The sequence below is a fragment of the Nicotiana tomentosiformis genome, chromosome 2 (genome assembly GCF_000390325.3).
Source record: "Nicotiana tomentosiformis chromosome 2, ASM39032v3, whole genome shotgun sequence".
NCBI classification, from domain to species: Eukaryota; Viridiplantae; Streptophyta; class Magnoliopsida; order Solanales; family Solanaceae; genus Nicotiana; species Nicotiana tomentosiformis.
Genome location: NC_090813.1, coordinates 16,260,977 through 16,333,065, shown reverse-complemented (window position 1 = coordinate 16,333,065; position 72,089 = coordinate 16,260,977). Strand labels below are relative to the sequence as shown.

Here is a 72,089-nt window from a genome sequence, read left to right as displayed (position 1 = left end):
GGTAAGTCTCTTGTCTAATCTTGTGAGGGGAAAATTACCCCATAAGGATTAAATTGAATAATTGTTGCTAATTGCGGGGGCTACGTATGCACGAGGTGACGAGAGTCCGTGCGTAGCTACTATTAATGCTAAAGTCCGGATAGTTTAGGACTCAAAGCATGAGTTACTTGTGTAAATTGTATTCTTTATTAATTAAAATATTTGATGTATATATTGTGAATTGTTATGAAAGATAGAAAAATATGAAATTTTCATATGTTTAATTTTTTTTGTTTAGATTAATTAATTGTTGAAATAAATTGTTATCCTCTCGAATAAATTTTATAATAAATACTCTTATTCCGGAGGTACATAAGAAAATATCCTTCTTTCTTGTGGATCGGGCCGAACGCCTCGGCACGATAGATGCATCTATGGATCGTGCCGCACGTCCCTCGGCAGTGTACATGAAACTCTGGATCGGGCCGTACGACCTCGGCAGAAATCGTGCTTAATAATAATAATAATTACACGATACTTGGACAGTTTATTACAGCTTGTAAAGCTATTTGATAAATTGAAATTTTTATTGAATTTGAAGGATTTAATTAATAGATTAAAAATGATTTGAATTGAAGAAATTTAATTAATATATTGAGAATTATTGGAATTTAAGGAATTTAATTACTTCTGCTGGTTCAATAAAATTATTGTTAACTTTGTGAATCATGTTGATATAAATCTTTCTATCTTCATGATTATTTAATATTATTGACCCATAGTGAGTGTCATAGTCGGCCATCTCGTCTCTACCTCTTCGAGATTAGGCTTGATACTTACTGGGTATACGTTATTTTCGTACTCATACTGCACTTGCTGCACATTTTATTGTGCAGGTACATATATGTATAGCGGCCTTGTGGGCGCAGAGGTGTGGTTAATAATTGTGGAGACATAGGTGAGCTGCATTCTATATTACGATCCGCAGCTAACAGAGTCTCCTTCAGAGTTATTATATTTTCCTATCTAATTTGTATTCTAGACAGATGCTGTATTTTATTTTAATTTCCTAATAAATACTCATGCACTTGTGACACCGGGTTTTGGGATGATTATGGGTTGCATTGTATTGGAAATTTTTAAAGATATTAGTACGTATTTGGTAAATGTCATCTTCTGCTATTTAATTGAGGGGAACAACTATGACTTCAAAAATATTAAAATGAGAATTTATTTAGCATTTATTATTGGCTTGTCTGACGGCGGTGTCCGTCGCCATCACGACCTATAGGTAAAATTGGGTCATGATATGTGACCTCTTTTAAATCGATGGTATCTCTACCATACATGATGGTTGTTGCCAAATTATCATAGGAAGATGACAACAAGTTTAGAGGCATGATAGCCTTATCTACTTCAGTGATTGTTTCTCCAAGGTTTGCCAGCTGCGTGATTAATCCATTGAATATATTTAAATGGGACAAGAAATTTGTACCTTCACTCATATGGATGGCATAAAGCTGCTTTCTCAAAAACAACTTGTTTGTTAAGGATTTGGACATGTATAGACTTTCTAGTCTTTTCCAAATATCATATGCACTATTTTCATCCCCGAAATTATTGAGTACTTCATCGGACAAGTGCAGTCTGATAGCACTAGCCGCCTTCTTATCCATGTCTGACCATTCCTCGGCTTTTATGGTTTTCGGCTTTGCCTCTTTTTCATCTAGTGCAATGTCTAACCCTTGTTGGATGAGCAGGTCCTCCATCGTTCTTTGCCATGTGGAGAAATCGTCATTATCGTTGAATCTTGTTACTTCATACTTTACTCCTAACATTTTTTTGTCACAGAGTAAAGTTGATTGTAAATAATATTTCTGTGAATGAGCAGAACCTGTGCTCTGATACCAACTGTTGGATATAAACCCCACAGAGATAATATTCACAGTAATAAAAGCGGAATAATAACGTACCACCGAGATACGATAATTAACAAGAATAAAAGAGTGACAACGACACCAAGATTTTTACGTGGAAACCCCTTTTGAATAAGGAAAAAAATCACGGCCCCGAGAGGAGCAACTGATATCACTATAGGAAGGAACTTTTCACTTTGTAGGTCCGAGTAAAATACTCCAAAGACCACTACAACACTCAAAAGAAATAACCCTCTTTTGATATTCCCACCTCACTACAATATCGCTCACTCTTTATTTTTCTCACAGACTATTTTCTTATACCTTGTCTGTAAAACCTCACTCTTTCTTTCTCTTTGTTGGTGTCTTACAATGAGAGCAAGACACCTATTTATAATATTTAGGATTGCTTCATTGATGTCATCAATGATGTCATGGGCTTGGCAAGAGTCAAATATTCATTGTGAAACCAAGAAAATATTTGCCATAAAATCTTACTTACTATTCAACTTGACATTTCAAAGCCAAAGGGAGATGTCTTCTTTCACATGGGATGGACCCATCACTAATATCCTAGATGTACAATATTTATACATGTCTAACCACTAACTAACTTACTAACTAACTAACTAACTGCTCTAGTTAGTTATTACAATAATAGTTAATCGTAGTTAAGCATCAGCTTTTTGATCAATCCTTCAACTGAATATGCATTTTAACAAGTCTTTCCTTGGTTAGCATTCTGTTTTGGTTAACTAACCAGACATAGAATCTGTGCTTAAGCTGTAACACTATGTTCCATATCAAGTTTGCCTCATGCGGTCGCACTTGTACTCCTATCAGTTCATTATAGCTTCTTGTCATTGAATAAGCTCCATTCTGAGTAACCACATAATTATCACTATTGTACCACTGTGTCATTATTAGGTCTTTGAGTGAATTAGCTTTCTCTAGTACCAACTACTATCAGGAGGTAGTTTGTGTCTTCAGATATTCAGTTCATGCTTCATGTATATCCCATGCACATATTTACCCATAACACAACTTTTTTTTCTAGTCAATTGTTATAGTAGTTCTCACACTGCAACTACATTCCAATTCCTGCACTCTTTAATATTCAACCCTACATTCTTTAGATCTACCCTAAAGATAATCTCTATCTTGTTTATCCAGCTCCTTGAGAAAATTCCGAGGTAGAATGAAAACAACCCCCAAAAATTATATATATTGAGAATATGACATCATTTATGATCTGAAATCTCCCTGCATAAGATAAATATCTTGAATAAGCATTAGTCGTAATTTTTATTGTTATTATTTTTGTAATTTGCAATATAATTATTCTAAATGTACAGTTTTAAAGAATGTTTTCCAAAGTCCACTTTGTTTTATTGTTTGGGGACGAATATAACCTGCGTACGACAATACTGCAGATGCAACTAATGTCCCTAACTTGTACTATAAAGAGAGTTGACAAAGTATATTACCTCTCTCTTTGTGCATTTGGTGATGAGAAAATGTCGAGATAGAGTATTATTTTTCTTTAGTTAGTGTCAACTAGGTACATGCAAAGTTATAGTGACAAACAAGTGAATGAGAACGGTTAATCTCTTTCACTTTTTTTTGCCTTTCAATTTCATCAAGGTCGGGGATGTAGGAAAGATGATTACTCCTCTCTTTTCTCTTTTTCTTCTTCTTTTCTCCTTGGGTGACAAGTGCATTGGCAAAGTAGCGATCATAATAACCAGTTCAAAGGTCTTCAAATATTTTAAAAAACAAATTAAACATTTTCACTTCGCTTATCATCGAGACGTGCATTATTTGTGTATCTTTTATGAATTGGTCAAACATTAAACTCCGTGTTAATAAGATTTAGCAACAAAAGAAAAAAAACAAAGTAGTAAAGTTGTTAGTTGGAGAAAACTTTAATCTTTGATTCAATGAGCCGAATGCCTCAGCCTTCCAACTTATTAGACTAGTTGGCCACCACACTCTCACTCCAATAGCTAGCATTGGATTTTATGCAAGTGGTGGCGATTTTGTATCACAAGTCGACTTGTATATAAAGTTTTGATCTGGGGTTGAAAAACTTGAGTTCATATTCTAAATTGATGTTTATTTATTTTGTTTTATTTTTTTAATTAAACACGTATATATTTAATTAAAAGGTTTTCAACCAAAAGGGTACCAAACGAACGTGTGCCAGCTCAGCCACTGCTCGTGGAATGTTGTTGAGCGTGCTATAAAATCGTAGCATTTTGGGCTTTTTTTTACTTATAACACGTATCAGAAATTATTTATATTTGGTAATCGAAAAAGTGTATAAAATTTGTATAATTTTTATATATAACATACAGAATGTATATATATACAAAAAATATACATTTTTTCGATTATTATTTTGGGAGCAACTATACAGTGTCATTTTCCCTAGCATATTCCTTAGTAGGGAGCTAAAGACAAGAAATTGTGTAGAAATTAGAGTCGGATAATACAAAAATTATTTTTCTACTTGGAACGGAGGGAATAGTTTTAAAAGAAAACCAGAAAAAGAAACATTTCAATCAACCTTTTTCTTGAATTGGGCTTTTGTTAAAGTAGAAGCCCATATTTCTTCCTATCAAATCCGCTCCAACATGACCCGGTGGATAACTTCATCAACCGTCCATCTGAGAGCGTCTGACCAAAATTCAAATTCTCCTCTTCATCCCGCTCCTAATTTCAGATCTCCCTAACACAAACGGCTATTCTCTCTCTCTCACACACACAGACACACAGAGTAACACAAAAAACACACACTGCCTTTAACAAATACATCTATTTTCCCTCCGTTTAGCGCTTAAAAATGTCGAATCGCCACGAGAAGGAGAAAAGCGTAAACGTTCAAGTTCTGCTTCGTTGCAGGTATTAATTGTTTTGGTTTTGAAAAATTTGCTAATTACTTTCAATATTAATCATTTAGTACTCAATTGTAAACTTGTTAGAGTTCTACATTACTTTTGTTAATTGCATTTGATTTTTCTTCACTACAGGCCGTTTAGCGAAGATGAAGTACGGAACAACGCTCCGCAAGTGGTGACTTGTAATGAGTACCAAAGAGAAGTAGCTGTTTCACAGAACATTGCTGGGAAGCACATAGATAGGGTTTTTATGTTCGATAAGGTAATTACTAACACCAAAAATGGTTAGCTTCCACTGTTGATTACGAAATAGTTTTTTTAAACCTAATTCGTAAATTGGGCTCATATTTATTGTATCTTTTTCGAGCATCTATAATAGTTAAAGTTTCTAAAAAGATGGATAACTAATGCTGATATATCAACTAAACTAAACCCGAGTTTCCTGTTTCCATATATTGTGTGTCACCTCTTATGTTAAATAAAGGAGATGTTTGTTACTAATATCTCATTTTTTTGGCAGTATCCTTAAATTAGAGCTGAGTTCTGGCTTTACTGCTTGTCTGAAATATGTAGTGATTCTTTAGTCTTGGTCACGATAGAAAGATGATGTCATCCCAGTTGTTTTATGTTTATTGTAGAGAATTCCCTAACCCCCTTCCTTGTGGTGAGGGTTTCTGTTATTATTAGAAAGTTGGATATTGTTCATAGTGCTAAAATATGGAGATGCCCTCCTAAAATACGCTTTACCAAAGCATTATCTTGCGGAATTTCTGTTCTGATCCAAACTGTTGTAAACATTAGGGTCGTGAGATGTTCGTTGTCAATTTTTGGCTATAATTTGGTTTCAGTTTTAAGTCATGGTGTTTCATGCTTCTATCATGTTCTGTTCTATTCAGGTTTTTGGCCCATCTGCTCAGCAAAGGGATCTTTATGATCAGGCAATTATCCCCATTGTCAATGAAGTTCTAGAGGGATTTAACTGTACTATTTTTGCTTATGGTCAAACCGGTACGGGAAAAACTTACACCATGGAAGGTGAATGCAAGAGGTCCAAGGTACTAGCCACGAGCCTTTTGCTTCGATTCTATATAAGCTTATGTAACGGTTTTTGTTTCTAACTTGTGATTGTCTGATGTAACAGAGTGGAAATAATGGTGAGCTTCCTCCAGGAGCAGGAGTTATACCTAGAGCAGTGAAGCAAATATTTGATATGCTGGAGAGTCAAAATGCAGAATATAGTGTGAAAGTCACTTTCTTAGAGTTGTACAATGAAGAGATCACTGACTTGTTAGCCCCTGAAGATTTATCAAAAGTTTCTGTAGAAGACAGGCAAAAGAAACAATTGCCACTTATGGAAGATGGCAAAGGCGGAGTTCTAGTGAGAGGGCTTGAAGAGGAAATTGTTACAAGTGCCAGCGAGATATTTACTTTACTTGAGAGGGGATCAGCAAAACGTCGGACTGCAGAAACCTTGCTGAATAAGCAATCAAGGTATGACTTATTCTTGTTTTAGAATTCTTTATTGTTGTTGTTGTTGTTGTTGTTGTTGTTATTATTATTATGTTTATGTTGCATTCAATCTGCTAGAAACAATTTTTTCGTTTCAGTCGTTCACATTCTCTTTTCTCCATAACAATACACATTAAGGAAGCAACCCCTGAAGGCGAAGAACTCATAAAATGTGGCAAGCTAAATTTAGTCGATTTGGCTGGTTCAGAAAACATTTCACGTTCTGGGGCTAGGGAGGTAATATGTTTTCTTATCTTCTACAGACTCTTTGAGAAGGTTGTTTCTTGATCTTGTTTATCAAACTCATACGTTTCGTTTGTTCCTTCCCTCTTTGTAGTTCAGGCACTGTTGGTTAAATTGTTTTTCCTCCTTTTGTTTTGCCATTCAGCTGTACTTGAAACTTCTTCATTCTGTGTACTAACTCTTTATCTCTATTATACCATTGTCAGGGTCGTGCAAGGGAAGCTGGAGAAATAAACAAAAGTCTGCTTACACTAGGAAGAGTAATCAGTGCTCTTGTTGAGCATCTTGGGCATGTTCCTTACAGGTAGTTACTATTCCAGTCGTTTTCTCATTTATTTTTAGTCTTTTAGATCTATCTATTGTTAAGCCACTTCTCTGTGAAATTTAGGGATAGCAAACTCACACGTTTGCTCCGTGATTCATTGGGAGGAAGAACAAAAACCTGTATTATTGCCACAGTGTCACCTGCTGTTCACTGTCTGGAGGAGACCTTGAGTACGCTGGATTATGCCCACAGGGCTAAGAATATTAAGAATAAGCCTGAGGTAATATGCTTGAATAAGCAAACAGTTTCTTCTTGGAATCATTTCATGATTTCCCCACTCTTAATTATCTCAAAAACAAGTCAATAATTCTTTGATCGTTTGTACTGTTGGAATTCACATGCAATTTCTTTGTCCATCTTTTGTTTGCATGAATGATTTATTTAATATGTTAAATCTCCATGAGTATCTTCCAAATGTAAATCATTTCATAGTGATTCATGTTCTCGCTGCAGTCCACTTGCTAGATGGTTTATGTGTCGTTTTTGTCAATCAATGTTGCTTTTGTCATCTCCAGTTGAATAATCCTCATTTTATGGTTTAGTATAACAGCTTTAGGAAAGTATTGAGCAAGCCCACCTAGTGGTTTTGGGCTGAAAATTCCTTTTTTTTGGAATGAAGCTGTTTCCCCAAAGTATTAATTTGCTTATTGAATATGCCATCTTCCTCTAAAGAATATAGACATATTTTCTGTTTCAATGAAAACAGTACCACTAGATGGCCATACATTGAGATGTTTCACGTTCACTGGCATATAACTACAAAGTGGATATGGTTTATCAGGTTTTGACTTTTGCATGAAGACTTCAGAGCTAATATGTAAAAGTTTGATAATCAAAGTAAATTGGTCAATTCGCACGAGTAATCAAAGTTTCAGCATTTATTCACTTAATCTTTATGAGATGACTGCTCTCTTTCAACCTCACCTTATCCAAATCTAATTTTCCGGATAACCTCATAATGTTAATTAATTTGAACTATGAGAACTCAAATTTTTTGATTGTCCTTTGTCTCTATATCTTTTTTTTTTTGTGGTTAAATCTGTAGGTGAATCAAAAAATGATGAAATCCACCCTCATCAAGGATCTGTATGGTGAAATTGAAAGGCTAAAAGCAGGTGAGTGCTTTTATATTCGAGCCACTTGTGATGTGAGATATATTCAAAGCATTTATCAAATTTTTTGTAGAAACTGGAGTAACAAATTGTTCATTTTTTTGTTCTTCTCATTTTCCAGAGGTGTATGCTGCTCGTGAAAAGAATGGCGTGTACATGCCAAAGGAGCGATATTATCAGGAGGAGAATGAGAGAAAGGTAGTGCATCTTTGATTTTTCCCACATTTTGTCTTGTTTGCTTCTATGAAAGATAAAGGTAGTGTATCTTAGTTTTTGCCCATATTTTATTTTCTTTGCTGTCTATAAGTGTTACTATATCATCAGCTGTTCAGTGTGCCCTCTTTTGCCTATCGTATCTTGCTGGGGATACTTCAAGTGCAGTGTGTCATATGTCTAAATTCACAGTGCTTTACCGTTTTGAAATTTTCCTTGAGTAGTGAAATTATAGCTTCATTCAGTTAATTTCTGTCTCACTGTTCCTTTGAGAGCAATACTTATCTTTTCCATGTTTAGGCTATGGCAGATCAAATTGAACAAATGGGAATGACATTAGAAAACCAACTGAAGGTCTGTTTGCTGAAACTCTTGTAGTTGAAAAGTGTCTATGTATTCCAGTTGTAGAATGAATGATTTGGATTTTGGTTTGTGACAATCAGCAAATTGAGGAGTTGCGAAGTAGATATGATCACCAGGCTCGTCAGTGCTCAGATTTGACATGTAAACTTGATGCCACACATGTGAGTTTCTAGCCTATTATTCTAATATCATGTTTTAAAACCTGTTCAAATGCTCTTACTATTGAAGGTTCTTGCAGAAACACTTGAACCAAACTACCTCAATGTTGGCGAATGCTGAGGAAGAACTAAGACAATGTCGGTACACTCTCAAGGAGCGGGATTTTATTATCTGTGAACAGAAAAAAGCTGGTATAATGATCTGACCTTTGGTTTTAAATGTAGCCTGGAATTAGGTCTTAACTTCTTATTGATATTTACAGAAAATGCCCTTGCTCAACAAGCATGTAATTTACGAGCTCAGTTGGAGAAATCACTTCAAGACAATGCTTCATTATTTCTGAAACTTGGTAAGGCATCTAATCACAATCTGCAGAACTGTAGAAATGATTTGTTGGAATCTGTTACTATTTCCTTCTAATATGGTTTTTCTGCAGCAAGAGAAGACAAGTTGAGTGCTGATAATAGGTCAGTGGTGAACAACTTCCAAACTGACCTCGCGAAGCAACTTGGTTTTCTTTCTAACTCAGTGGCAACATCAGTGTGTCGACAAAATGAACACCTCCAGTGTGTTGAGAAATTGTGTCACAACTTTCTTGAATCACATGATAAGGTGACAACCATATTCCAGTGGCAAACTTTCCTTTTTCTATTTCCTTAATTATAAGATCCCTATTTGTTTGCTTTGTTCTACTACTGATACCGGGCTTCACATTGTTTCTCTCCTAATTTTAGATTAGTTGAAGATCCAGATTTCATAAACTGTTAATGCAAAAAGTTTTCTTGTAGGCTGTGGTAGGTTTGAAGAGGAAAATTAGAGCTTCAAGGGCCTTGTATGTAACTCATTTAGAGGACATGCAAAATGTGGTGAGACTGCATAAAGCTAGTTCTACTGCTGCCCTGGAGGAGATTTCTGCTTTGGCTTCTTCTAATTCAATTTCCATTAAAGAAGTACGAAATGATGGTTTTGTTCCTCCTCTGTATGTGTTTCAGTTTTGGTTGTATTGTTCTGAATTCTGATCAATGCAGTTGTGGGATTGAACACTTACCTTTTCCCTTGCGTGAGCAGTTTTTAGATGCAGAAGGTGTGGAAGCAAATTCCCTATTTGATGAACTCCAGAACACTCTGTCAACTCACCAAGGAGAAATGGCACATTTTGCTGGCGAACTTCGTCAGGTTTCAATTTTTACTTTACCTGTAGAGTTTAATTGATTGCCTACACTATATTGCACAGAGAACTTAATATTTCTTGATCTCTGGGAGTAGTTCTGCCTTTTATTTATTCTTTTTAGGTTTCTTTCATGTTTTAATTTTTGGATTTCTCATTGTGTAGAGATTTCATGATAGTACAGAGCATTTGACGAATATCTCTGAGACCATTCAAGGATTTTTTGATAAGCTTATGGAAGAATCAAAAAGACTTGAAAGACATGCATCAACAGTTGATGAGATCCAGACGAAGTGTATTGCCGAATTTGAGACGGCTTATGAGGTATACTTTTGAAATTCTACCCGAATAAATAAAAGTTTATACTTTGGCTGATGTTTTAGTTTGTTTCAGGAACAATCAAGAGCAGAAGCGGAGAAGCTTATTGCTGATATGACTACCTTGGTCTCCAATCACCTGCATCGCCAAAAAGAGCTGGTTCGTCTCTTTAATCATGTGATCATTGTGTGGTATCTCTTCATTTGGGTTCCTCATAGTGTAGTTGACAGGTGGGTACAAGGCTTGTTGGTCTTAGAGAGACTGTTACTGGAAATAAGGCATTCTTGGATGGACATGTATCCTCTATGGAGGGTATTACAACAGTTGCAAAAAGAAAATGGCAGGATTATTCTATGCAAGCAGGCTGCGGCACCAAAGAGAATGCTGATTTCTCAGCTGCTAAACATTGTCGGATGGAATTACTTATGCAGAAATGGTAAGGATCCGATCTTGCTATTGTTTCAAGTTTCAGCCATTTGTATTGTTCAAATAAATATCTGATCTCTATGGAATTTTCCTTTTCTCATATTTCAGTCCGTTGTTTTTGTTTGGATCTATTTCTTTGTCTCCTTTTTCTTTTTTTCTTCTTTCTATTATTTAGCTTCTCTTTGTTTCTGTATTTGTGTTACAATGCTTTTTTTTTTCATATCCAGTGTAAGCACTGCTGAAACAGTTCGCAAGCGGTGGCAAAGTACAAATGATTCAGTTAATGACATGGGCAGTCAACATGTCTTGACAATGCATTCAGTTGTCAGGTTAGTTTTGAATACGCTTAATGCCTGATTTCATGATGCTGAAGAGCAAATAAGTAATGTACTGGTGGTAGCTATAAAGTTAGCGGAAGTTGAATGTATTGCCTTCTGTTTTTGTTAATGGATAAGAGCTACTGTCCGTCTGTTCTGAAGAGACTTGGTTAAAGCTACTTTAACATTTTATTTAGTTTTGATATTCTTAAGAAGATGATGAAAATCATAGTAGTAGTATTATTTCGAAGTCCCTAAGGATCAGGCATCCGGTTTGATTTTGAAAGTCAGGACATTCTATTTAGCATGACACGTTGTTTTTTGTTTGTTGGTTTTGTTTTCTTCCCATTTTTACAAATAAATATCTATAAGCGTCTTTGCTCGTCTCTCCTGGATTTTCACACATCTTATAAATTTTCTACAAACATCGGAGTGATAAGTTGTTAAATTTTTTCAAGTATTCCAGAAGTCGAAGTTCCATCTCTGTGTCCAATAACACATCTAGCAAAAGTTTCTCATGGGGAGATGGGATGTATTTTCTTCCTCAGTTCCTTTATGTGCTTGGTTGTCCATCTTGCTCAGTACCATTTCCCTGCGGTAAAAGATGTTCAATGAGTTTGTCAGTGATCCTGTGTTTAAGTTGGTTTTAAATGTTGGCAGATGCTCAGAATTCAAATAAACTTGTATCTGGAAATGTACTTTGTCTGTTGATAGTTGTCTTTTTGTAGACTTGTGAATTTGATTTCTTTAAATTTTTGAGAGGTGATTAAATTTGTAACATAAAATGTGTTAAACATTTCTATAACTCCATAAAGGAAAATGTATCATATTCAGTGAGACAGGACTATACTGAACATCGAATATGCATTTACGAAACTTTCAGGTTATTACCAATATGAGCTTTTGCTGTTTCATTGCAGAGAAACTTGAGGACTACATCGAATTTCCTTAGTACAATCTTTTAATATTTTTTGCTGGTGACAGGAGTATATGTGACAGTAATGACCAACACGTAACTGAATTTGACTCTACAAAGGATGCTGCTGCTGAAGATGTAACAAGGAATAGTGAAGATGCCATTCAGTCTTTTGACGGTAAGTTCGTATGTTATTCTTGCGCTCTCTCTCTCTCTCTCTCTCAAAATTTTATTTTTCCCCATTCTGATTAAAGCTATCTCCTAGGAAATCTTTCTTTTGTCTTAACTAGTGTGTTCTGAATATAATAGAGTTTGTACGATTTATGGGAAAGCCAACAGTTAGTACAATTACTAAAGGAGCATTTTACAGTTAATACCTACAGCTGCTGTTTACATAATTTTCTTCCGGTTTAAATCTAACAGGCTTGTCGGAGAAAGAAAGAGCTTCTATATCTGTCATTTTGGATACTGCCAATACTCATTCAGAGACCCTTGGAGTACTTGAGCACGATCACGCTACTCAGTGTACTTCCATAGAACAGAAGGCCCTTGAAACTTTCCAGCAGAAATATATGGTATGTTGGTTAAGTATCATAATCAATTATTACATTAGGAGCTACCATGTAACTGTTGGCTTCTCCAATTCAAAACAATCTCCTCTTTGCCTGTCAGTTTGTTTTCCTCTTGCTGAAAAGAACAGAAAAGCTAATGCTGCCATTTGCATCTTATATTGCCTTTTTATTTACTAAATAAAACTCAATGAAATTTGTATATGGTTTTTTCATGTAATGGAGATGTCTTTTACTTAATGACTCTCAGGATTACGAGCCAACTGGATCAACACCAAGTAGGTCTGAGCCAGATATTCCAAGCAAGGGGACTATTGAATCTTTGCGTGCCATGCCTATGGAAGCTCTTGTGGAGGAATTTCGGGAGAATAATTCTTCCGAGTCATTTCAAGTAAAGGAAGTAAAGCCATCACTAATCCCACGATCTCCTCTATCGCAGATTAACCAGTAGCAGATTGGTTTCTTTCTTGTGTGTCATCCTTTGATCTGTATCTGTAATTTCCCTGTGTACTTGTACTACCCTAAGCAGAAATACGAGTAATACTGTAAATGTAGCATGTTGGTAGTTAATTCAGCTAAAAGATAAATCCCGCCTTGGGATTTAGAATGGCTGCAAGTGAGGAAAGCTTGATCATGGTTTTTGAAAATTTGGTTTAGTGAGAGGCATTCTTCTATTTATTGTAAAATGGCTCTTTGCTGTTCAAGGAGTTGCAATTCCATTTAGAAATAGTTCTGTAATGACATTTGGAGCTCAGTACCAGATATGTTTATTTTCAGATTATTGTTTCAAAGCAACCTCGGGGATTATGTTGAATATATGGGAAAACTTAGAATTCTATTTCATAGTTGTTTTTTCATCTTTTCCTTACAAGATTGGCGGGGTCAGCATAAAGGGGATATAGTGGGAAGACTTCCGTACATATCCCAGACAATCTCTAAGTTGCAGAATGCAGATTAAGGCGTTAAGGCATAACATAATTGTGGTTTTTACAGTTACTTGCCAACAAATTTCAAATCACTTTTTTTCAACCCAATTATTTTGTTTCTACGACAACATAAGTGAGGTTTGAGTAGAGTAGTGTGTATGCAGATCTTACTCCTACCTTGTAAATTGAGAGATTGTTTCTAATAGATCCTTGGCTAAAGGATAGAAGAGAAACAATAACAACGGCCAGAAAAATAATATAATCGAAGCAAAAGATACAACATGTATTATTAACGAAACAAAAGAAACATCAGGTAATAATAACAATCTAAAGATACGGAACATGAGTATAACACTAGTACCGCAACTATGGAGAAGATGTATAGGTTTGGAAAGAAATACGCTCAATTACTTACTAACCTACAACCATAATCCCACCTCCGTACACTCCTATCAAGGGTCATATTTCGGTAAGCTGAAGATCTGTCATGTCATGCTTGAATACCTCTCCCCAATACTTTTTCAGCCTACATCTACTTCTCCTTGACCCGCCATAGCCAACCTCTCACACCTCCTCACTGGGACATGTATATATCTCTTCTCTTCACATGCCCAAACTATCCCAACCTCGCTTCTTGCATCTTTTCCACCACACAGGCCACTCCCACCTTGTCCCAAATATTTTCATTCATAATCCTATCCCTGCTAGTAGGGGTGTCAAATTGGCGGGTTGGGTCAATTTTGAGCGGGCAAAACGGGTTGAGTCAATAATTGACCCGTCCAAAAGTTACTTGGGCTAAGATGATGTGGGTCAAGATGGGCTAAAATTTGGGTCATAGCCCAACCCGCCCAACTCTTATCAAGCTTTATTTAATATGTTATTTTCTTATGAATTGTATAATTACTAAATAAGATTTTTTCTTTTTGTTATGGAGATATATAACATATGATAAAAAACTATTTCTAAGATATTTTGGCAAAGTTACTTATGGATCAATTTGGGCTAAAAATCAACCCAACTTTAAATGGATTGAGGTGTGTTGTATCAAGATGAACCGAGTTCAATAAATAACCGGGTCAATAACCAGCCCAACCTTGAACGGGTTGGCGGGGTCATTCGGGCTTGCGCTAGTATGCCCACACATCCTCAAGTGTTTATTGTTCTATCACTATATGGGACGAGGGGAGAGTGACACGTTATTTCCGTAGTAAATTGCCAAAATAGTTTCAAATTATGATGTGTTTTCGCCAAATTTCTTTAGCAACCAAACACATGTTATTTACTCCTATTCAAGTTCTCAAATCCACGAGGTGCTTGCAAAAGTAAAACAACATTTGTGTACATTGGACAACTCTTGTCCTCGCGATAAGGGTTTTGCCAAAATTGATGAGTGGAGGTGGAGTACGGTGGTTTCATTGTATAAGAACAAAGGTGATATCCTAACAATTATAGGGATATCAAATTAATGAGTCATACCATGAAAGTGTGGGAGCGGGTGGTTAAAGCGAGGATGAGGATGACAGTGTCTGTATCCGACAACCAATTCAAGTTCATGCCGGGTCGTTCGACTACAGAAGGTATACACCTTGTTAGGAGGTTGGTGGAACTGTACAGAGAGAAGAAGAAGGACCTGCACATAGTGTTTATTGACCTAGAGAAAACGTATGACAAAGTACCTAGAGAAGTTCTCTGGAGATGCCCGGAGGCAAAAGGTGTATCGGTTCCCTACTTTATGTCGATTAAGGACATGTATGATGGGGCTAAGACTTGAGTTAGAACAGTAGGAGGCGACTCTGAGCATTTTCCGATTGTAATGGGGTTACACCAAGGTTCTGCGCTCAATCCGTTCTTATTCGCCCTGGTGATGGACGCGTTGACACACCATATTCAAGGGGAGGTGCCATGGTGCATGTTATTTACCGATGACATAGTTCTGATTGATGAGTCACAAGCCGGTATTAACGAGAGACTGGAGGTTTGGAGACAGGCTCTTGAGTCTAAGGGTTTCAAGCTGAGCAAGACGAAAACGGAATACCTGGAGTGTAAGTTTAGCGCTGAGCCGGTGGAAGTGGGCGTGGATATGAGGCTTGAATCACAGGTCATCCCGAGTAGAGGCAACTTTAAGTACCTTGGTTCGGTTATCCAGGGGGGAGGAAAAATCGACGAGGATGTCACACACTGTATTGGGGTAGGATGGATGAAGTAGAGGTTAGCATCTGGAGTCATGTGTGACAAGAGAGTACCACCGATACTCAAATGTAAGTTCTATAAAGCGGTGGTTAGACTGGCCATGATGTATGGGGCTGAGTGTTGGCCCGTTAAAAACTCATATATCGAGAAGATGAAAGTAGGACAAATCAGGATGTTGAGGTAGATGTGTGGGCACACTAGGATAGATAAGATTAAGAATGATGATGTTCGGGAGAAGGTGCACGTGGCTCCCATTGATGACAAGATGCGGGAAGCGAGGCTTAGACGGTTCGGATATGTTCAGAGGAGAAGTTTAGATGCTCCGGTACGGAGGTGTGAGTGGCTGGTTGTAGAGGGCAAGAGAAGAGGTAGAAGGTGGCCTAAGAAATATTGGGGAGAGGTGATCAGACAGGATATGGCGAGACTCTAGATTTTCGAGGACATGGCACTTGATAGGAAGATGTGGAGGTCGAGTATTAGGGTTGTAGGTTAGGAGATAGTTGAGTCTTGCCTTACTTCGTACCATTGTGGGACTAGCCAGGTAGGGTTTTTGTCTAAGATAGCTAGTGGCAATGTTGTGTCTTACTATTTCGCTTTTCAGTGCAGGACCTATTTACTAGCTATCGCTTTTGCTTTGCATCTTTCTTCTGGATTTCATGGTGTTCTCATTTTTCCTATGATTGCTGTGGTGATACTAATATTGTCTCCTTTTGTCCTTTTGTGTTTTTGTTTTCTTGAGCCGAGGGTCTTTTAGAAACAGCCTCTCTACTACTTCGGGGTAAGGGTAAGGTCTGCGTACACATTACCCTCCCCAAACCCCATTAGTGAAATTTTACTGGATTGTTGTTGTTGTTAATCAAAACGTCTATAAAATAGTTAATCATTTAAAATTTATGTTGATTGTATTCGTCTGAGTCGTGGGAAGTTTAATATTTATTTGTGATGTGCTGTGCACTTCATGTGCTTATTCAGCATCTATTCATCTTTTCCTTTTTAAGTAATTTCCAATTTCCATTGCCAATAAACATTATTGTGAAGCTTATAAGCTGAGCAAATAAATCACGACCAATTGAGTAGAGAACAAAAGATTCGTACAGATGTTTCCTAACTATAAACTATAAACTAGATAATAATTTCATTGTTTATCTATAGTTGATAATTTCGATATATTTTCTAATTCGTCAAAGTAAAGTACAAACTTTCAAGCTCATATACGACATATATGATGTACATGGAGTATTAGTTAGAACTTCAAGAGGATAGAGATTTGCCTTTTCTATTTTCAGAAATTAAGTTGCCTTGAAATTGAACATAGAAGCCATGCTTCTTTACTTTAATGTTGTAACATTTAAAATCTTGTATTTGACTTCTTTTCTTCAAATAAGTATGTTGTCACCTTGATCACATGGTTCCATATCCATTGACTTTTCAGATGGGATCTAATTAGAGACTTCGAAATAATTAAAGAGCACATGTTCTTTATTTTAGTTTTTGTAGTATTTACAATTGGCAATGTATTTTAATTCTTTTATTCAAGTAAGTGACTGTCATCTTCACATTATTTCATGTATTCGCGTTCTCTATAGATATGATCCAATTAAGAATATTCGAATATGAAAAATCATGCAGCTGAAAATTGATATTATATGATATTTTATAAATCAACAGATTTTTTAAAAAAAACTACCAAAGATTCAGTTGCGCCAGAATCCGAAGCCACTATTCGATTGGATCCGAAACAATATTACTCTTTCTATACTAATTTATTTTGCAGTTTTCGCTAATCGATCGTCATTTAATAAATTTTTAGAGCTATACTGCGGTACTACGTTGGCTTAATTAATACTACTATTTAGGTATTTTAAAGCTACTTCTGTCGGTAGTAATTAATTATCCTCATATCAAAAGGGGAAAAGAACACATTTTAATATATTACTCAATGTTCACTCAGTTTAAATCTATATAAGTAAAAGAAGAAAATATATATTAGAATAAAGGGAATACAATGTAACGAATTTAAATAGGAGTAGTAATATTACTTTGAGGTTCAGGCTATTCTCGAAGTAGAGGCAATGTGGCATAATGTATATATCTACATTTCCATAGTCAATAGATCTAGAAGGGCGACCACTTAGTTATAAATCTGAGTAGATCTTACTTGATTTGGTTATAAAATTAAGAAAGTCAAAACAGTGCAGATCTTAGTTATACTGGTCATGTAAATGAGAGACAGCCAAAATACGCAGAAATCAGTTGTATTATTATAAAGATGAGAAACAACGTAGATCCAAGTTGTATTGGTCATAAAAATGAGGAATATAAATTGGTGTAGTCTAATATACAATTATAATTAATTTTCCCATAGTCTTTTCGAAACGCCGTTATATTTGTCAGTTGTTATATGTGAATCTATTTCTGTATACGGGTGAACTCGGATTAGCGCACACCCCGATTTCTCGGTATATCAAACGAAGTAAAAGTATGAATATATGAGATCGAAATCGAAACTGGGAACTCTTTGGATTGAGGTTGGAACGGGGTACTCGCCACCGAGCCTGATAAGCCAATACTCCCCGAACCAAGAACGAGCTCCAAGACCTCGGAAAGCACGACAAATAGTTGCACATGACTAAATATCACAGCGCGAATCTCGCCGATGTCGGTAGCGGATCAGTAATTGACGAAAAAGGAGGATTTTTTTTTACCTTTTTTTAGAATTGTACTAAGAGTGAAACTCTCCTACGATATAAAGGGGAGCTTTTTACTCAATAGAACACATTGTAACACGCATATCAAGGCAATACAAACTTATTTATCTGATTTTTAGCTATTGAAAAGTTCTTATTTTAATCGTAGTTCTTCATATACATTTGGCTTCGAATCGAGGATCCGGCCGATGACAAAACTATTGTTCAGCTTAAATATGAGCCCCGCCTTAACGTCACAACTGGTTTGGTTATTCATTTTATCTTTAATTCGTTTATCTAACATTTTTGATTACTTGTGTTGAATCAATTCACATATCCTTAAAATCGCGTACAAATTTAATTGTTATCCGTTTTAAGGGCAAACAGTTTGACGCTCACCGTGGGGCTAAGGATAATAGTGGTGGTTTGATACATATCTCCATAACGCACTCTATTTTACACTTGTTCTTTAAGGTCTTAATTTCAGATCAGCTTAAAAATGTCAGATTCTCAGTCTGCTCACCTGAACGTTGAGGATGAGTCTGGCCATCATGGCGAAAACAATAATTTGGTGCCTAGCAATAAGGTTCCCCCTGCTGATCCCAACGGAATTCCAGTTGCAGACCCAGTCGATGCTAACTCGCATGTGGCCATCGACGCCAACTTGCTAACCGATCCAAAGAATAGCGTTCGCGGAGGAGCCCGACCAACCGCTCGAGGAGCGCCCGAAGGCGAAGGCGACGAGGTTAGCCTATAGTTAATCTTCGAAATGTTGCAGGCTCAACATGAGGCGATAGCACAGCTGCAAAATCAAATCTGCGCCCCCATCAGAGTTAAGCCCGAACCGTCCCAGGAAAACACCCGAAGAAATGAGAAGTTCGCCAAAAGACCGAGTGAAGCTGAGTCCGGTGTCAGTCCCGAAGTGATGAAAATGCTTGAATCATTAACGAAACGAGTGGAATTGGGCAATTTTTTTTAGGCAAATGACAAGAAGGTGGAGACATAATTCCAGGATTGATCAAATCCAGGAAGCACCCCCGATATTGAAAGGACCAGATTCCAAAAAATTTGTCCAAAAGCCTTTCCCTCCGAGCGCGACACCAAAGCCAATCCCGAAGAGGTTTCGAATGCCCGATATTCCAAAATATAACGGAATCACGGATCCGAAAGAGCATGTGACCTCCTACACATACGCCAATCAAAGGCAACGACTTGGAAGGCGATGAACTCGAGTCGGTGTTACTAAATAAGTTCAGGGAAACCTTGTCAAAAGAAGCAATGATATGGTACCACAACTTACCCCCAAATCCCATTGACTCGTTCGCTATGCTCGCAGATGCTTTTGTGAAGGCTCATGCTAGGGCCATCAAGGTCGAGACTAGAAAATCGGATCTTTTCAAGGTTAAGCAAAGAGACAACGAGATGCTAAAGGAGTTTGTATCAAGGTTTCAAATGGAACAGATGGACTTGCCTCCGGTTGCGGTTGATTAGGCCGTTAGGTCATTCACTCAAGGACTTAACCCCCAAAGCTCCTTGGCTTCGCAGCAACTAAAATAAAATTTGGTAAAGTACCTGGCGGTAACTTGGGCCGACATTCACAATAGGTACCGGTCAAAAATCATAGTCGAGGACGACCAACTCGGGGCCCCTTCTGGGTTCGTTTATCCCATCAGAACCGACGACTGGTCTAAGAGAGTCGTCGATCATAAATCAAAGCCGGTCCGAGACCGGTACCAACCATACAACACAGATTGAAAGGGAAATGGGTCTGGGTGCAACTCAACAAGAAATGAAAAGAGAAGTGATCGAGGGCCCAATAACCGAGATCTGATGAGCAAAAATGGTTTCGACAGGCCGCTCGGGGGAATGGAAGCACCAATATTATCAAAGTATAACTTCAACGTTGATGGAGCCATCATCATATCAGCCATTGGGCACATCTAGGAAACCAAGTGACCTCGACCATTGTAGTCCGACCCTTCCCAGAGAAATCCTAACATGATATGTAAGTATCATGGCACTCATGGCTACAGGACCGAAGACTGCCGATAATGGAGAGAAGAAGTTGCCTGGTTTTTTAATAACAGGCATCTCTGAGAGTTTCTAAGTGATCGAGCCAAAAACCACTTCAGGAACATGGACTCCAACAAACAGACCAAACAAGAAGAACCTCAGCACGTCATCAACATGATCATTGAAGGGGTCGATGTCCCCCATGGGCCAATAATAAAGCGCACTAAAGTATCCATTTCGAGGGAAAAACTCACCCGAGATTACGTCCCGGAAGGAACCATTTCGTTCAACGACGAGGATGCCGAGGGCATCGTACAACCTCATAATGATGCACTGGTAATATCCGTACTTATCAATAAATCTCGAGTTAAATATGTGTTGATTGGTGAGGGTAGCTCAACTAACATCATCAGATCGAGGGTCGTAGAGCAGTTGGGGTTACAAGACCAAATAGTGCCGGCGGTCCGGGTGTTGAACAGATTTAATATGGCATGCGGAACTACTAAATGAGAAATAACCCTTCTAGTGAACACCGCCGGGACAATCCAAGATACAAAATTCTACGTGATCGAAGGGGACATGAGGTACAACGCCCTATTAGGGAGGCCACGGGTTCATAACATGAGGGCGGTACCCTCAACATTACACAAGGCACTGAAGTTCCCTACGCCGAGAGGAATTAAGACGGTCTACGGAGAGAAACTGATCGCAAAGGAAATATTCGCATTTGACGAGGTGATCCCGGTGCCCGTGGTATCGACATCAAAGAACATGGAGCCGACCAGGAAGGAAGAAATTAAATAGCAATCTTTGATACCGGTCCTGACCGAATCGGAATAACGAGGAGTATATGAGGATGATGATTATGGAGTTCCTAGATCGTTCATAGCTCCTGATGATTCCGATGCCACCAAATTGACGGTAGAGGATATGGAGCAAGTCATATTGCTCGAACACTTACCCAATCGGAAGGTATACCTGGGAACGGGGTTAACTCCTGAGCTCAGGAAAAAACTCATTGAATTTCTTATAGCTAACATAGATTGTTTCACTTGGTCCCATCTTGACATGACAGGGATCCCTCCGGAGGTAACCACTCATAAGTTGAGCTTGGACCCGAAGTTTCATCCTGTTAAGCAGAAAATGAGACCGCAGTCCGAGGTCAAGCATACATTCATCAAGGACAAGGTATCTAAAATCCTTAAAATAGGGTCTATTAGGGAAGTTAAATACCTGAACAGGTTAGCTAATGTAGTGGTAGTACCTAAAAAAGAAAATAAGTTAAGAATTTGTGTGGATTATAAAGATCTAAACAAGGCATGCCCTAAGGATTCTTTTCCTTTGCCTAACATCGATCGGATGATCGACGCGACGGCTGAGCACGAGATACTCAGTTTTTTAGATGCCTATTCCGGGTACAACCAAATTCAGATGGACCCGAGCGATCAAGAAAAGACTTCCTTTATCACTAAATTCAGCACCTATTGTTATAACGTGATGCCATTTGGATTAAAGAATGCCGGTGCCACCTATCAACGCCTAGTAAATCGGATATTCGATGAATAAATAGGAAAATAAATGGAAGTTTATATTGACGACATATTAGTCAAGTCCATGCGAGCAGAGGACCATTTGAAACATTTGCAGGAAACCTTTGACATATTGAAGAAATACAATATGAAGCTGAACCCAAAAAAGTGTGCATTCGGGGTCGGATCCGGAAAATTCCTCGGGTTTATGGTATCCAATCGAGGGATCGAGATCAATCCCGACAAAATCAAAACCATAGAAGACATCACCATTGTGGACAATGTCAAGGCCGTTCAGAGGCTGATCGGGCATATAGCCTCCCTGGGCCGGTTCATATCAAGGTCCTCAGAAAAAAGCCATCGGTTCTTCTCACTGTTGAAGAAGAAGAATAATTTTTTCTGGACCCCGAAATTCCAACAAGCTTTGGAAGAACTCAAATGGTACCTTTCGAGTCCGCCCCTGCTCCACACTCCGAAGGCGGATGAACAGTTGTACCCTTACTTGGCGGTTTCCGAGGTGGCGGTAAATGGAGTCTTGGTTCGAGAAGAAGAAGGTACGTACTTTCCTATTTACTATGTCAGTAGAACTCTAGGCGAGGCCGAAACAAGGTATCCACACCTAGAAAAATTGGCGTTCGTTTTGCTAAGCGCCTCCAAAAAGTTAAAACTATACTTTTAATGCCACCCCATATGCGTCATAACCTCTTACCCATTGAGGAACATCATACACAAATCCGAGCTCTCGGTCCAGTTGGCCAAATGGGCCATCAAAAATAGCGTGTACGATATCGAGTATCGAATCTGAACCGCCATAAAATCTCAAATTTTGGCAGACTTCATGGCTGACTTTACGCCGACCTTAGTGCCCGAAGTCGAAAGGGAATTATTGCTGACCTCGGGGACTACCTCAGGAATTTGGACCCTTTTTACGAATGGTGCCTTGAACGCAAAGGGGCCCGGGCTCGGCATTGTGCTGAAACCACCTACGGGGAATGTAGTCAGGCAGTCTATTAGAACTGTGAAATTGACTAACAATGAGGCCGAGTATGAGGCCATGATTGCATGTCTCAAATTGGCTAAAAGCCTTGGGGCCAAGGTCATCGAAGCTAAGTTTGATTCCTTCCTCGTGGTAAATCAAGTCAATGGGACGTTCGAAGTGAAAGAGGAACGAATACGAAGGTATTTAGACAAGTTACAGGTAACACTGTCAATTCAAGGAATGGATCCTACAACACATGCCCCGAGATCAGAACAACGAGGCCGATGCTCTGGCTAACTTGGGGTCATCGGTTGATGATGATGAATTCTATTCGGGAACAGCCGTACAACTCATGAAGTCGGTGATAGAAGAAGGCCACGTCGAAGTAAACTCAACAAGTATAACCTAGGATTTGAGGAACAAGTACATATACTACTTGAAGACTGGGAAATTGCCTTCAAATCCCAAAGAATTGAGAGCCCTGCATACCAAGGCTACCATATTTAGCTTAGTCGAAGGAGCATTGTTCAGGAGAATATTCGATGGCCCACTAGCCAAATGCTTGGGACTGGGAGATATCGAATACGCCTTGAGAGAAGTTCACGAAGGCATTTGAAGGAACCATTCGAGGGCAGAATCTTTGGTTCAGAAATTAATCAGGGCCGACTATTATTGGACCGAAATTGAGAAAGATGCGAAGGACTTCGTATGAAAATGCGACGACTGACAGAGACACGTACTGATGATCCATCAACCGGGAGAGCTATTCCATTCGATCCTGTCCCCGTGTCCATTTATGAAGTGAGAAATGGACATCGTCGGTCCCCTACCGTGGGCACCTGGTAAAGGTCAATTCATACTATTCATGACCAATTATTTTTCCAAATGAGCCGAGGCTCAAGCATTCAAAAAGGTCCCGGAGCAAGAAGTCATTGACTTCATCTGGGACCACATAATATGTCGATTTAGGGTACCGATCGAGGTCGTGTGCGATAATGGAAAACAATTCATCGACATCAAGGTAAATAAATTTTTTAAAGATCACATATTAAGAAGATACTATCAACACCTTACCATCCTAGTGGGAACAGACATGCAGAATTAACAAACAAGATCATATTTCAAAACCTAAAAAAGTGGTTGACCGATGCCAAAGGAAAATGGAAGGAAATCTTGCCCGAAGTCCTGTGGGCATATCGTACGACCTCGAAGTCTAGTACCGGAACCACTCCATTTTTGTTGGTCTACGGGGCCGAAGCCTTAATACTAGTCGAAGTGGAAGAACCGAGCCTCAGGTTCCAATATGCGACTGAAGAGTCAAATGGTGAGGCCATGATCACGAGCCTGGAACTATTGGATGAAAGGCGAGAGGCTGCCCTAATCCGGTTGGCCACCCAAAAATAGCGGATAGAAAGATACGATTTTGAGTAAAGTAACATTACACACCTGGAACCCGAACGAGGGGAAGTTGGAACCGAATTGGGAAGGACCATATCGAGTTGTGGGAATTACCGGCAAAGGCTCATACAAACTCGAAACAGGAAACGGTGTGCAACTACCGAACAACCAGAATATGACACACTTAAAGAGGTATTACTGCTAAGGTACGATCTCAATTACTCTTTAATCATGATATGAATCAGACTAACACTTGCAGGCAACGACCAAGGATCAATGCGGCTATTAGGTCTGAAAGCACGCGTTGCAATCTTTTTTCCTTGAACTGGTTTTGTCCAAAAATGAGGTTTTTTGGTGAGGTTTTTAACGAGACAACAGTAAAATGTACTAACTTAGATTAGAAGACCGGTCTCAAATCGGAGTCAATGATCGTTCACTTCATGTCAACAATATCCGAGCCCTTTCAAGATTGACCTCGAATACTGGGGGCCATTACCCTCGGATTAAGTTTTTAGCAAGGAAAAAAGAAAAACTTTGTATGCTAGAAGCTAAGGTTTGGTGGTTAAGATTCACTATAAGGTCCAAACGGTCGTATGAACCGTGCTTACATAGTCCACTCTAGCCATGATATAAGTTTTTATGCGCTTTCGATCATGTACTTCACACACTGAGAAATGAAAGAACGTTTCACCTTGCTATTACACATTTTCTTGCCTCTTAAATTCTGGATCCTAAGAGCCCACGGGCTATCCTTACTCGGGGACTATCAAGCTCAAGGGCTACCCCTACTTGGGAACTGTTATACGAAGAAATATTGGACAACCCAGGCTACCACATTCTGGAGGCACCAAACCTATTAGGCGGTTCCCAAATACAAAAGGCTACGACCACCCTAAATATGTCTCGGAAACGTCTGAAGCTCGTAATCAGAAAGTAAGGCCTTTATAAGAACTCGAAACCTGCTAAAAAGTTACCCTCGGCAAAAGTATCGTCTAGAATCACTTAAGCATCTTGAAAAAACTTCCGATCATACCGAGTTTTCAAAGCCTCGAGCAAACAAAGATATATCGAGGATGAGCTCCATTCGAACCTTTGAAATATGGATTCCCCATAACTACATTTGATTCTATGCCAAGGCATTAAAAATATTACATGGATAGAAATTATGAAATGATACTGGAAAAGTAAAGACACAATATTGCCAGAAAGGGAAAAATTTATATATATTCAGAAATATATTTACAAAGGCCCAATAAAAGCGGCCTCAAAATAAACAAAAAAATATACATGAGACAAAAACTAAAAAAGTACTAAGGCATCTATGCCTGGTATTCTCCGGGATCGACTCGTCGCGAGAACCCTCGGAGCCCTCGAAGCCTTCGGCACCTTTAGTATCATAGAGCTCCTTTACCTCGGCCTTGAGCCTTTTTGCTTCCTCGATTTCAGCCGACAAGTCGAAACCCCGAGCGTGGATCTCTTCAAGGGTATTTCTCCGGGTCAACCGCTTCACATACTCAGCCTTTATCTTTAGGCGGGTCTCAGCTGCCTCCACATCGTCCTTGTATTGGGCCACCATTTCTTCAGCATGGATGAAGGTTGTGTCTAATTTGGACTTCATTGCCTCATATTCTCTGTCGAGGGCATCCCGCTTCGTGACGGTCGAGCTCAGCTGTTCTCAAAGATCATTATTCAGTTGAGACCATTTTTCAGCTTTGCCTTTTGCCACCCGGAGTTGGTTCTCAACCGATGCCAGCTTTACCTTAGCGGTTTCCCTCTCTGAAACCAGCAGGTTCATTCTGCCTTTCCACCGTTCGGCCATGGCCTGGACCTCGTTCATCTTGGCCCGAAGTTGGTCGATTAGGTCAATCTTCTGTTGGACCTGCGAGGTTGTGTTGTTAGTCACCATGACTAGATCCTCGTTTTTAGCTTCAAAGACCTTTACCTTTTCAACCAGGTCGACATGTTCCCACTTCAGGGCCGAAGTTTCATTCTAAGCCTTGTCCAACTCGGCCTGGAGATCTTTGACGGCTCCGTCCTGTTGCTCACTGAGAAACCTGTACATGTCTTTCTTCTGGACCTGCTCCTTGAGCTCGAACTCGAGCTGGATGATTTCCAAGCGGTACTGGAGGAAGCTCTCATAGTGAATCACCGAGGCCTGCAAAACAATGAAAACAGTAAGATTTATCAAAACCTAAGTGGAATTCACGAGGGAGTGTAAAAGTGTTGATGCCTTACCCGGTTCAGCGCCTGCTGTGCCTCGTTGAAAAGTCTTGGCGCACCCACCTCGTTCATCTTTGTCTGGTCCTCCCCGGTCACCCGGCATCGGAGGTAGCTGGCTACACCTACTGGAGCGGATAGAACTCGAGCATCCTCTGGGACCGTAAGAATGACTATTCTTTTGCGGCCGGGGTCTACGCTCGGTGCGGGAAATTGCTTCACCAGTTTTGGGCTCGAGCTCGTCCCACCAGCTCTCGAGGGCACGTTCTTCTTCAGGATCTCTAGGTCGCCCAGCCCAAAAATATCTTCTAATATGGACATGTCCATGCCATCGAAGAAGGAGTGGAGAGGGTCATCTGCACCCTGAACTCCTTCGCTTGACTTTTCCTTGCCCGCTTGGGTCTCTTCAAGCATGGACTCGGTAAATGAGGGCATCTCAATGGTATCAATCACACCGGTCCCCTCCTTCAAAACAAGAACGGTTTCTTGGGAGGTCACAACATCTGCCTCTTCTTCGGCTTCTCGAATCGGAAGAGGATCAGCCTCATAGCCCCTTCCCTCGGTTATTGCCTTCTCCCCAACAGGGGTCGATCCATGGGCGACAAAGATGTCGCCTTCTTCGGACTCATCCCTAAGCCGGTGAAGAAAGTCAGAGTCCGATACCCTAGACTTAGTGTTCTTCATGGGCTTACGAGCCCGGGAAGCCGCCCTTTTTTTTGTCTTCGCCTCGGGACCCGGGGGGCCCCATGGCTTTTTTTTCTCTCTTCTTCTCTCCTGCGGCAGCCCCGGGCTATCCCGTAACGGAGGGATCAATGGATAAGGACACATCCTCGTCCCCTTCCAGCGACCTAAGTTCGGTGATCTTAGGCAAACCTATGAAGGAAAGAAAAAAAGTCGGCATTATGAAAGTTTGAAGCATAGTAATAACTATTCATGAGAGAGCCTTACCATGAGAACGAGCCTCCTATCTGCCCTCCAAAAGTTTGCGCCACACGCGCTCGAAGTATGACATCTACTTGCAGATTCCTTCGATCCACTCTTTGAGCCGGGGGACCGTATTGGGAACCCGAGCAATAGATGCACGACCATAAATACTGGTGATGAAAAATAAAAGAAGGAAAATTGACACTTAAGGAAAGACTACACTTACGAGATGCATTCCACTTCTCGAAAAATGGTAGGAACTCGGGAGGGATTAGATCTTCAGTTCTTACCCGAACAAAATGCTTCTGCCAACCTCGGTCTCGATCCTCGTCGATGCTCGAAAAGGGAGCCTTGCTGGCTTGGCGAACAAGCTTGATCAGTCCCCCTCAGAAAATTCGGGGACTGTACAGATAGAGTAGGTGGTCGAGGGTGAACCGAGGAAATTCGGTGTTGTTCACAAAATGAGGTAGGAGGATTACGATCCTCCAAAGAGACGGGTGAATTTTCCCGAGGCACACCTTGTACCTCTTACAAATGACCAGGACTACTGGGTCTACCTGTCCCAACATGAAGGGGTAAATGTAAGCACTTAAATACCCCTTCACATGAGTAGTAATATCGTCCTTGGGCCCGGGGACAACCAAGTCCTTGCCTTTCCATTTACAGTCTTCTCGGATTATGGGAAAGGTATCTTCAATAATGAAGCATATGTATCTCCATCCTCCTTCACCCCGATCTTATTTGGCGGAGGCTTTCTCGACCTTGAAGTCATCCCCGATTGAACAACCCCGGGTATAAAACTTTTCATGGGTGGATTTGGGTCACCTCGGGAGCATCCGCCTCGGCATTCGTGGCTTGATAGGAAAATGAAGGGGCATCTCGCTGAGGAACTAATTTGGATATTTTAGCCATTGCAATCTAGGAAACTATGAAGATTTGAGAAAAAATATGAAGATTTGAAAGAAAGGTTTAAAAGTTTGAAGAAAGGAGCATGAAGGTTTGAAGGCAGGATGAAGATATGGGTTAAGAATCTAAGAACAAATATGAAGATTTGAAGATCAAAGATGAAGATATGAAGATTTGAAAAAGTTGAAAGCCGCTAGAAAATTCGAAGGTAAAAGCTAGGATCGAAAAGTAGAAGAAGTACAAAAGGTCGAAGCTTTTATAGGGGAAAGTGTAATCAATACGCGACGTTCACATTCAGAGGCAACCAGTCGATGATCGACATGTGTCCGAAGTCAGAACGATGCGACTGATGGTACGTTTCAGCTTATTTGTCATCTCGGTTGTAACATACGAAGGAAGGAACCGGGGTTCATCTATCGTTTTCCATCATTTCGACGAACCTACTCTCTGAGAAACGAGGGGACTATCTGTATACGAGTAAACTCGGGGTTAGCGCACACCCCGATTTTTCGGTATGTCAAACGAAGTAAGAGTATGAATGTGTGAGATCGAAACCGAAGCTGGGAACTTTTTGGAACTGGGTACTCGCCACCGAGCCTGATAAGACAACACTCCCCCAACCAGAACGGCCTCCAAGACCTCGGAAATCACGACAAACGATTGCAAACGACTAACAGAGGGCCGTGATATCCGCACCCAACTGGATATCACGACGCGGGTCTCACCCGATGTCAGTAGCAGATCAGTAATTGACGAGAAATGAGGATTTTTTTTACCTTTTTTAGAATTGTACTAAGAGCGAAACTCTCCTACGATATAAAGAGGAGCTTTTAACTCAATAGTTCATATTGTAACACGCATATCAAGGCAATACAAACTTATTTATCTGATTTTTAGCTATTGAAAAGTTCTTATTTTAATCGTAGTTCTTCATATACATTTGGCTTCGAATCGAGGATCCGGCCGATGACAAAACTATTGTTCAGCTTAAATATGAGCCCCGCCTTAACGTCACAACTGGTTTGGTTATTCATTTTATCTTTAATTCGTTTATCTAACATTTTTGATTACTTGTGTTGAATCAATTCACATATCCTTAAAATCGCGTACAAATTTAATTGTTATCTGTTTTAAGGAAAAACAATCATATATATATATATATATATATATATATATATATATATATATATATATATACATATATACAAGGACATACCTCAGTAGTATTATAGTAGTATATGCGTTGGGCCTAGCTATATAAAGACTTTATAACGCGTCATCATTTTATTTAAGTAGGAGTTTGGACATAAAATTTGTTGATTTTGAAACATAAAGTAGTATTTCGAGTTAAGTTGGAAATGATATTTGAATTTTGAAATTATATTTGGATATGCATTTCACTTGAAAAAATATTGCAGGGAAAAAACTTTTTCCGAGAAACTTTTTTTTAACTCATCCTTGCGTGCATAAGAATTAAGTCTATCAACTTATTTGAGCTGGATTCATGAGTTATTACCATTTTATTTTTAGTTATTATGCTATTGATTTGTGGCAGATTTAATTAACTTTACACTGTTGATTTGTGGCTAAAGCGACATGATTTCAATATGGGATTGTAAATTACACTGTGATAAACTACAATTCGTTTCCATAGATCCAGAATTTCAAGTCAATTTCTGCAAAATTGCTAATGCACACATCTCTATTTTTAAGTTAACACGTGCATATTTTAGTATAATTATACTACTACACCGGTAAGTACTCCTTCATCCTTAACCAGAGGTCTCGGGTTCAAGCCCCTTGGTATGGAGTCCCCTTTGTTAGGAGCGCTTAACCCCGATGTGGGATTTTTCGGCGCAAATTCAAATTTAGTCGGACCCCAATATGAATACCGGACACCGAGCGAGAAACCCAAAAAAAAAAGGCTATACTACTATGCCTTTATATTTTCTGACCCTGATAATCGAGGATAATGGTCTAACCAGTTTTTGTCTATTATACTTGAATAAGATAAAGTTTGAAGCAATCAATAACTTTTGACATATTCTGAACATTAATTTTCTTGACAGATGAAAACTCAATTGTTGTTTTTATGTAATATTTCGTCTGTTTTAATTTATGTGAATAGACTGGTCGCGAAGTTTAGAAAAAAAAAAAGAAATTTTTTTAATTTGTGGTATAAAATGAAACATATATATCTTGTGTGATTATAAATTATTGGATAAATATAAATTATTTTCAAATATAGAAAATAGTCATTCTTTTTTGTCGCACTAAAAAATAAGTTGTTTACCCTTAAAACGGATAATAATTAAATTTGTACGCGGTTTTAAGGATATGTGGATTGATTCAACACAAGTAATCAAGAATGTTAGGTAAACGAATTAAAGATAAAATGAATAACCAAAGCAGTTGTGATGTTAAGGCCGGGTTCAGATTTAAGCTGAACAATAGTTTTGTTCTCGACCGGACCCTCGATTCAAAGCCAATTGTATACGAAGAACTACAATTAAAATAAAAATTTTTCAATAGCTAGAAAGCAGAGAAATAAGTTTGTATTGCCTTGATATGCGTGTTACAATATGTCCTATTGAGTAAAAAGCTCCCCATTTATATAGTAGGAGAGTTTCACTCTTAGTACAATTCTAAAAAAAGTAAAAAATCCTCTTTTCTTGTCAATTACTGATCCGCTACCGATATCGGGCGAGATCCGCACCGTGATATCCGGTTGGGTGCGGATATCACGCCCTCTGTTAGTCGTGTGCAACCATTTGTCGTGCTTTCCGAGGTCTTGGAGCTCGTTCTGAGTTCGGGGACAGTGGCGCCACATGCACCCAAGGGGTGTCAACCGATACCCCTTCGTCGGAAAATTACACTGTTTAACTCGGTAATTTTAAAAAAAATATGTATATACATTATATAATGACATCACTTGACTTCTTGGTGAGTTTATTTTTTTATATTTTGACTCCCCTTAATGAGAATCCTGGCTCCGCCACTGTTCGAGGAGTGGTGTCTTATCAGGCCCGGTTGCGAGTACTCCGTTCCAGCCTCGATCCAAAGAGTTCCCAGCTTCGGTTTCGATCTCATACATTCATACAATTACTTCTTTTGACATACCAAAAATCGGGATCTGCGCTGACCCGATTTCACCCGTATACAATGATCAAACCACTCCACGTGCAATCTTGGACCATAAGAAGTAAATCTCAGCGAAGACGCTGAATCCCGAATCATTTTCAATCCGTTTGATCTGAGTTCGATTGCAGTTATTTCTTTTTTTTTTTTCTCAACGTGGGGGTCATGGCTCTCCTTTCTGCATACAAATGTGATACCACAAAAGGACAAAAGTTTAATATTGTCGTGAAACATGTGGCTGAGGAGGACAACTCTATCACAACATCGAATGGTTGAGGAAAGAACTACATGACCAATGACTAAATAGTTGGCAAATTGAAAACTATAACACATTATTAACTCCCCACAACAACAAAAATTAAATAAAAATAACTGAGGCAGCCATTAAAAACAAAAAGAAATTAGTGGTAATTAAGAAGCTTAGATCCTGACTGGTCCTTCATGATATTATGCATATATAGAAACTCAAAAAAGAAAAGAAAAAAACTGACAAAATCAAGCACAATCTTGGAATGGTTCATATAAAAAAATGTAAGAAGTTGTATTGCTGAAACGTGAATTGTTTTGATTTGTTCTTTGGAATTTTCTACTCCAAGAATTATTCAACTATTAATTGTTCGCAGGCTCTCTATCACACTTAATAACACATGGGGTGGCATATTTAATTTTCCCTTAATTTTTTCCTTTTGTTTTCTTGATAAAAAAATTATGGTTTACTTGCTAGATAAGTCTCTTTTTCTGTATACTGTGTTACGTGATTCAGTTATATATTTTTTCAGAATTTGAATCAATTATTTTCAAGTGTAAATCAGACATCCATTTAATCATTTCTAGATTGTAAAATATACAAAATGGAATTACAAAAAAGGTAATAGTAAGCTTTAATTAATTGTTAAAATATTTAATTTCAATCAAATTGTATACGGCCAAAACCGATTTCTACTTTCATATGATTAGTCAAGATTGGAACATAATGGACCGATAGTCATCTTCATAATATTAGGTATGAGATCCGAAGTCAGGTTACCGAGCTCAAATTTCTGGGACCGATCAAATACCGAACTCGAAGTCATTACCGAGCTCGAATCCAAATCGAACTATGATGCGAAGCAGCGTCATCGAGCTTGAGATCCAGAGACCGACCAATACCGAGCCCAAGTCAATACCGGACCCCGAGTCAATATCGGGCTCTAAATCTAGAAACCAACCAATACCAAGTCCGATCAAGATCGAGCCAAGGGACAAGAGTCGTTACAGTCGCACTAAGGAGAGAGAATCTCGGCGGGAATTAGGGAAAAACTATTCTATCATGGGATCCCCACTATGTATTTTTAATTATATCTAAAGTAGAATTCCTCCACTATAAGAGGGATAACTACTATTTCTGTAAAAGATCGAACATTAAGGCATACATACACTCTCATATTCAAATATTACTATTCACAAAGAAATACAGTAGAGATTATCCTCTTGTGAGCTTTATACATTGATTCATCTTGGTAGTTCATAAAATCGCTTTCTAATTCAATATTGGTTCGTATTTCATTCTTTATACAATCAATACTCAATATATTGCTACTTACTTTTCTGATTTGTGCCAAGTTATACCACGTATCCTTAGAACTACGTATAAATTCAACTCTATCCGTTTTTTGGGTAAACAGTTTGGCGTCCACCATGGGGCTAAGGATAACAATGGTTGTTTGGTACAAATCTCTACAAAACACACCATTTTACACTTGCTCTTGGAAGTATCTTTGATTTCAGGTTGAAAACGATGAATTCTCAATTAATGGCCCTATCTATCGACAACGAAGCTGGCCTTCAAGATGAGAACAACAACTTAACCCCCGGGGGTGGAAGGCCACTCGTCGATCCTGTTGGAGCTCGGGTCGAAGAGCCAATAGACGTCAATTCACATGCGGCCATCGAGGCGAACCAACGTTCCGACCCTGAAAATAACATTCATGGTGGAACTCGGTCTGCAGCTCGAAATACCCAAAATGCTGAGGAAAACAGAATCAACTTGTGTATGATCTTCGAGATGTTGCAAGCTCAACAAGTATCAATAGCCCAGTTGCATAGCCAAACCCAGGCACCGACTAGACTCGAGCCCAGTCCACCCCAAGAACTCACCCACAATACGGGGCCAGCTATAGTAAGATCAAATGAGCAAGAATCGGGGACTAATCCCGAAATTGTTAAGATGCTCGAAGAACTGACAAAACGAATAGAGTTAGGAGAAAGAAGGATCGAGACAAACGACAAAAAAATGGAAATATATAACTCCAGGATTGATTAGATCCCGGGGGCACCACCGATATTGAAGGGCTTAGATTCCAAAAAATTCATATAAAAGCCTTTCCCCCCGAGTGCGGCTCCTAAACCGATCCCAAAGAAGTTTTGCATGCCCGAGATTCCTAAATATAATGGAACGACCGACCCCAACAAACATGTCACCTCTTACATATGTGCCATCAAAGGGAACGATCTAGAGGACGATGAGATCGAATTTGTATTATTGAAAAAATTCGGTGAAACCCTGTCAAAGGGAACAATGATAGGGTATCATAATTTACCGTCTAACTCTATTGATTCTTTTGCTATGCTTACAGATTCTTTCGTAAAAGCACATGCTGGGGCCATAAAGGTAGAGACTAGGGAATTCGTATCTCGTTTCCAAATAGAGCGAATGGATCTACCACCAGTCACAAATGATTGGGCTGTTCAAGCTTTCACTCAAGGTCTAAACGAATGAAGTTCCATGGCTTCATGGCGGCTGAAGCATAACCTGATCGAGTACCCAGCTATTACTTGGGCCGATGTGCACAATCGGTATCAATACAAAATAAGAGTTAAAGACGACCAGTTGGGTTCTGGGTCCAATATTAAAAGGGATATCGACCGAGAACCAAGGTCAAACAAGGATCGATATCGGCCGTTAACGGAGATCGTAGGGGTAGCTGACCTTCATGTAACCCCGTACGAGGCAAAATGAGAAATGATCGAGGCCAAGGGTCTCAGGGGCTGATGAACAGGAATGGGTTTGACAGGCATACTAGACATAAGGAAGCACCTCGGTTATCGGAGTATAACTTCAGTATCGATGCATCCGCTATCGTGTCGGCTATCGGACACATCAAAGATACTAAATGGCCTCGACCTATGTAGACCGATCCTGCCCAGAGGAATCCCAATCAAATGTGCGAATATCATGGCACTCATGGCCACAGAACGGAAGATTGCAGGCAACTAAGAGAGGAGGTAGCCCGGTTATTCAATAAAGGGCACCTTCGAGAATTTTTAAGTGACAGGGCCAAAAACCATTTCAAAAACAGGAATTTCAATAGACAAAACGAACAACAAGAGCCACAACACATCATCCATATGATCATTAGTGGGATCGATACCCCCCAGGGGCTGGTGCTTAAACGCACTAAGATGTCAGTTGTAAGAGAAAAGCGACCCTGAACTCAGGATTACACCCTTGAAAGTTCCCAACATCGGAGGGAATCAAAACAGTTTACGGGGAACAACCAGCCGCAAAAGAAATATTTTTCGTCGATGAAGTGATCCCAATATCATCATTATCATTAACAAAAAGATCAGATTCAAAGGAGGAACGGAATACCAAATAGCAATCACAAACGTCAACTTCGACCCAATTAGAGAATCAGAAGACTGACGAAGATGATGAACATAGGGTCCCTCGATCCTTCATGACCCCCGATGATTCCGAAGCAACCCAATCAATGGTCGAAGAACTGGAGCAAGTCATACTAATCGAGTATCTGCCCGAACGAAAGGTATACCTGGGCACCGGGCTAGATCCCGAGCTCAGGAAAAAGCTTATTCAATTTCTTATAGCTAACATAGACTGTTTTGCTTGGTCCCATCTTGATATGACAGGGATCCTACCGAGAATCACCACTTATAAGCTAAGCTTGGACCCAAAATTCCACCCGGTAAAATAAAAAAGAAGGCCCCAGTCCAAGGTAAAACACGCCTTCATCAAAGACAAGGTAACCAAACTTCTTAAAATAGGGTCAATTCGGGAAGTAAAGTACCCCGAATGGCTAGCAAATGTGGTGGCAGTCCCTAAAAAGGGGAACAAACTTAGAATGTGTATAGATTATAAAGACCTGAATAAAGCATGCCCTAAGGACTCTTTTCCTTTGCCTAATATCGATCGTATGATCGATGCCACAGCTGGCCACGAGACTCTCAATTTTCTCGATGCCTATTCCGGGTATAACCAAATATAGATGAACCCGGAGGATCAGGAAAAGACCTTATTTATCACTAAGTATGGGACCTACTGTTATAATGTAATGCCATGTGGCCTAAAAAATGCTGGTGCAACTTACCAATGCCTAGTAAACAGAATGTTCGAAAAGGAAATAGGAAAATCAATGGAAGTTTATATTGATGACATGTTGGTTAAATCTCTGCGAGCAGAGGACCATTTAAAGCATTTGCAGGAAACTTTCGACATACTAAAGGAGTATAATATGAAGCTCAATCCCGAAAAATGTGCTTTCGGGGTTGGCTCGGGAAAGTTTCTCGATTTCATGATGTCCAATCGAGGAATCAAGATTAACCCCGATAAAATCAAAGCAATCGAAGACATCACAATGGTAGATAATGTAAAGGTCGTGCAAAGGCTAACGGAACGGATAACCGCCCTGGGACGATTCATTTCGAGATCCTCGGATAGGAGCCACCGATTTTTCTCTTTGCTTAAAAAGAAAAGCAATTTTTCATGGACTCCGGAATGTCAGCAGGCTTTGGAAGAGCTAAAACGGTATCTATCGAGCCCTCCGTTGCTTCATACCTCGAAGGCAGACAAACAACTTTACCTGTATCTAGCTATCTCGGAAGTAGCGGTAAGTGGAGTCCTAATTCGAGAAGAACGAGGTACGCAATTCCCTATTTATTATGTCAGTCGAACTCTAGGCGAGGCCGTAACTAGATATCCGCACTTAGAAAAATTAGCGCTTGCTTTAATAAGTGCCTCTAATAAATTAAAACCATATTTCTAGTGCCATCCGATACATGTTGTAACAACTTATCTTCTACGAAATATTTTACACAAACTTGAGCTCTCAGGTCGATTGGGCAAATAGGCCATAGAGATCGGCGTGTACGACATCGACTATCGACCTTGAACCGCCATCAAATCTCAAATCTTAGCGGACTTCGTGGTTGACTTTACGCCGGCCTTCATACCCGAGATCCAAAAGGAATTACTAATAAAATCTGGTACCTCTTCGAGAATCTGGACCCTCTTTATGAATGGTGCCTCTAACGAAAAGAGGTGCGGACTAGGCATCGTACGAAAATTGCCCACAGGTAATATAGTTAGACAGTCTATTAAAACTACAAAATTGACTAACAATGAGGCCGAGTATGAGGCCGTGATTGCAGGTCTCGAACTAGCTAGAAGTTTGGGAGTCGAGGTCGTGGAAACTAAATGTGATTCCCTCCTTGCAACGGGACTTTTGAAGTCCGGGAAGATTGAATATAGAGGTACTTGGATAAATTGCAAGTGACTCTACATCGATTTAAGGAGTGGACTTTGTAACATGTACTTCGAGAGCAGAACAGTGAGGCCGACGCTCTTGCAAACTCAGGGTCGTCAGTCGAGGATGACGAACTCAACTCGGGGATAGTCGTGCAACTCATGAGATCGGTAATCGAGGAAGGCCATGCCAAGATAAACTCCACAAGTCTAACCTAGGATTGGAGAAACAAATATATAGAGTACTTCAAGAACGGGAAACTTCCATCAGATCCAAAGGAATTGAGAACTCTACGCACAAAAGCTGCATAGTTCACCTTATCCAATGATGGAACGCTATTTAGAAGGACGTTCGATGGTCCACTGGCAATATGTTTGGGACCAGGAGATACCGACTACATCCTACGTGAGATTCACGAGAGCACTTGTGGGAATCATTCCGGTGCTTATTCATTAGTCCACAAAATAATCAGAGCAGGATATTATTAGATCGATATGGATAAAGATGTAAGGGAGTTAGTTCGAAAATGCGACAAATGTCAAAGACATGCGCCCATGATTCATCAACCCGGGGAACTTCTCCACTCGGTCCTAGCTCCTTGGCCTTTCATGAAATGGGGAATGGACATCGTCGGCCACCTCCCATCGGCCCCAGGTAAGGCTCAGTTTATTTTGTTTATGACTGATTATTTTTCTAAATGGGTTGAAGCACAGGCTTTCGAGAAAGTCAGAGAAAAGGAGGTGATAAACTTAATTTGGGACCACATCATATGTCAGTTCAGGATGCCATCCGAGATTGTATGTGACAATGGAAAGAAATTCGTCGAAAGCAAAGTAATAAAATTTCTCGAAGATCACAAAATCAAAAGGATCTTATCAACACCTTATCATTCCAGCGGGAACGGACAAGCCGAATCGACCAACAAAACCATCATCCAAAATGTTAAGAAAAGATTAACCAACGCTAAAGGAAAATGGAGAGAAATACTACCCAAAGTCCTATGGGCATACCGCACAACATCGAAATTGAGTACCAGAGCGACACCATTCTCGTTGGTTTATGGCGCCGAAGCTCTTATCCCGGTTGAGGTCGGAGAACCTAGCATCAGGTTTCGATATGCAACAAATGAGTCGAATAACGAGACGATGAGCACGAGCCTAGAATTATTGGATGAAAAACGAGAAGCGGCCCTCGTCCGATTAGCCGCTCAAAAATAGCGAACCGAAAGGTATTATAATCGAAGAACCAATCTTCAATATTTTAAAATCGGGGACTTAGTGCTAAGGAAAGTTACCCTCAACACCCGAAATCTAAATGAAGGAAAACTGCGTCCTAACTGGGAAAGATTGTATCAGGTTCTCGAAATCATCGGTAAAGGATCCTACAAGCTCGGTGTGATAAACGGCAAATAACTACCAAGCAATTGGAATGTGTCGCACCTAAAATGATACTACTGCTAAGGTACGACCCTACCATGTTCATTTATATTTCGAAACTAACCCTTGCAGGAGTTCGACTAGGAACAGGGATGGATTATTCAACCCGAAGACTTTAGGCCCGAAAGCACGCGTTGCACTCTTTTTCCCTTAGATCGGTTTTATCCCAAATGGTTTTTTCGGCAAGGTTTTTATTGAGGCAGCCATTGATTGTGCTAACTTAGAATAATTCAACAGTATCCAAGGCCTCTTTACAATCAACCTCGAATACTGGGGGGAATTACCGTCGAATATATCAAGTTCGATGCAAAGAAGTTACTTCATGACAACAGGGTTTTGATAGGAAAAATTGTAATAGCCAAATGGTCAAAACGAACCATGCTCGTGTAGTTAACTCGATCCCTGGTACAAAACATGAACACATGTATAATGACATAAAGAGAAAATTCTCCTTTACCAATATCTCACATCTCAGAATCCATCCTCTATTTCATGATCTATTATGCAAACAGGCTCAAGGGCCGACCATTACCCCAAAAATCGGGGTCTGCCAACCAAAAAATCAACGAGATCAACGGGCTACATTACTTCGAGTCCGTGCAAACGCTCACTCGATCATAAAGTCTAAGGGCTAATCTTATTTCGAGTTCGAGCAATCACTCACTCGACCATAAAGCCTACAGGCTACAGCATTTCGAGTTCGAGCAATCACTCACTCGACTACTAAGCCTAAGGGCTAATCTTATTTCGAGTTCGAGCAATCACTCACTCGATTACTAAGCCTAAGGGCTAATTTTATTTTGAGTTCGAGCAATTACTCACTCGACCATAAAGCCTACGGGCTATATCACTTCGAGTTCGAGCAATCACTCACTCGACTACTAAGCCTAAGGGCTAATCTTATTTCGAGTTTGAGCAATCACTCACTCGACCATAAAGTCTACGGGCTACATCACTTCGAGTTCGAGCAATCACTTACTCGACCATAAATCCTACAAGCTACAGCACTTCAAGTTCGAGTAATCACTCACTTAACTACTAAGCCTAAGGGCTAACCTTATTTCGAGTCCGAGCAATCACACTCGACTATTAAGCCTACGGGCTACATAACCCCGAGTTCGAGCAAACATACTCGACTATTAAGCCTATGGGCTATTTTTAATTCAAGTTCGAGCAAACGCTCACTCGGTTATAGAGACTACAAGGTTCGACTTTGATCAAATTGCCTAAGGCCTCGAACTTATGAAAATTTTCATAAGGCATGAATAAAACAAAATCTTCACAAGGCAGAGAATAAAACAGAGACAAGTCGGGAAAGGAAAAGATCCTTATATATATATATATATATATATATATATATATAAGAGTATTTACAGCGTCCGATCAGGACCCTACACAAAAAATCAAAATGGAAAAAACCTAAGTTTCCTGGTTATCTCCGGGGGCAGTCTCTTCTCCATCGGGCTCCTCCCCGCTCTCAGACCCACTCCCGCTCACATCATCTTCATCATCATCATCGAAAGACAAGGCTCCGGCATCAGCTTCAAGCTCTTTAGCCTTTTTTATCTCTTCGGTAAGATCAAAACCTCGAGCATGGATCTCCTCGAGAGTTTCCCTCCGAGATTAGAATTTGGTAAGTTCAGCAACACAATATGACCAAGTTTGAGCGATTTCGACTGCCTTTTTCGCTTGTATTTGAGCGGCTTCAGCATCGGCCCGATAGACAGTCACAAATGCATCCGCCTCGGCCTTTGCTTTTTCGGCTTCAGATTTGGCCTTGGCAAGTTCGGAAGCCAACCGAGCCTCGATCTCCTCTATTTTTCTTTCTTGAACCAAGCTCTTCTCCTTCATTCCTTGAAGTTGATTTTCGGCCGATGATAACTGGGCTCGAGCAGTCTCTTTTTTCTGCAGCGAGACGGTCCATGCCTTCTTTCCATCCCAAGGTCTCTGCCCTTATCGTATTGACTTCCTCACGAACCAGTCCGATTACCTCAAGCTTCTGTTACAGCTGTGAGATCTAAATATTAGCCACCGTTCCCGAATCGAGCCCATAATGTTTTAAGATTATCATTACCTGCTCGGTCAGGTCGGTCTGATCTTGGTATGCCTTGGCCAATTCGGCTCGGAGATCTTTGATCTCTTCCTCTTTCTGCCCATTAAGAAGTTTGAGGGCATTTCTCTCTTCCGAAAGCCCTAGGAAGTCGGCCTCACGTCGACTCAGTTCCGTTCGAGATTTGGAAAACTCCTCTTGATGAAGAGCTAAAGCCTATACGAAAAAGAGAAAAAGTTAGGCAGAAAATGGAAAAATATGGCATTAACAAAGGGAGTCGAGATTTACCCGATTCAGGGTTCGTTGAATCTCAAAGAAAAGACCCAACGCGTCACTCGGGCCGGCATCATCCTCAATACTGGTAAACAAATCACGAAAGGGGTCCTCTCCCTCATGGACCTCGTCTACCTCGAGAGTCCCCAAAGCTCGGGCTTCCCGAATCGCCCCTTCAGAAAAAGCAGGGAGAGTAGGCGAGTCTCAGATTACTATTGCCCCAAGCGAGTCACTTGGGGCATTCTCCTCAGTTTGAAAAGCTTCAGGGCCGGCCCCTTCAGATATACCCACCATTTGTTGACTTCGGTGGGAGGCATCCACGATCTCCAACGACTCAGGGACTTTGCCCGAGTCCTTCTCCGACATCCCCTCAGTTCGAGATGGAGCCTCATCAAACGCCATCGACCCCGCTGACTTTGGAGCATCGATGGTTTTCTTCACTCGTCGTTTTGGGCATCGATGGCAACCAGTATGGACCCGTTGTTTTCTTCTTCCTCTTCGTCTTCATCCCTTAGGCACCGAACTGATTCTTCAATCAAAGAGATGGTGTTCTTCCTCGGCTTACGAGCCGTCTTTGTCTTAAGTGTTGGATCCTCGGAGGTAGAAGCCCTTTTTCTTTTGTTGTCCTTCGTCAGTTTTGGAACCGGGGCCAAAGTCTTTTCCTCGCCAGACGGGGGCCTCATAACCGCATCTTTGCCCGGGCCTACACGCAAAAAAAAAAGTAGTTAAGTATAAGAAAAACCTTTTGTTCGAATCGCCAAAGACATGGGAAAGAGGCTTACCATGATTTTTTGCCTCCCATTGGCCCTTTGATAAGTCGCACCACGAGCGCTCGGCATATGTGGAGGTCGAAGCCAGGTCCCGTACCTAGCTCTTAAGGTTAGGAATAGCACAGGGCATCCAAGAAACCGCTACATCACGGAAAATGATACCGGTGAGAAAGAAACAAAGAAGAAAAATAATAGGAGCTAACAATAGAAATTATACTTACGCTTCATGTTACACTCCTCGGGAAATGACATCTTCTCGGCCGGGATTAAGTCAGAAGTCTTCACTCAAACGAACCTGCCCATCCAACCTCGATCCTTGTCCTCGTCTATGCTCGAGAACATCACTTTGGTAGCCCGGCGTTGGAGTTTTATTAACCCACCTCGATAGAGGCGGGGGCTGTACAATCTAATGAGGTGGTCGAGGGTGAAAGGCATCCCCTCCACCTTGTTCACGAAGAAGCAGATCAGAATAACGATCCGCCAAAAAGAAGGATGGGTTTGTCCTAGGATTATTTGGTATTGGCGGCAAAAATCGATGACAACTGGGTCGAGTGGGCCCAGCGTAAAAGGGTAAGTATAAACACTTAAAAACCTTTTCACATGAGTAGTAATATCTTCTTCGGGAGCCGGGATTATCACTTCTTTGTCCTCCCAGTTGTAATCTTTTCTTAACCGTTTAAGATGGCCCTCGGTTATCGAGCACATATACCTCGATACATGCTCGTATCGACCAGGGACCGGCGAGGCTTTGCCGATCTTAAAATCGGAGGTAAGTACACACCCCCCAGGAACACACTCCTCAGGTCGTGTCTCCACCGGTGTTTTGTCACCGGCGGGCCGCGAAGAAGAAGCTTTTCTTTTTGAGGAACGGTTTTTGACGTTTTCGCCATTGGGATTTGTAGATTGAAGATAGAGGAAGATGACAAGATTTGGTGTTCTAAAGAGGGATTTTGCAGTGAAAATCACAAATTTACAGATGAAGAACTCAGAAGATGCGAAAGGAAACTTAGAAGATTTAGAGACATAAAAGTAAAAAATGGTAAAAAGAGGGGCTATTTATAGGGTCGGCAATGACGGTTCAGTGTCGACAATGGCCGACCATCGTGTGACACGCATTTAATGCCTTGGTAAACTAAACCGACGGGACATCTATCACGTACGTCATGGTCAGGCTCGATGCAAACGTCAGTTTGGATCGAGTCATACCGCTTGAAAATTATGTCGTTTCTCACCACATTCTTCCCAAGAAACGAGGTGACTATCTGTATACGGTCAAAACTGATTTCGACCTTCATATGATTAGTCAAGATTGGAACATAATGGACCGAAGGTCATCTTCATAATATCAGGTATGAGATCCGAAGCCAGGTTACCGAGCTCAAATTTCTGAGACAGATCAAATAACGAACTCGAAGTCATTACCGAGCTCGAATCCAAATCGAACTATGATGCGAAGCGGCGTCATCGAGCTTGAGAGCCAGAGACTGACTAATACCGAGCCCAAGTCAATACCGGACCCCGAGTCAATATCGAGCCCAAGTCAATATCGGGCTATAAATCTGGAAACCAACCAATACCAAGTCCGATCAAGATCGAGCCAAGGGACAAAAGCCGTTACAGTCACACTAAGGAGAGAGAATCTCGGCGGGAATTAGGAAAAAACTATTCTATCATGGGAGCCCACTATGTATTTTTAATTATATCTAAAGTAAGATTCCTCCACTATAAGAGGGATATCTACTATTTCTGTAAAAGATCGAACATTAAGGCATACATACACTCTCATATTCAGATATTATTATTCACAGAGAAATACAGTAGAGATTATCCTCTTGTGGGCTTTATACATTGATTCATCTTGCTAGTTCGTAAAATCGCTTTCTAATTCAATATTGCTTTGTATTTCATTTCTTATACAATCAATACTCAATATATTGCTACTTACTTTTCTGATTTGTGCCAAGTTATATCACGTACCCTTAGAACTACGTATAAATTCAACTTTATCCGTTTTTCGGGTAAACACAAATAAATATCCAATTATAGACTGTTCAAATAAATACAAATATCCTATGTATATTCATGTTACTTCATTTACTTTATATTGAAGGTGTATATCATTTAAACTCGGTTTAATATAATATACTACTACACGCACACACATACAAAGGAATAGCAAATGGCAAAGACGGGAGGCAAAACAAAAAACGGCAAAAAAGGGAAAAAGGAGTGAAAAGGAAGGAAAAAATGACAGAGATGCAGTGAATTTTCTAAAATACCAGTTCCTTGAAATCTTCTTTTTAATATAAGAAACGTTTATCTAAAGTTAATTACACATTTTGTTTAATAAACAAATCCAAAAACAACCCTCCATGATCATTCTGAAATTAAAACAATGTCAAGAGTATTCAATTTTAAAATATTCATTCCTCTATGATCTTAGTTATTTCTCTATATAAATACTCTTCTCCTTCCCACAAATAAAGAACATCTCTGGCAAAGCCAAAAAACGAAATGGAGTATCTAAAAAAGTCTTCTCTTTGGGCATTGCCAGCATTTTTGCTTTGTTTCTTCACTGTTTTTTCCAACAATGGCGTTAATGCTTCCCACAAAGTTTTTCCAGAGTTGCAATCTACTAGCCCTATTGATGTAGAAAATGTCCACAGAACTGGTTACCATTTTCAATCACCTAAAAATTGGATCAATGGTACGTTTTCCATACCTCCAACCACTCTCTCTTCTCTAGTTTAAAGTATTCCTAGAGTTTAAGTTATATACAAAGTAAAAATTTCTTACGCTATATCAATATAATTTAAACCTCTTGGCTATCATATTTACCGGCTTTCTAAATTCCAAAAAATGTTTATCATATAGATCTACCTACTAGGTTTTTATCGTATAAGTGAGCTGATGTCTTGTAATTTTGTTAGTCTGCTATTGTAATTGGTCGTTGCCCGGAAATATTCAGTTATTTTAGTTTGTTACTCTGGCGGCTTTTGAGTTAATGAAACTACGTGATATCCATGAGCAAGTACGTAGTTTCCTTTAAACTCCTTGACATTTTTATCTCCCAAAATATTCTTCCTTTTTCTCTGATTTCCATAAAAGGAAAAAAGAGAGACAATGGTACCTTCTTGTTTTTTGGAAGTACTTTTACTGTTAGGTTTGTCAATGATTTATTTCTTGTCTGTATAGGTTTTTTATATATAGGACAAAAAAAGATTAAATATGGAAAAAAAAAAAACTTCTGCTTGAATATATTATCGAATCGTTCTAAATCAGGGACGGATCTGACTTGTTTGAACGGCTACCACATATTGTTATTTGTGGCAAGCAACTTAGCTAGCATTCACGTAAATGGGATATTGTACGTCATTACTATATGCATTGTAATAAATATATATAATATATTTCTTCACATGTAGGTTAAAACAGTATATATAGAGACAGCTAGCTAGGGCAGAGCCAAGTTGCATTGTGTGTGTGTTATGCAATAGATAATACGGTATATTGTATTATATAATGTATAATATTGTTTACCCGAAAAATCGGATAACGTTAAATTTATGTATGGTTCTAAGGATACGTGATACCCTTTGATACAGATCGTATGGGGAGATAGCAATACGAATACGAATATTCTTGACTATGAAAATGTGAATAATGAACAGAAAGAATGAATAAAGTAAAGTAAAACAAGCACAAGAAAATATCTTTTTTTTCAAGTGTATTCAGTATGTTCATAGCTTACAAGGATCCCCCTTTTATATAGTAAAGAGTCATTACTTTATTTATAACAAAAAATAATAAAATAAAGCATATAGTGGATGACCCATGATGATTTGTCTCTTCTTCGATTCCCGCCAAGATTCTCTCTCTTGGTGCGGTTGCAATGACTCTTGTCTGTGAGCTCGATACTGGCTCGAACTCGTTACTGGGTCGAGCCCTTCGGTCTTGGCTCGTGTTCGACCTTCGAGATGAGCGTCGAGCATTTCCGACCTCGAAGCAATGCCTTGCAGATCGATTTGGTCACGGGCTCGATAAGGTTATCGAGTCGACTCCTCGAGCAGCCTTCGGACTCAAGGCTCGTTAGTACTGTCTTCGGAGTTCACTCCCAAAATCCCGCTCCGATTTCTTACCACTTGAACTCGATTGAACGTAGGAAGACCAAAATCTATTTCGACCATATACAAATATGATAAATTATTCAGTCAACCCTAACTTCACATTTCGTTCTCGAGCCGACTCGGCATCAAAAAATAAAAGGGTGAATTCTAAATGTATACAATTCAAAATATGTGGTTAGAATATTGTTATCATACATCAATATCTTTTGTAGACTTGCTGAGGGGGAGACCAACTATTGCAAGCCCCACCTATAAATTCAAATTGCAAATATTCCCCAACTACTAAAATTTAAGGCCACACCCACTTCTAGCCCAAAGGAAATTTAAGAAAAGGGTTTAAAGAGAAAAATATATATTACTAATAAATGTAAAATAGAAAAGCAACGAGTTCACTATGTTTCGACTTTTGTGAAAGAAGTCAAAGATATGTACTCTTTTTCGTCCACTTTAATTGATTTTTTGGCTTTTTTATGGTCTATATATTTGTTTTTTTTTCAGATATCAAGAAAGAATTAACTTGTTCTTCCAATGTTGCCCTTGGAGTAAAGAGTCAAGAAATTTTTATTATATTTCCAATGAACAAATTAATGTTAATATGGTCAATTTCATTACTAATTAATGCTAAATAATGAATCTCTTAATGTGTGAAAACAACCAAAAAATCAATTAAAGTGGACCGGAGAGGTAGTAAGTAGCAAGTTGCAATCATTCCCAATGCCCTCTAAGACTTGGTTAGAGTATTTTCCATTAAATCTTTAAACATGCATATATTATCTTAATTGCATTAAATTGTGTTCTAATCAATATTTCCTTTTCATGGTCTTTACCCGATGCTTCAAACCAACAACAGATCCCAACGGTGAGTCTGAGAATCTCCTTTTTAACATTTTTTCTTAAATTACCATATAATTTATTGATTTATTTATTTATTATTCCCCTCTGTCATATTTGTTGCAAAACAGGCCCAATGTACTATAATGGTGTCTATCATCTATTCTATCAATACAACCTATATGGATCAGTTTGGGGAAATATTGTTTGGGCCCATTCAGTCTCAACAGACTTAATTAACTGGATCCCACTTGAGCCTGCAATTTACCCATCAAAAGTATTTGACAAATATGGTACATGGTCTGGATCAGCCACAATCTTGCCAGGCAACAAGCCCATTATTCTCTACACTGGAATTGTTGATTCCAACAAGACCCAAGTACAAAATTATGCAATCCCGGCCGACTTGTCCGATCCATTTCTCCGTAAATGGATCAAGCCCGATAACAATCCGTTAATCGTTGCTGACGTTACCATCAACAAGACTCAATTTCGTGACCCAACAACAGCTTGGTTGGGCCAAGATGGTTATTGGAGAATCACAATAGGCAGTGTGTGGGAAAATAAGGGAATAGCATTATTATACAAAAGTAAGGATTTCATGAGATGGACTAAGGTCAAAAATCTACTTCATTCGGCTAATAACACTGGAAATTGGGAATGTCCTGATTTTTTCCCAGTGTTATTGCACGGTACAAAAGGTTTGGATGCATCATACAATAGCACAAATATTAAGCATGTTCTTAAGGTTAGCCTTGATGTTACGAGGTTCGAGTACTACACAGTTGGTACTTATGATACCAAAAAAGATATGTACATTCCGGACAACACTTCTGTCGATGGATGGAAGGGATTGAGACTTGACTATGGAAATTATTATGCGTCCAAGTCATTTTATGACCCTAGCAAGAATCGAAGAGTTATATGGGGTTGGGCTAACGAATCAGATACTGTTGATGACGATGTCAGGAAAGGATGGGCTGGAATCCAAACTATACCTCGTAAACTATGGCTTGATCCAAGTGGAAAACAATTGGTTCAATGGCCTGTTGAAGAATTAGACACTCTAAGAGAAAAAAAAGTCCAACTAAAACATCGCAAGTTGAACAAGGGAGAAATGATTGAAGTTAAAGGGATCACACCTGCACAGGTTCTGATTTTAATCTTTTATTGTATTTTATCCAATTGTTTCATTACACAACAAAATGAGGCTGAGTTAAGGTGTGCTAATTGCAGGCTGATGTTGAAGTGACTTTTTCCTTCTCAAGTTTGGATAAAGCAGAGCCATTTGATCCAAGTTGGACTGACCTTTACGCTCAAGATGTATGTGCTATTAAAGATTCAACGGTGCAAGGTGGAGTTGGGCCATTTGGTCTCCTAACTTTGGCTTCCGAAAAATTGGAAGAATACACACCTGTATTTTTTAGAGTTTACAAGGCCCTAAACAAATATAAAGTTCTCATGTGTTCTGATGCTTCAAGGTAATTTGATATCAACAATTTTATGGATCTCTACTATGGGCTAATTATTCAACTTTGATTTATTTAGGGGTTTTTTTATTTTTAAACTGCGCCAGAAACTATTTGCATTCGATAGCCGGAAGAGTGTATACAAATTTATATAATTTTTTTATATAACATACATAATATATATATATATATATATATATATATATATATATATATATATATATACAAAATATACATTTGTTTGCTGTTTTTTTGAAAGCCTATTTGTTATTTTTCTTTTGTATGACCAGATCAACGCTCGAGAATGGTAAGACAATGTACAAACCATCATTTGCGGGGTATGTAGATGTTGATTTAGCAAAAAACAAGAAATTGTCTCTGAGGAGTTTGGTAAGCTTTCTTCATTTATTTCCCTAAAACATATATTCAATTCTCTCATATTGTTGTTTATTTAAGCACTCATTCGTTTTGTGACTAGTCCATATTGTTGTGTTTTTGCAATATTTTCTTTTTCTGCAGATTGATCACTCGGTAGTGGAAAGTTTTGGTGCCGGAGGAAAAACATGTATTACATCAAGAGTTTATCCAACATTAGCAATATATGATAACGCACATTTATTTGCCTTCAACAATGGCACAGAGACTATCAAAATTGAACTGAATGCATGGAGCATGAGTAGACCTAAGATGAACTGGTCATTTGGTCACTCCTCTTATTGAAGCAAATACTTGTATTTTGTTCCACATTAATGGTGGCGTATTTGGATATTTTTTTTGGTTTTTGTATTGGTAATGCTTCATTCGCCTATCATTTTAAGGATGGCAGCTTCTTCTCTATGAATTTTGATCTTCATGGGGTTCTGATTTGAAGCATCGGAGACTCACTGTTTAGTCAAGTTCTGGAAAAGATGTTGAAGTTAGGGGCGTGTCTATGTGGAGGAGCATCATGTACCTTTCCCTAAATTATGTATAACAATATTATATTTTTTTTAAAAAATATTTAAATAAAAATGTATGCACCAAGTTCATAGAGTATGTAATGACGATTATTGCATGCACCTTTTGTCACGACACAAATTTTCTCTCTGTATGACGTCGTGACGGTACCTAGTCTCTACGACTAGGTAAGCCTAACATTTGCGGAATAATAAAATGAAAACATAATTTTAACAACTAACCGTTCAAAAATACACAGCAATCCCAAAATTCGGAACATCGTGAGTCACAAACTACAGAAGGAAAATCTAGTATCTCTATACATCAGAGTCTAACAAAGGAAAAATACAGAAGATAATGGACATGAGAAAGAGTAGAAGGGGACTTCGAGGTCTGCGGATGCGGCAGATATACCTTGAAGTCTCCAAAACTGTCCTGACTCACTAATTGTACGGCTGATAAAGAGCACCTGAATCTGCACACGAAAAATATGTGCAGAAGAGTAGCATGAGTACACCACAATCGGTACCCAGTAAGTGCCAAGCCTAACCTCATTCGAGTATTGACGAGGCCAGGTAGAATGAAATACTGCAGTAAAATAAAGGCTGAAATTTAACAAGAATGAAATCATAGAAGACAACAGCTCAGTACACAGAGATAACAACAGGGGATTTTCCGAGATACCGTCTCGTAGTCCCAAACGTAAATGTGCACTACAGGGGGATCTCCCGGAATACCGTTCCGTAGTCCTAAAGTAAATATGCAGTACAGGGGGATCTCCCGGAATACTATTCCGTAGTCCTAAAGTAAATATGCAGTACAAGGGGGATCTCCCGGAATACTGCTCCGTAGTCCCAAAGTAAATATGCAATACATGGAGATATAGTAAATATGGAATCAGGGCTATTACTCTCAAAACGATCGGCCGGGTCGTTACACCCCCCTCTTAAAACAATCGTTCGTCCTCGAACGAGCATAGAGACATACCTTAAGTAGTGGAAAGCAATGTTCGGTCTATCCTGATCGGTCTCCCAAGTCGCCTCCTCGACCGGCTGTCCGCTCCACTGAACCTTCACGGAAGCAATATTCTTTGACCTTAGCTTTCTGACCTGTTTGTCTAAAATAGCCACTGGCTCTTCAACATAAGATAGATCCTTGTCCAATTGGACTGAGCTGAAATTCAATACGTGAGCCGGATCACCGTGACACTTTCGGAGCATCGAACACATGAAATACCGGATGGACTCCTGCTAGGCTGGGAGGTAAGGCAAGCTCATAATCAACCTCCCTAACACGCCGCAACACCTCAAAAGGACCAATGAACCTTGGGCTAAGCTTGTCCTTCTTTCCGAATCTCATAACGCCCTTAATAGGCGAAACCCGAAGCAAGACCCGCTCTTCGACCATGAATGCAACATTGCAAGCCTTTCGGTCCGTAACTCTTCTGTCTGGACTGGGCTGTGCGAAGTCTATCATGAATCACCTTAACCTTTTTCAAGGCATCCTGAACCAAGTCCGTACCCAATAATCTGGCCTCGCCCGGCTCGAACCAACCCACTGGGGACCGACACCGCCTACCATACAGAGCCTCATATGGTGCCATCTGAATGCTAGACTGATAACTGTTGTTGTAAGCAAACTCCGCAAGTGGCAAGAACTGGTCACAAGCGCCCCCAAAATATATCACACACGCATGGAGCATATCCTCTAATATCTGAATAGTGCGCTCGGACTGCCCATCCATCTGAGGGTGAAATGTTGTGCTCAGCTCCACTCTACTACCCAACTCATGTTGTACAGCTCTCCAGAACCGTGATATAAACTGCGTACCCCGGTCAGAGATAATAGATACCGGTACACCATGAAGCCTGATGATCTCACGAATGTAAATTCGAGCCAACTGCTCGGAAGAATAGGTAGTCATCACAGGAATGAAATGAGCTGACTTGGTCAGCCTGTCCACAATCACCCAAACTGCATCAAACTTCTGCTGAGTCCGTGGGAGACCAACAACGAAGTCCATAGTGATCCGCTCCCATTTCTACTCCGGAATCTCTATCTTCTGAAGCAACCCACCCGGTCGCTGATGCTCATACTTCACCTACTAGCAATTTAGACATCGCCACATACTCTACTATGTCCTTCTTCATTATCCTCCACCAATAATGCTTCCTCAGGTCCTGATACATCTTCGCGGCACCCAGATGAATGGAGTACCGCGAGTTGTGAGCCTCCTGAAGAATCAACTCACGCAAACCATCTACATTGGGCACACAGAGCCTGCCCTGCATCCTCAATGCACCATCATCTCCAATAGTGACCTCCTTGGCATCATCGTGCTGGACCGTGTGCTTAAGGACAAGTAAATGAGGGTCATCATATTGATGCTCCCTGATATGATCATAAAGGGAAGACCGAGAGACCACATAAGCCAATACTCGACTCGGCTCATAAATATTCAATCTCACAAACTGGTCGGCTAAGGCCTGAACATCCAATGCCATGGGCCTCTTTGCTGCTGGTAGATATGCTAAGATCCCCAAAATCTCTGCCCGACGACTCAAAGCATCGACCACCACATTGGTCTTCCCAGAGTGGTACAAAATAATGATATCATAATCCTTAAGCAGCTCCAACCACCTCCTCTGACGCAAATTAAGATCCTTCTGCTTGAATAGATGCTGCAGACTCCGGTGATCGGTGTAAATCTCACAAGGAACACCATACAAATAATGGCACCAAATCTTTAGGGCATATACAATAGCTGCTAACTCAAAGTCGTGGACATGATAGTTCTTTTCATGCACCTTCAGTTGTCTGGACGCATAGGCAATCACCCTACGGTCCTGCATCAACACCGTACCGAGACCAATCCGCGATGCATCACAATATACAGTATAAGACCCCGAACCTGTAGGTAATACCAATACTGGGGCTGTAGTCAAAGCTGTCTTGAGCTTCTGAAAGCTCTCCTCACATTCCTCTGTCCATCTGAACGGAGCACCCTTCTGGGTCAGCCTGGTCATAGGTGCTGCAATTGATGAGAATCCCTCTACAAAACGACGATAATACCCCGCCAAACTAAGAAAACTCCGGATCTCTGTAGCTGAGGATGGTCTGGGCCAACTTTGCACTGCTTCAATCTTCTTCGAATCTACCCTGGATCCCCTCACTCGATACTATATGACCCAAGAATGCCACTGAGTCTAGCCAAAACTCATACTTTGAAAATTTTGCATATAACTTCTTTTCTCTTAAGGTCTGAAGTGCAGTCCTCAGGTGCTGCTCATGATCTTCCCGAGTCCGGGCGTACACCAGAATGTCATCAATAAACACAATGATGAATGAATCAAGATAAGGCCAGAACACACTGTACATCAAGTGCATAAAAGCTGCTGGGGCATTGGTCATCCCAAAAGACATCACAAGGAACTCATAGTGACCATACCGAGTCCGGAAGGCAGTCTTCGGGATATCTGGCTCCCGAATCTTCAACTGATGATAGTCGAAACGTAAATCAATCTTGAAAAACAATCTGGCACCCGCATAGAACCATTCCTTTTCTTCAATACGAGGCAATGGATACCTGTTGTTCACTATGACTTTGTTCAACTAGCGGTAATCAATACACATCCGCATAGAACCATCCCTCTTCTTCACAAATAAGACAGGAGCACCCCAAGGTGACACACTAGGTCGAATGAAGCCCTTATCAAGCAATTCCTGTAACTGCTCCTTCAACTCCTTCAATTCAGGAGGAGGCATACGATATGGAGGAATAGAGATGGGCTGAGTGCCCGGCAACAAATCAATGCCAAAATCAATATCTCTGTCGGGCGGCATGCCCGAAAGATCAGCTGGCAACACATCTGGAAAGTCCCTCACTACTGGAACTGACTCAACTGCAGGGGTATCAATACTGACATCTCTCACATAAGCTAGATACGCGTCACACCCCTTCTCAACCATTCGTTGAGCTTTAAGAAATGAAATAACTCTGCTGGGAATATACTCTAAGGTACCTCTCCACTCTAATCGCGGTAAACCTGGAATAGCTAGTGTCACGGTCTTAGCGTGACAATCAAGAATAGCATAATGGGGCAACAAACAGTCCATGCCTAAGATAACATCAAAATCTACCATGCTGAGTAATAATAAGTCGTCTCTGGTCTCAAAACCACTAAGAGCTATCAAAAACGACTGATACACGCAGTCCACAACAAGAGAATCTCCCACATGAGTAGACACATTAACAGGGGAACTCAAAAAATCCAGCGATATGCCCAAATACGGGGCAAAATAAGAGGACACATAGGAATATGTAGAGCCTGGGTCAAATAATACCGACGCATCTCTATGACAGACTGGAACAATACCTGTAATGATAGAATCAGAAGCAACTACCTCCGTACGAGCGGGAAGGGCATAATATCTGGCCTAGCCTCCCTCTCTAGGGCAACCTCTACCTCCCCGACCTCCACCTCGGGCTGGCTGAGTAGGTGGGGTGGCAGCTGGTGCTGTAATCATAGCCTGAGGACCCGGTGGAGCATGTTGTGGCTGAGAAGTTTATGGAGGTGCACCCCTACTAAATCTGGGGCAATCCCTCACCATATGGCAAGTGTTACCACACTCAAAACAAGCTTTGGGAGGGTGTGGCTGATGTGGCTAGCTCGGTCCAGGTCTGCTGGACTGGCCGCTAGGAACACCCCATGCAGGAGGCACACTAGATACTGGCGATGCATAATAAGGCTCATGGGGCCTAGAAGGGATCGGAATACCACTGGCGGCTGGAAGAGCTGAATGGACGGGGTGACTCACATAACCCTACCATGGCGAGCTGTTGGGGCATGAGCACCAGAATAAGAACCAGTCTCTAGAGACCTCTTGGCCTCCCTCTCCTCTCTATCCTGGGCAAACATGCCCTCCAATCTCCTGGAGATACTCACAACCTGCTAATAAGAAATATCCATCTCCAACTCCCTGGCCATACTAATCCGGATGCTGGGGTGGAATCCCTCAATAAACCGCCGAACCCTTTCTCGAACTGTGGCAACCAACGCTGATGCATGTCAGGCCAAATCACCGAAGCGAACTGCATACTCTGACACAGTCATAGATCCCTGGCGCAGCTGCTCAAACTCCGTACACCATGAGTCCATGAGACTCTGAGGGACATACTCTCTCAAAAACATGTCCGAGAACTGAGTCCATGTAAGTTAAGATGCCTCAATCGGACTACTCAACTCATAAGCACGCCACCACTGATAGGCTGCTCCTCTAAAATGGAATGTAGTAAAAGAAACCCCACTCATCTCCGCTACGCCCATAGTACGGAGAATACATTGACACTTCTCCAGAAAACCCCGAGCATCATCTGTAGCCAATCCGCTAAAGGTAGGTGGGTGGTACTTCCTGTACCTCTCAAGTCTGAGCTGCTCCACCTCAGAAGCTGCTGCCCTAACCTCGGGCCGAGCTGGAGCTACCGGCTGCATTGGTACAATCTCTGGAACCTGGTCGACCTGAACCCGCTGCTCTGGAGTACCGGCGACGGGAGTCTGTGCTCCTCCCCCGACCTGAGATATGGCAGGGGAAAGTGGAATCACTCCAGCCTGAGCTAAGGTGCTAAACATGTTCAGAAACTAGGCTAGAGTCTCTTGGAGGGCTGGTGCAGGAATAGGTGCCTCAGGTGTCTGCCCTCCAGCTGGAGCTACTGGGGGCTCCTCGATAGCAGCTCGTGTGTGTGCTCTGGCTGCACCACGTGGATGTTCTCGAACTCTACCCCGGCCCCGGCCTCTCATGCCTCTAGCAGGGGGCGCGAGTGCCTGTTCATCAGATCTGCTTGTACGTGTCCTCACCATCTGTGAGAGAATAGAATACAGAAGTTTAGAATCTTTGAAGTCAACAATTTTCGCACGAAAAGGAATCAAAGTAGTGAAATTTTCCTAACAGTTCCATAGCCTCCCGAAGATAAGTACAAACATCTCCATACCAATCCGCGAGACTCTAATAAACTAGCTTGTGACTTACGACACCTACGAACCTAGAGCTTTGATACTAACTTGTCACGACCCAAATTTTTCCTCTGTATGACGTCGTTACGGCACCTAGTCTCTACGACTAGGTAAGCCTAACATTTGTGGATCAATGAAATGAAAATATAATTTTAACAACTAACCGTTCAAAAATACACAGCAATCCCAAAACCCGGAACAATGTGAATCACAAACTATAGAAGGAAAATCTAGTGTCTCTATACATCAGAGTCTAACAAAGGAAAAATACATAAGATAATGGACATGAGAAAGAGTAGAAGGGGACTCCGAGATATGCGGATGCGGCAAATATACCTTGAAGTCTCCAAAGTTGTCCCGGCTCACTAATAGTGCGGCTGATAAGGAGCACCTAAATCTGCACATGAAAAACATGTGCAAAAGAGTAGTATGATTACACCACAATCGGTACCCAGTAAGTGCCAAGCCTAACCTCGATCGAGTAGTGACGAGGCCAGGTCAGGGCCCTACTGGTATATATATAATAAAACAAGATAGAATGAAATACTACAATAAAATAAAGACTGAAATTTAACAAGAATGAAATCATAGAAGACAACAGCTCAGTACACAGAGATAACGACAGGGGATTTTCTGAGATACCGTCTCGTAGTCCCAAACATAAATGTGTAGTACAGGGGAATCTCCCGGAATACCGTTCCGTAGTCCCAAAGTAAATATGCAGTATAAGGGGGATCTCCACAGAATCATAGGCCTTGGTCAGGTCTATTTTGATCATACATCTAGGAGACGTGTTCTTCTTTGTGTAAGCTTTGACAAGCTCATGAACCAAGATGATGTTGTCTGCAATCTTCGTCCCAGGAATGAATCCAGCATCTTTGAGATGATCTTATATAGTACTGAGCAACAAGCAATAGGTCTGAAATATTTTGCTGTTCTAGGATTTGTTTACCTTAGGTACCAATGTAAGCAATTTATGGCTTTATATAGCTTACCAGTAATGAAGAAATCCTAAATTGCTCTCACTACATCACTTTGGATTATTGGCCATGCTCTTTTGAAGAAACAAGAATTATATCCATCCACTCCAGGGGCTTTATCTTCATGTATTGCACACAGTGCTGCATATATCTCTTCCTCTGTTACTTCCACACATAAGCTCAACTGTTGTTCATGAGTGAGCTTAGGTCCATTTTTCATAGTTTCCTTGTTGATAGAAGGCAAAGATGCAACATCAGTTCCTATCAAGGTCTTATAAAATTTAACTATCTCCTCCTTAATATTAGTAGGAGTAGCCAATTTCATTCCATCGTCAGTGTAGATCTCTAGTATCTGCTTTCTTTGACTTCTCTCTTTCATGACAGTAGAGAAGTACTTAGTATTGGCATCTCCTAGATTGATCCATTTCACTCTAGCCTTCTGTTTGAGGATACTTTCCTCAATAAGTGGCCATGTCTCCAAGTTCTGTAGGATAGTCTTCTCTTGTAGTAGCAGATTGTCTGAGTATTGTAACCTCATTTCCTCCTGAACTTGAATAAGATCGGCCCTGGCATTCTCAATTCTCTCAGCAATGCCCTTATACTTAGTAGTATTAAGGCTTTTGAATAGAGGTTTCAGAGCTTTCAGTTTCTTCCAAATTTTCTCCATTTGATCATCAGCTTCCTTTCTTCTCCATAGATTGCCAACAATTGTATCAAACTCATCATGGGAAGCCCATACATTAAAAACCCTAAAAGGAGTTCTAATGTTGAGTTTCACAGTTTTTATATTGACAAGCATTGGTGAGTGGTCAGAGATTAAAGGTATATCATATTCTGTGTGCACATGACCCCAGTTCATCATCCAGCTATCATTGCCAAACATCCTATCAATTTTGCTCACAATCCTTCTGCCCCTTGTTGATTATTGGACCAAGTGTAGTAGTCTCCTTTCCATGATAGTTCATTCAGTAATAGATTGTGTATGCAATCAGAAAAGTCAATTATTTCATTCAATGTCACAGGGTTGCCATACATCTTGTCTTGTGTATATAGCATAGCATTAAAATTACCACCTATCAGCCATGGCTTTTTTGTATGTGCAGAGATATCAACAAGACGTGTCCATAGTTCTTTCTTAGATCAACTATATTGAAGCCATGTACCAATGTTAGATATGATTTAAATCCATCCACTCTGCCTTTAACTAGGCAGTGTATAATCTGAGCCTCTACCTTTTCAACATCAACACTATACACATTTATAATATTAATTTTACATCTTAACTTTGGCGTATAATTTTGATTAATCAATTTTCGTGCATTTATTATTTTTAGGTAAAATTTTAAGTTAATTTTATTATAAGTTATAATTGTATAAAAAATATATTATCTTGTCAAAAAATAAATGGTGCAAATATAAAATATTAGATGTTGCTAAAATTGAAAGGCGCAAATATAAAATATTAGATGTTGCTAAAATAGAAAAGTGAAAATTGAAAATAAATTAAATGAAATACATAAAAATTGAAACTACGGTAAATAGCTGTCATGACCCAAAATCTAACCATGGTCATGATGGTACCTATCGTATTACAAGGCAAGCCTACTTCCCAAAATATTTCTACTAAACCGATTATAAGAATTTAATAAAACATTTCAACATTTGAATTTCTCATAAAATAAATCAACTCTAAATATAATTTTAGAAATACGGAAACGAGCCCCAAACATCAGGGTGTCACTAAGTCATGAGCGTCTAAATCTATGAACTAAGAAATGAAACTGTCTAACTGTCAATACAATAAAAGAGGAAATGATAAACGGAGTAACAAGGTCCTGCGGACGCTAGCAGCTACCTTGCAAACTCCACAGATAGCCGGCCTGAACTCAACGATCACCGCGCTCTAACTCACCTGAATCTGCACATAAAGTGATGGGTGTAGCATGAGTACCACCACCTTAGCAAGTAACCGAAATAACTAAGGAACTGAGCAATAGCGACAAGCTAAGTAAAATAGTCCAATTATTTTTTTTTTCACAATTTAAAAATAAACAGAAATAAACAGGTAAATTCCATAACTCAATAAATGCCACAAAGAAGTTTAACAGATAAATGCAACAACAACACAAATAAATACAACCTCACAGCAGTGTCACTCAATCACTCATCACTCGTACTCAGCACTCAATACTCAAAATACTCAATACTCTGCGCTCACTGGGGGTGTGTACAGACTCCGGAGGGGCTCCCAAAGCCCAAGAGCTAAGCACGGACAACTCACGTGCCATCATATCAATACCTGGATCCGTACGGTCAACTCACGTGCTACGCGGACAACTCACACGCTATGGTATCAATACCTGGATCTGCATGGTCAACTCACGTGCTACGTGGACAACTCACGCGCTATGGTATTAATATCCTCACAACAAGTTCCTCGGCCTCACTCAATCATGTACCTCACTAGCCTCACCATCACCAACAAATAAGGGAACACAACCCACATCAAGCATCACCGCATATTAGCAAATAATAAAGATTGAGGTAAACATGTACAATAATTTTTAGGACTGAGTATAAATAATATGAGAATGAATAAATCCTAAGCATGATCTATAACATGAAGGCAAACAAGTTCAACAACAAATAAACACATAACCACAAATAATAGCTATTAGGCCTCAGAACCACACGGGACGGACCAAGTCTCAATTCCTCGTGGTGCACACCCACACACTCGTCACCTAGCATGGGTATCACTTCCAAACAATCACGTGATGTCAAATCTCTGAGTTTATACCCTCAAAGTCAGAGTTAAAACTGTTACTTACCTTAACAGCGTAAAAATCTTACTCCGGGATGCCCTCGTCTCTGAATTCGGTCTCCAAAAGCTCTGAATCTCTTGGGTGAAGATTTTGTGATATTTCCTTGTTGGATTTCAAAGCTTGAACAAGATCTTGATGCGCAAAGCACTTGAGCTTCTTCCTCTCTCTAGAACACTCTCCCTTCTCTCTAAAAAAAATGTCAGATTTTTGCTCCAAAATGAGTCCCAAAGCCTATTTACCAAAATGAGTTCGGGTTATAAAAAAAGAAAAATTAACCCTCCGAAAGCAGGACTACGGTCGCATAATGAACCGTAGAATGGGTATGCGGGTCACAAATTGCACCGCAAAATCGGTTCCCAAATCTGGGCTCTTCTGGTCCATTCTGCGACCTGTTTTGCGGTCGCAGAAGCAGTTTTGCGATCGCATAATTGGTCGCATAATTGCATTTTCCCAGCTTTTGGTAATTTGGTCATAACGTCTTGTAGGAATGTCCAAATGTTAAATGGTTTGAAGCGTTAGAAACTGGATACGAAGATATTTCATTTGATAGGTAGATCATCACATAAATCCATATATATATATGTAGATATTCTTGTTCAAAGTTGGGTCTTGTGCGAACTCACTTGAAACTTTAGTCTTATGAAATTTCCAACTTCTACATTCGATGCCGAAACCTATCGAATCAAGTCCGATTGACCTCAAATTTTGCACACAAGTCATAAATAACATAACAGACCTATTCCAATTTACGGAATTGAATTTCGACCCCGATATCAAAAATTCAACCCCCGGTCAAACTTTCCAAAAATTCAACTTTCGGCATTTCAAGCCAAATTCCACTATGTACCTCCAAATAATTTTTCGGACATGCTCCTAATTCCAAAATCACCATACAGAGCTATTGAAATTATCAAAACTCTATTCCGCGGTCATTTACACATAAGTCGACATCCAGTCAACTATTTCAACTTAAGCTTCCAACATGAAATTCGTTCTTCCAAGCTAACTCGGAAATACCTTAAAACCAAAACCGATAATTTACACAAGTCATAATACCTCGTAGGAAGTTATGCAAGACCTCAAATAGTTGAAAGGAGTGTAAATGCTTAAAATGACCGGTCAGGTCGTTACAATCTCCCCCACTTAAACATACGTTCGTCCTCGAACGTGCCAAGAGTTGTTCTCAAAACCATCAAGAACTCTCTCCGAACCCCAATGGCACAAAATCAATCCGTCAGGACTAAATCCTTCTAACTCAACCAAGCTACGCAGACCACCAAAAACCCAAGGACATTGCCACAAAATACATGTAGAACTCATTACCTCATACACACCCAAAGAACTAATCATACCCATTACCATGCCGATCCAACCTGCTACCAAAATGTCCTATCTATCCGAGTTCCTTCTAAATTACCTTCAAATTGATACTTTGCCCCGCCATAACACCACAATCCTCAACCCACACTCACCACACGAGACCCAAGCATAAAACCACACCGCCCTAAGGCTCATATGCCGTTGAATACTCTCTTAAATATCCCCAAAAGTACCACAAGCATGCGCTCACACAATTAACACCTCAATGCTCAAGCTATAGTCAAATGCCGGGCTCGAGTCCTCCTGACTGGCCCAACATCAACACACATAAATCACATCTCGCACCTCATCCAGAGAATCACAAGCCATCGAGGCACAACTGATACTGAGCACTCATGTTCACATACGAATACGTGGAAGGAATTCAAAGAGTTACACTTCAAGCTGAATCAATACCGCACGAAAAGAATTCAAGAATGTGAAGTTTTCCTAAAGGTTCTGCAGCCTCTTGAAGATAAGTACAGACGTCTCCATACCGATCCGCAAGACTCTACTAAACCCGCTCATGACTCGTGAAACCTATGTAACCTAGGCTCTGATACCAACTTGACACGACCCAAAATCTAACCATGGTCGTGATGGCGCCTATCGTGTTACAAGGCAAGCCTACTTCCCAAAATATTTCTACTAAACCGATTATAAGAATTTAATAAAACATTTCAACATTTGAATTTCTCATAAACTAAATCAACTCTAAATATAATTTTAGAAATACGGAAACGAGCCCCAAACATCGGGGTGTCACTAAGTCATGAGCGTCTAAATCTATGAACTAAGAAATGAAACTGTCTAACTGTCAATACAATCCAAAAGAAGAAATGATAAAAGGAGTAACAAGGTCCTGCGGACGCTAGCAACTACCTTGCAATCTCCACAGATAGCCGGCCTGAACTCAACGATCACCGCGCTCTAACTCACCTGAATCTGCACATAAAGTGCAGGGTGTAGCATGAGTACAACCACCTCAGCAAGTAATATAAATAACTAAGGAACTGAGCAATAGTGACAAGCTAAGTAAAACAGTCCAATTATTTTTTTTTCACAATTTAAAATTAAACAGAAATAAAAAGGTAAATTCCATAACTCAATATATGCCACAAAGAAGTTTAACAGATAAATGCAGCAACAACATAAATAAATACAACCTCACAGCAGTGTCACTCCATCACTCATCACTCGTACTCAGCACTCAATACTCAAAACACTCAACACTCTGTGCTCACTGGGGGTGTGTACAGACTCCGGAGGGGCTCCCAAAGCCCAAGAGCTAAGCACGGACAACTCACGTGCCATCATATCAATATCTGGATCCGCACGGTCAACTCACGTGCTACGCGGACAACTCACGCGCTATGGTATCAATACCTGGACCCGCACGGTCAACTCACGCACTATGCGGACAACTCACGTGCTATGGTATTAATATCCTCACAACCAGGCCCTCGGCCTCACTCAATCAATATCAATACCTGGATCCGCATGGTCAACTCACGTGCTACGCTGACAGCTCACACGCTATGGTATCAATACCTGGATCCGCATGGTCAACTCACGTGCTACGTGGACAACTCACGCGCTATGGTATTAATATCCTCACAACCAGGCCCTCGGCCTCACGCAATCATGTACCTCACTAGACTTACCATCACCAACAAATAAGGGAACACAACCCACATCAAGCATCACCGCATATTAGCAAATAATAGAGAGTGAGATAAACATGTACAATAATTTCTAGGACTGAGTATAAATAATATGAGCATGAATAAAGCCTAAGCATGATCTCTAACATGAAGGTAAACAAGTTCAACAACAAATAAACACATAACCACAAATAATAGCTATTAGGCCTCAGAACCTCACAGGACGGACCAAGTCTCAATTCCTCGCAGTGCACACCCACACGCTCGTCACCTAGCGTGGGTATCACTTCCAAACAATCACGTGATGTCAAATGTCTGGGTTTATACCCTCAAAGCCAGAGTTAAAACTGTTACTTACCTTAACAGCGTAAAAATCCTACTCCGGGATGCCCTCGTCTCTAGATTCGGTCTCCAAAAGCTCCGAATCTCTTGGGTGAAGATCTTGTGATATTTCCTTGTTGGATTTCAAAGCTTGAACAAGATCTTGATGAGCAAAGCACTTGAGCTTCTTCCTCTCTCTAGAACACTCTTCTTTCTCTCTAAAACAAATGTCAGATTTTTGCTCCAAAATGAGTCCCAAAGCCTATTTATCAAAATGGGTTCGGGTTATGAAAATAGAAAAATTAACCCTCCGAAAGCAGGTCTGCGGTCGCATAATGGACCGCAGAATGGGTATGCTGGTCGCAAAATGCACTGCAAAATCGATGCCCAAATCTGGGCTCTTCTGGTCCATTCTGCGACCTGTTTTGCAGTTGCAGAGGCAGTTTTGCGATCGCATAACTGTTTTGCGATCGCATAATTAGTCACAGAATCGCAATTTTCCAGCTTTGGTAATTTGGTCATAACCTCTTGTAGGAATGTTCAAATGACGAACGGTTTGAAGCATTAGAAACTAGATTCAAAGATCTTTCATTTGATAGGTAGATAATCACATAACTCCATATATATATATATATATATATATATATATATATAGATATTCTCGTTCAAAGTTGGGTCTTGTGCGAACTTACTTGAAACTTTCTTATGAAATTTCCAACTTCTACATTCGATGCCGAAACCTATCGAATCAAGGCCGATTGACCTCAAAATTTGCACACAAGTCATAAATGACATAACAGACCTATTCCAATTTACGGAATTGAATTCCGACCCCGATATCAAAAAGTCAACCCCCCGGTCAAACTTTACAAAATTTCAACTTTCGGCATTTCAAGCCAAATTTCACTACGTACCTCCAAATAATTTTTCGGACACGCTCCTAAGTCCAAAATCACCATACGGAGCTATTGAAATTATCAAAACTCTATTCCGAGGTCGTTTACACATAAGTCGATATCCGGTCAACTATTTCAACTTAAGCTTCTAACTTGAAATTCATTCTTCCAAGCTAACTCGGAAATACCTTAAAACCAAAACCGATAATTTACACAAGTCATAATACCTCATAAGAAGTTATTCAAGACCTCAAATAGTTGAAAGGAGTGTAAATGCTTAAAACAACCGGTCGGGTTATTACAATAGCATAATAACTTAGTAGGGACCTATGTCGTTTCCAGATACACCAAAATCATTATAGTATTGAGTGAATGGGGGCCGATGATTGTTGTGGGAGCATACTAGAGGTGGAAGTTGAATATTTATGTAATATTTAATCTGAATTTTACCATAATATAATATGTATTTAATTATCTTGTATCTCAATGATTTCACTTTTATTTGGATTCTATAATATTTGCTTATAAATTATATTATTTAAAAATTTATGGTATAAAATAATTTTATATTAAATTGTTATTTAAGAAAGGAATATAAATTATATGTAATGAATATATAAAAAAGAACAAAAGATAGAATTTCTTTAATAGAAATAAGAAAATATAATTTAAATAAAAAATAATAATATATAATATTGAAGAGAGAGAAGAATATAAAATAAAATATTCTTTTTTGGAGTAAAAAATGGAGTAATGGTTGGAGTAATTTTACTCCATTTTGGAGGAGAAAATGGAGGCAAGGGTTGGAGATGGCCTGATACAGCAGCTCAATGTACTCGTTGCTGGTTATATTCACGAGACGGGACGTCTTGAGAGTAGATAATTTCATTGATGATAATCCATCTTTCACCAAAGTCATAAAACTAATTTCTATAACGGAAAAATAACTCAAATATATGCCTACATATTTCATAAGAAATAAAATACACTGGAAAGAACTCGACCCGGTCAGGGAAACACAACTATGTTATAAAATAAATATTATAATTATAAACTAAAGCACCAAAAGAGAAGAAGACAAGAATAGATAAGAGATTTAAAGAGGAGCAGGGAACGTTTCCTTATTTCAAGTATGCTTGTTATGTATATTCCATATGAGAATAACATCCTATTTATAGGTTACAAATCTCTTCTCAAGTTACATGTATTAATGAACTCATTCGTTTGGTATTGAATTTGCCAAAGACAGTTACGAAGAGAATATATACATACATTGAAAGTGACATCCACATACATTGGTGTCACGACCCAAAATCCCAACTTGTCGTGATGGCGCCTATCTCGATATTAGGCAAGCCGATAATCTCAATAAACCAAAACTTCTCTTTAAGGTTGAAAATATAATATTTAATACAATATAAACACTCCCCAAAACCTGGTGTCACTGAGTACATGAGCATCTAATTTGAATACAAGTCTGAAAAATATAGTCTATAATACTCTGAGACCAAATACAGTAAACAAAGAGATAGAGAAGGAGAGACAAGGTCTGCGAAATACTACAGCTACCTCAAAATCTCCTGAAAATCAACTGCGCAAAAGGATCAACACCCGCTATGTCCAGAAACACCTGGATTTGCACACGAAGTACATGGTGTAGTATGAGTACCACCAACTCAGCAAGTAATAATAATAAATAAGGAACTGAAGATAGTAACGAGCTACATAGTTGTGGTTCATTTCCAGTAATTCTAGCGAAGAATAGACATGCTATCAAATCTGGCAGTTTAATGTCAAATTAATTTTTATACAGTTCATGTTCATGTAATCCGTATATCAACAATCTTTCAGAGATTTCACAATAATGGCAAATATAAACTTAGTACAACAACAAATGGAAATCAAATACAACCTCTTATGACAACAATCATTCACTAGGCTCCCAGCCCACATCACTCACTCTCAATGGGTACCCGCGCTCACTGGGGATGTACAGACTCCGGAGGGGCTCCTACAGCCCAAGTGCTATAATCTGCACGGACAACTCACGTGCCGTAATATATATATCTGGATATGCAGGGCCAACTCACGTGCTGCACGGCCAACTCATGTGCTATAGTATAATATAAGGATCTGCATGGCCAACTCACGTGCTATAGTATAATATAAGGATCTGCACGGCCAACTCACATGTTGTACGGACAACTCACGTGCTACGATATCAATATCTCACAATCAGGCCCTCGGCCTCTCGCAGTCATAAATCTCTGCAGTCTCTCGGGCTTTCATTAATCATGAAATCAGCCCAAACAATAATGATATGATGTATCAATAATAATAATAGAGACTGAGATAAAATGTACGAGTAAAAATTGAGACTGAGTACATATAGCATTTAGCAGGCAATTCAACAAGTACGCGACCTCTGTGGGTCCTAACAGTACTATCACTTATCCCAAGTATGATTTCTAACATGATTTACAGTCAAATTTTATCAACACATAGAGAGCATATAGCTAACAACAAATTATTCAACTTTACAATTTCCCGGGACGGACCAAGTCACAATCCCCTCGGTGCACACCTACACGTCCGTCACCTAGCATGTACGTCACCTTCAAAATAATCACATGATATCAAAATCCGGGGTTTAATACCCTAAGGACCAGATTTAAAACTATTACTTACCTCAAAACGTGAAACTCTTTACTCTGCTATTTATTCATTTCAGTCAATAAAATTTATTGGAATTAATTCCATAAGAAAATACTAAATTTTCATAAACATCCGAAATTTAGCTCAAAAATCGCCTGTGGGGCCCACGTCTCGGAACTCGACAAAAGCTACAAAATCCAAAAGCCCATTCAACCACAAGTCTACCCATACTAATTTTACCAAAATCCGACCTCAACTCGACCCTCAAATCTACAAATCTTATTTCCAAATGTCTAAGTTCCAATCTCCGATTTATTCGATGATAATTCAATATTATGGAGTAGAAATGATCACAAGGGACTTACCTCAAGTTTTCCTTGAAAATATATCCAAAATCGCCTCTCCTCAAGCTCCAATTTGTCAAAAATGGTGAATGGGACGAAGTCCCTGTTTTTATAATTTTGCCTAGACAACCTCGGTTCTACCTCGATCTTGGCCTTCAATCGAGGTCCTCGATCCTAGGCCTCGATCGTGGCTTCGATCCTGATCCACGATCATGGCCCTCGACCCTGGCCTTCGATCATGTCTTCGACCCTGCTTTCGACGGTGACCCTCGACCCTGGGCTGGATCATGGCTTCGATCGTGGCCCTCGACCCTGGGCTTGATCATGGTTTTGATCGTGGCCCTCGACCCTGGGCTCGATCTGGGTTCGAATTCTGGCCTCGATTCTGAGAGATTTCTGGGCTCGAATCTGGCAGAAGAAATTTCCAACAGAAGGAAATTGCAGCAGCTGTTGTAGTTCAATGTTTTTGATATGTTAACCATCCGAAACTCACCCGATGCCCTCGGGACCTCAACCAAATATACCAACAAGTCCTAAAATATCATACAAACTTAGTCAGATCCTCAAATCACCTCAAACAACGCTAAAACCATGAATTATGCTCCAATTCAAGCCAATTGAACTTTGAAATTTCTAATTTCTACAAATAGCGCCGAAACCTATCAAATCACGTCCGATTGACCTCAAATTTTTCACACAAGTCATAAATGACATAACATACATATTAAAATTTTCAGAATCGGATTTTGACCCCGATATCAAAAAGTCAACCCCTCGGTCAAATTTCCCAAAAATTCAACTTTTGACATTTCAAGTCTAATTCCTCTACGGACCTCCAAACTTTCTTCCGGACATGCTCCTATGTCCGAAATCACCATACGAAGCTATTGGAATTATCAGAATTCAAATCCGAGGTCGTTTACACATAGGTCCATATCCGATCCACTTTTCTAACTTAATTTGTTTTTCAATTATGAAACTAAGTGACTCATTTCACTCCGAATTCCTTCTGGACCGAACCAACTAACCCGATAAGTTATAAATCAATACAAGGCATAAATTGACCAGTAAATGGGGAAATAGGGTTATAATATTCAAAATGACCGACCGGGTCATTACATTCGCCCCATTTTAAACAAACGTTCGTCGTCGAACGGGTTTAGAATAATACCCAGAGTCTCAAATAAGTGTGGATATTTGTTCCGCATCTCCTGCTCCATCTCCCAAGTAGATTCTCCGACTGGCTGGCATCTCCACTGCACCTTCACTGATGCTATGTTCTTTGACCTCAGCTTTCGAACCTGGCAGTCTAAAATAGCCACCGACTCCACATCATAAGTCAAATTAACGTCCAGCTGTACTGTACTGAAATCCAGAATGTGAGACGGATCCAAAATTTTCTTAAGTATCTTAAAAGGCCCAATATACCGAGGGCTCAACTTGCCCTTTTTTCCGAACCTCAACACGCCCTTCATGGGTGAAATCTTGAGCAGAACCTTCTCCCCAACCATGTAAACAACATCACGAACCTTCCTGTCGGCATAACTCTTCTGTCTAGACTGTGTCGTGCGAAGCCATTCCTGAATTACTGTGACCTTCTCTAAAGCATCCTGAACTAAGTCAGTACCCAATAGTCTAACCTCACCAGGCTCAAACCAACCCACCGGAGACCGACACCGTCTCCCATATAAAGCTTCATACGGATCCATCTGAATGCTTGACTGGTAGCTATTATTGTAAGCAAACTCTGCGAGTGGTAGAAATTGATCCCAAGAACCCCCAAAATCAATGACACAAGCGCGTAGCATATCCTCCAATATCTGAATAGTGCGCTCGGACTGTCCTTTCGTCTGAGGGTGAAATGATGTACTCAAATGAGCCTGTGTGCCCAATTCTCGATGCACTGCCCTCCAAACCTGTGAGGTAAAATGCGTACCCCGATATGAATTAATGGACACCGGAACAACATGTAGGCGAACAATCTCGCGAATATAAATTCCAGCCAACCGCTCCGAAGAAAAAGTAGTACCGACTGGAATAAAATGCGCAGATTTGGTCAACCGATCTACTATCACCCAAACATCATCAAACTTTCTCAAAGTCCGTGGGAGTCCAACTACGAAGTCCATGGTAATACGCTCCCACTTCCACTCCAGAATTTCTAGTCTCTGTAGCAATCCGCCCGATATCTGGTGCTCGTACTTTACATGTTGACAATTTAAACACCGAGATACAAACCCAACTATATCTTTCTTCATCCGCCTCCACTAATAGTGCAGTCTCAAATCCTTATACATCTTCGTGGCGCCTGGATGAATAGAGTACCGCGAACTGTGAGCTTCCTGGAGAATCAGCTCATGCAAACCATATACATTAGGTACACATAGCCTGCCTTGCATCCGTAATACACCGTCATCTCCAACAGTGACTTCCTTGGCATCACCATGCTGAACCGTGTCCTTAAGGACAAGCAGATGTGGATCATTATACTGGCGCTCTCTGATGCAATCATATAAAGAAGACCGAGAAACCATACAGGCCAAAACTCGATACGGCTCGGAAACATCCAATCTAATAGATTTATTAGCCAAGGCCTGAACCTCCAAGGCTAAAGGCCTTTCTTCTACCGGTAAGTATGCTAAGCTGCCCAAACTCTCTGCCTTATGACTCAAGGTATCGGCTACCACATTGGCCTTTCCGGGATGATAGATAATGGTGATATCATAATCCTTAATCAACTCCAACCACCTTCGCTGCCGCAAGTTAAGATCCTTCTGTTTAAACAAATGTTGTAGACTCCGATGATCGGTATATACCTCACACTGGACACCGTACAAGTAATGCCACCAAATTTTCAAGGCATGAACAATAGTGCTAACTCAAGATCATGGACTGGATAATTCTTCTCATGTACCTTTAACTATCTGGACGCATAGGCAATCACCCTACTGTCTTGCATAAGTACTGCACCGAGACCAATCCGCGACGCGTCATAATACACAGTATAAGACTCTGAACCTGTAGGCAACACCAATACTGGAGTTGTAGTCAAAGCTGTCTTGAGCTTCTGAAGGCTCTCTTCACATTCATCCGACCACCTGAACGGAGCACTTTTCTGGGTCAATTTAGTCATAGGCGATGCAATAGATGAGAAACCCTCCACGAAACAACGATAATAACCGGCCAAGCCGAGAAAACTCTGAATCTCAATAACTGAGGATGGTCTGGGCTAATTCTAAACTACCTCTATTTTCTTCGGATCCACCTTAATACCTTCACTGGACACTATATGTCCCAAGAATGCCACCGAACTAAGCCAGAACTCACACTTAGAGAATTTGGCATAAAGTTTCTCCTCTCTCAGCTTCTGTAATACAATACCCAAGTGTTGTGCATGCTCCTCCTGGCTACGTGAGTACACCAGAATATCATCAATGAATACCATGACAAATAAATCAAGATATGACTGAAATACACTATTCATCAAATGCATAAATACTGCTGGGGCATTGGTTAGCCCAAACGACTTCACAAGAAATTCATAGTGGCCATAATGAGTCCTGAATATCGTCTTTAGAATATCCGAATCCTGAATTTTTAATTGGTGATACCCAGACCTCAAATCAATTTTGGAGAACACCCTCGCTCCCTGAAGCTGGTCAAATAAATCATCAATACGCGAAAATGGATATTTATTCTTGATTGTAACTTTGTTCAACTGCCTATAATCAATGCACATTCGCATAGTACCATCTTCCTTTTTCACAAATAGAACCGGTGCATCCCAAGGCGACACACTAGGTCTAATAAACCCTTTTTCAAGGAGTTCCTGAAGTTTCTCTTTCAATTCTTTTAACTCAACTGGTGCCATACGATACGGAGAAATAGAAATGGGCTGAGTGCCCTGTACCAAGTCAATACCGAAATCAATATCCCTGTCGGGTGGCATACTCGGTAGGTCTGCAGGAAATACATCCGGAAAGTCTAGCACGATCGGTACTGAATCAATAATAGGAGTATCTGCATCAACATCTCTCGCAAAGGCCAAATATGACAAGCATCCCTTTCCAACCATACGTTGGGCCTTCAAATAAGAAATTACCCTGCTAGGAACAAGATCTAGAGAACCCCTCCATTCAACCTTTGGCAACCCCGGCATCGTCAACGTTACGATTTTTACGTGACAGTCCAGAATAGCATGACATGGAGACAACCAATCCATACCCAGGATTACATCGAAATCAACCATACCGAGTAATAAGAGATCAACTCTAGTCTCCAGTTCCCCAATAGTTACCACACACGACTGATACACATGATCCACAACAATAATATCGCCCACCGGTGTAGATACACAAACATGTGAAACTAAGGACTCACAGGGCATATCTAAATAATGAGCAAAATATGATGATACATATGAATAAGTGGAACCATGGTCAAATATTATAGAAGCCTCACTGTGGCACACTGAAACAACACATGTGATCACTGCGTCCGAGGCAACAACATCTGGCATGGCAGGAAAAGTATAGAATCGAGCCTGCTCGCTGGTGCTGGTGCCGTCGGTCGAGAACTCTATTGTGAAGCCCCACTCAATAGCCTAGGACACTCTCTCTTGAAATGACCAAATTCTCCGCACTCAAAATAACCCCTCCTCTGACGGAACTGCTGCTCCTGATAACCCAAGGAATGACCTGCAGAAGCCTGTGCAGACGAGGCATGATGAGAACTCTGCACTGGTAGTGCACTAAATGAAGACTGGCTTGAGTGAGCACTATAAGAACCATGGCTAGATTATGCACCACGATGAGCTGGACGACCCGTCTGAGCGTGTCTGTAAGAACGACCCCTACCTCGGTGAAACTGACCACCTGAAGGAACACCGCTGTAATTACCTGGACCACGAGGCCTCTTAGCCTCTCTCTCTCTCTCTCCACGTTCCTGGCTACGAACCATCTCTATCTGCCAAGGAATGTCCACTACCTCATCAAACGTAGCACCAGATACTCTCTCCCTAGTCATAAGTAACCGCAACTGATATGTGAATCCATCAATGAATCTCCTAATCCTCTCCCTATCAGTGGGAACCAACCAGATTGCGTGACGAGCCAACTCAGAAAATCTCATCTTGTACTGCGTCACGGACATATCACCCTGGCAAAACTGCTCAAACTGTCTGTGCAGCTCTTTTCTGCGGGACTGAGGTACGAACTTCTCTAAAAAGACCAAGGAGAACTGATGCCAAGTAAGGGGTGTTGTGCCAACAGGCCTACGCCTATCGTAAGTCTCCCACCATCTGAGTGTAGCCCTAGAAAACTAAAAAGTAATGAATGAGACCCCACTGGTCTTTAGAATACCTGTTGTCCGAAGCATCCGTTGGCACCTATCCAGAAAATCTTGAGCATCCTCTGACTCAATACCACTAAATGGTGGAGGTCGAAGCCTCTCAAATCTCTCAAGTCTCCTCTGCTCATCGTCTACTATAACAGGAACTACTGGGGCCTGAGCAGCTGCAATCGGCTGGTCTGGTAGTGCCCCCGGTATCTGAAGTCCCTGTATTACCTGGTCTGGAGTACGGGCAATGGGGGTATGAGTACCTCCCCCAGCCTGAGAAGTGGCAGGTGCGGCCTGAGCCAAAACCACCTGAGCAAGACCAGTGCAGGCTGCCAATATCTGGGCCAAAGTCTTCTGAATGCCTGAAATCTCAATGGGCACAACTGGTGCCTGAGCTGATCCTGTCGGCTCAACTATATCTAGAATCTGCTCCTGAGCTGGAATAACTGGTGGTACTACATATGCTGTTCCAACTATGGTACGAGCTACACCTCGACCTCTACCTCGGCCCCGGCCTCTACCACGACCCCGGCCTCTCGTGGCCCTAACAAGTGGCACTAGTGGCTAACCGTTCGATCCGGTAGTACGTGTCCTCACCATCTGTGAGAGAATAGAATAGCAGAAATTTAGTTTCAGAATCAACAAATTCGCACGATAGAATACAAGAAAGCGAAATTTTCCTAAGGGTTCCGCAGCCTCTCGAGGATAAGTACAGATGTCTCCATACCGATCCGCAAGACTCTGCTAAACCTGCTCATGAATCGTGAGACCTACGTAACCTAGGCTCTGATACCAACTTGTCACGACCCAAAATCCCATGTATGCTTCTTATGTATATTCCATAGGAGAATAACATCATATTTATAGGTTACAAATCACTTCTCAAGTTATATATATTAATAAACTCGTTCGTTTGATATTGATTTTGCCAAAGACAGTTACG

At 40.3% G+C, this 72,089-nt stretch overlaps 3 protein-coding genes across 3 annotated transcripts; 2 read left to right on the top strand and 1 right to left on the bottom strand.

Moving 5' to 3' along the window:
* Positions 1 to 4,533: 4,533 nt before the first annotated feature.
* LOC104093196 (kinesin-like protein KIN-5C) lies at positions 4,534 to 13,247 on the top strand. The gene is made up of 23 exons (XM_009598915.4): positions 4,534 to 4,799; positions 4,928 to 5,057; positions 5,692 to 5,850; positions 5,937 to 6,286; positions 6,403 to 6,541; positions 6,754 to 6,851; positions 6,936 to 7,092; positions 7,918 to 7,987; positions 8,106 to 8,182; positions 8,498 to 8,551; positions 8,641 to 8,721; positions 8,799 to 8,910; positions 8,982 to 9,068; positions 9,156 to 9,331; positions 9,508 to 9,669; positions 9,788 to 9,895; positions 10,053 to 10,211; positions 10,281 to 10,364; positions 10,436 to 10,641; positions 10,859 to 10,960; positions 11,933 to 12,042; positions 12,288 to 12,439; positions 12,684 to 13,247. The coding sequence occupies exons 1-23, from the start codon at positions 4,741 to 4,743 to the stop codon at positions 12,882 to 12,884; spliced, it is 3,033 nt and encodes a 1,010-aa protein (XP_009597210.1). The 5' UTR covers positions 4,534 to 4,740; the 3' UTR covers positions 12,885 to 13,247.
* Positions 13,248 to 39,717: 26,470 nt separating this feature from the next.
* On the bottom strand, positions 39,718 to 41,023 carry LOC138904390 (uncharacterized). Its single transcript, XM_070192892.1, has 4 exons — positions 40,835 to 41,023; positions 40,373 to 40,564; positions 39,956 to 40,203; positions 39,718 to 39,913 (listed from the first exon to the last, which is right to left on the bottom strand). Exons 1-4 carry the CDS (start codon positions 41,021 to 41,023, stop codon positions 39,718 to 39,720), a joined length of 825 nt encoding a protein of 274 aa, XP_070048993.1.
* A 2,794-nt stretch (positions 41,024 to 43,817) lies between these two features.
* On the top strand, positions 43,818 to 48,843 carry LOC104093195 (beta-fructofuranosidase, insoluble isoenzyme 1-like). Its single transcript, XM_009598914.4, has 6 exons — positions 43,818 to 44,098; positions 46,369 to 46,377; positions 46,481 to 47,499; positions 47,586 to 47,830; positions 48,109 to 48,208; positions 48,338 to 48,843. Exons 1-6 carry the CDS (start codon positions 43,906 to 43,908, stop codon positions 48,536 to 48,538), a joined length of 1,767 nt encoding a protein of 588 aa, XP_009597209.1. The 5' UTR covers positions 43,818 to 43,905; the 3' UTR covers positions 48,539 to 48,843.
* The last annotated feature ends 23,246 nt before the right edge of the window (positions 48,844 to 72,089 follow it).

Coding starts and splice junctions, on each gene's coding strand:
- LOC104093196 (XM_009598915.4), top strand. CDS start 4,741: ATGTCGAATCGCCACGAGAAGGAGAAAAGCGTAAACGTTCAAGTTCTG. Junction 8,183..8,497: donor AGGAGGAGAATGAGAGAAAG/GTAGTGCATCTT, acceptor TTCCATGTTTAG/GCTATGGCAGATCAAATTGA. Junction 9,332..9,507: donor TTCTTGAATCACATGATAAG/GTGACAACCATA, acceptor GTTTTCTTGTAG/GCTGTGGTAGGTTTGAAGAG.
- LOC138904390 (XM_070192892.1), bottom strand. CDS start 41,023: ATGGCGTTTGATGAGGCTCCATCTCGAACTGAGGGGATGTCGGAGAAG. Junction 40,204..40,372: donor AGACCGACCTGACCGAGCAG/GTAATGATAATC, acceptor GTCTCGCTGCAG/AAAAAAGAGACTGCTCGAGC. Junction 39,914..39,955: donor GTCGAAATCGCTCAAACTTG/GTCATATTGTGT, acceptor CTAATCTCGGAG/GGAAACTCTCGAGGAGATCC.
- LOC104093195 (XM_009598914.4), top strand. CDS start 43,906: ATGGAGTATCTAAAAAAGTCTTCTCTTTGGGCATTGCCAGCATTTTTG. Junction 47,500..47,585: donor AAGGGATCACACCTGCACAG/GTTCTGATTTTA, acceptor TGCTAATTGCAG/GCTGATGTTGAAGTGACTTT. Junction 48,209..48,337: donor AATTGTCTCTGAGGAGTTTG/GTAAGCTTTCTT, acceptor CTTTTTCTGCAG/ATTGATCACTCGGTAGTGGA.